Source organism: Nothobranchius furzeri, chromosome 8 (genome assembly GCF_043380555.1).
Source record: "Nothobranchius furzeri strain GRZ-AD chromosome 8, NfurGRZ-RIMD1, whole genome shotgun sequence".
In the NCBI taxonomy this organism is placed as follows: Eukaryota; Metazoa; Chordata; class Actinopteri; order Cyprinodontiformes; family Nothobranchiidae; genus Nothobranchius; species Nothobranchius furzeri.
In genome coordinates this window covers 65,463,126-65,535,214 of record NC_091748.1, presented here as the reverse complement: position 1 = coordinate 65,535,214, position 72,089 = coordinate 65,463,126, and the positions used below count along the sequence as shown (strand labels likewise).

Here is a 72,089-nt window from a genome sequence, read left to right as displayed (position 1 = left end):
AATGCACCAAATTGTTGTTTGCCAAGTGCCATAAGACCACAAATAATAAGAAGAGAGGCGGGAGCGTTCGTAACAAACTCAAAGCGATAGTCAAAACATTAAGCATGAAATGGAGTTATCCTAGTGGCTCCAATAAGAGAAAGAAGCAGCTTACTTCATAAAACTTTTATTTTCACTTCTGAAAGTGACGTCGTATTCAATGTAAACATCAAAAGGAAGCAGAAAGGAAAGACTGGGCTGGGACATTAATTCAGGCCAGAAATTTTGAAACCATCCCAGGCCACCGCCCAATTCACGCTAAACACTAAAAGTGAGCCAGGTTGGGCGCCTACTGATGTAAAAGTGTAAAACAACTAAATTAAAACTTCACATGTGCCCTGATTCTTTCCTCTAAAATATAACTATTTGTGTTCTGCTGCCATCTTTGTGCCCAGTTTGCTCAGTTTGTGCGAGCATCAGGACAGAAAATGCCCTGATGAGCTGCATTACGCATGTCATGACCGGCAATCACTGAGCGAGCCAGTTTAATGGCCCGGCCACCGGGAAATCTCCCGTTTCTCCCGATTACCAGTCCGCCACTGAAGAGATGTGTGTTAACTTAGAGAAAGTGGGCACAATTTTAATCGACGACACAGGCAAGACAAAGTTCTGTCAAGTACTGACCAATAGCTACGAGAGGAGGTGATGTAATCCCAAAGGAGAAGAAAGGAAGCCTGCAGGAGGCGATGAGAAGAAGAAACAAGTGAACGGATGAAGACTGGGAGAAGAAAAGGTGACAGCATGACATCCAAGATTTATGGTCTCTTCGGGGCGTTGGAGAAGTAACAAGAAGAAGGGGAACACGTGACCAGGAAGTCTGAAGTCTGAAGCAGCAAACGAAGAAATGACTGTGAGGGAGGGGGGACAGTAAATAAAAAGGAGCTACTGGGTCTGGAAGAGGGCCTTTTGATGAGAAGAGTTTGTGAGGTACAGAGATGGAAAGAAGGAAGCTTTTGCTTTGAGCTTTTTGTCTGTGATAATCTGACCTAGTGTCATTTTTGGAGAGCTTATTCAGCTCAACTTTGCTATAACTCGGTTTATTGGCAACAAGTTGTTTCACTTTTTAACCCACTTTGTCGGGGTTTCGTTTGGATTATTATTCTTTTTTCATCTTTGTGAAGTAAAACCTAGTTCCTCGGATTCGAGGAACGAAAAAAGGATTTATGAGTTGGGTCTCCTCCTGTCGGTAACCGAGCAAAGGTGAGATACTGGTTGTAAATGCCATCCCTAGGTGTAATTGATATAAGTGTGTCCTCCATCCCAGGCTACAGGTAAACTCAGTTGTCTCCTCAGCATAAAAGGAACAGCTGGAAAGAGTCTTAACCTGAAGTGTACATAAGCTTCATGGACATGGATTGTGAGTAAACCAAGTCTCCCTTGAGCTGCATAAAGTTGGTTTTGCCAGAATCAGAGTCCAGGTTAGCGGTGATTGCTAATCAGCTCCTACAAGAGTGAGGGCATTTTAAAGAGTGGCTGGTGTCACGCCCATGCAAATAGAAATACAAGTCCACCCTGAGACGTAACATCTGTTGAAGAGTTAGGCTAGCTTGGGAAGATGGCTTGTAACAGTTGCCATGGGTTACCGACTGCAGTTCCTGGTTAAACTACCCGTATTTGCCTCTGTTGTGCAGACATGAGTAAATACCGACGCTGCTGTGGTGTTACGAGAGGAAATTCAGACTCTACTGTTGAAAGAAGCTTTTCGAGCAGTCCCTATTGAGGACACAAACAAAAGTTGGTACAGCCGCTACTTTGTTGTCCCAAAAAAGGGGGGCGGACTTTGCCCTATTTTGGATCTGCGTGTGTTAAACAAGTATCTGCGTATGTACAGATTCAAAATGCTAACACTCAAACTGCTCCTGGATACAGTCAGTCCCGGAGATTGGTTTACTACGATCAATCTCACACATGCTTATTTCCATGTGGGAATCCATACCGATCACCAGTGGTTCCTGCGCTTTGCTTTCAAAGGGAAGGCCTACGAGTACACAGTTCTGCCTTTTGGGTTAGCTCTAGCGCCCCGCACCTTTTCGAAATTTTTGGAAGGCGCACTAGCCCCCCTCAGGGAGGAGGGCATCCGGACCCTTACTTACGTAGACGACTGGGCTCTAGTAGCGAATTCCCAAAACAGGCAGAAGCTCACACTGCACGGGTACTTTCCCACATTCAAGCCCTGGGGGTTTCCGTGAACTACAGAAAGAGTTCTCTAGTTCCGAGTCAGAGTTTCTCCTTCCTCAGGCTGGAAATTTGCTCTCGGTCAAGCAGAGCGCGTTTCTCGGACCAGCGTATAGCCGCGCTACGCAGCTGCTTAGTGCGCTTTCAGCTGGGAGCCAGACTGACACTCCGCACAGCTCTACAGCTGCTGGGGATGACAGCTTCCTCCATAGCTGTGGTGCCTCTTGGTCTGTTAAAAATGCGACATTTCTAGTGTTGGGTTCGCTCTCATCATCTCCATCCTTCACGTCATCTCCGCCGGAGGTTGACGGTCACCAGAGCCTGCATGGTAGCTCTCCTCCCATGGAGAGAACCCGGGCTGTTCTGCCAGGGTTCCCCTATCGGGAGGGGGTCAGAATGCATAGTGGTGACCACAGACGCTTTCCTCAGAGGCTGGGGGGCTCTGTGTTGGGGTTTAGCGATGAGGGGGGTTTGGTCCTCGACCCAGTCAAGGTTCCATATCAACTTTCTGGAACTGTTAACCATGTTTCTGGTCCTGAACCACTTCAGTCGTCACCTGAGAGGACATCATGTGCTGGTGCACACAGACAACACAACTGTGGTGTCATATGTGAACAGACAGGGAGGAACACGCTCTCTTCCTCTACTGAATCTGACCCACACATTGCTGCACTGGTGCAATCTGAATCTCCTGTCTCTCAGTGCAGCTTATGTCATCGGGTGCCTCAACCACGGGGCATACTTGCTCTCCAGGGGTGGACCTCTGTCAACAGAATGGAGGCTCCACCCCGAGGTGGTGTCCCAGATCTGGCTGAGGTTCGGCAGGGCAGTAGTGTATCTGTTTGCGTCAAGCGTAAACACACACTGTCCCCTGTTCTTTTCCCTGACAGATCAGACTGCTCCAATAGGATCGGATGCTCTGGCATACCCTTGGCCCAACGTTCTCCTCAACGCATTTCCTCCGGTGGAACTGAGTCCAGCAGTACTGGAGAGAGTGTGCAGGTCGAGCAGGTCTCTGATTCTGCTGGCTCCTCAGTGGCCCACAAAGTCTTGGTACCCGGAGATCATCATTCTGATGATAGGCCCCCCATGGGAGCTCCACATCAGACAGGACCTTCTGTCACAGACACAAGAGGAAGTGCTGCACCCGCGCCCCCATCTGTCGAAGCTGCAAGCCTACCTACTGAAAGGCCCAACCTGTTAGCTAAAGGTCTTCCCCCAGCTGTGGTGAATACTATTCAGAGCTCAAGAGCATGCTCCACTCGATCAGTATGAAGCTTCTGTCTTATAAGACAGCTCTGCTCTTAGCCCTTGTATCGGCTAAAAGGATGGGAGACCTTCATGCTCTTTCAGTTCACCCTTTCTGTCTGAAAATGTCATCAGATGGAGCTAGGGCCACTCTGCATCCAAATGCTGCATATTTGCCTAAGGTCATCCCGCTCAAGTATGGTTCCATGACCATAGAGCTTTCAGGCTTCAATAGTCGTCCTTTTGCCTCTGAGGAGCAGAGGAGACTGCATTGTCTGTGCCCGGGTCGTGCTCTGCAGGCTTATATAGATCACACTCGGAGTATCAGAATAACAGACCAACTGTTTGTGTGTTTTACCAAACCCTCCATGGGTAAAGCTTTGTCAAAGCAAAGACTTTCTCATTGGATTGTGGAGGCCATTCCCCTGTGTTACAGCGTCACTGGCTCCCAGCTGCCCCTAGGGGTCAGGGCACGCTCTACTAGAGATGTGGCTGCTTCTTGGGCGCTGTTTAAAGGTTTTTCAGTTGGTGACATTTGCTCAGCTGCAAGCTGGACTACACCCCACACCTTTGTGAGGTTTTACCGCTTGGATGTTTTGGCCCCTTCGGTGGCCCGTGCAGTTCTCTCTGCTGGATCTGACCTGCCATCTTAGGTTGCAATCTCAGCCCAGGTTTGATAGCTGCTCATGGGGCGTTTCGATAAGTCCCATAGATTCTTCGTTGTACCGAGTGAATCGACTGAAAGGGAACGTTAGGTTATGCATATAACCACTGTTCCCTGAAGGAGAGGAACGAGGTACAACACAGGGCTGCCCCATTTCACAGCCCAGCTCGGTGAAGAGCGGCTATCAAACTGAGGAACGACAGTGACATGGCCGCTTATAAGTGGAGGGCGGGGGGCCTCACAGACAGCTCTCATTCATCCAATCAAAGCATGTCCAGGAAATACCGCTTCCCAGAAAAACAGCCTCCAGTGCTCTCCAGCACTCCCTCCAAGGACTCCAAAAAGGGTGGGTAATCAGACATGCTGTTTGTTGCTTAAGTACAAACAACAGTCAGGACCCGTGCCTCCACACGTAGGTGGAGGGAGGCTACCCTCTCACAGCTCCTCTTTGGGCTGTTCCTGGCCAGGCTCCTTGCGTAAAAGCCGACCACCTGGCTCCAGAGGGTTGCCCCGGTGACTCGTGTCCAGGCGAGGGAACACTGTTTCCATCCAATTTCATCATCATAATGGGTCTTTCTCATATTTTACTCTCAGAAGCTAAATTTAGACACAGCTTTCTCCAGATGTGTGTGTTTTGTTCTGAACATGAGATCAATGTAATGCAACAGCGAGTCTTAGTTTTGGTGCAGATACTTACAGAAGGTACTGATCTCTGATCTTCCTGAGCTGCACCAGGTCAGGCTTCAGGCTGTTCATTTTCATGTCCACCTCCATGTGAGCCAGTGCCTTTGACTTTAGCTCTTCCTCCAACACCTTCTTGCTGTTGTGGATCTCTTCCACCGTCGACTGCAGTTCATCGGAGTTGCTTTGAATCCTGTTGGTAAAGCAGCAACATAAATGAAACATTTGGGGAATGTATAACGATGCTTGTTATAAATATGTTGATCTTTGACACACACTTGTCTGTTTTTGTGCCGCTGTCTAATGTCAGGAACATGTCTATGTATTCCTTGCTGTAGCGCTCTTGAGTTTCACACTCCTCTTCAAAGATTCGAATGATTTCACTAAAAGCCTCAATAGCAGTTCGCTTGCTTTGGAGTTCCTGTAAAGAATACAAATAAAACATTTGCCTTTATATCTAAGTTTTAGTAATCAAAGATGCAGTTTACGACAGGAGTGTTGCTTTTGCCAATGGAAAACCAAAACTGGTAAATAAAAATGTCTGTCTATGTTTGGTAAATGGTAAATGGTAACATCAGTGTGAATGATCACCTGGGAGGTTTGGTTCAGCTCCTCAAACAGGCGATCATACTCTTGGCTCTTTTCCTTATATTGATCTTGAAATATCCTCAGCTGTTCTCCAACTGCATCAATGTCCACTTCCATCCCAGCTTGCTGCCACACAGAGAAGAAATAGAACGCCAACGTGATCAAATTCATCTCAAATTCTCACTAGAGTCGTTGATTGTGATCAGTGAAAGCAAACGCTTTCATCAGAAACCCACCTGCCGGTATCTGGATACTGGGTAGAGTAGCCGTGTGTCCAGTTTAGAGTTGTACTGGGCCAGTGATCTCTTCTGGTAAAACTGGATCAGGTCCACCACAGAGGGGAAGGTCAGTGGCTCTGAAAAGCCGCACTTTCCTCCATAATGGAAGATTTTAATTAGCCTGTTGTAGCCATCTTTACTGTAAAGGTCAGAAAAAAAGACTGTTGTTAAACTGTTTTCCTTCATCAGCTCTAACTGGAGCTGCTGGGCTTTGGCTCCCGTTCCAGGCTATTTTGAATCTGCTCAGTGTTCTTCAGCACTTTCAGACAGGACGGTTTTAACTCTCCCAGCCCAGTAAGTGGGTTGTTGACTTAGAACAGAAAACTGGATGAATATCAATTCAACCATGAAACACACAGCCCTAGGTTACAGTTGTGCACAGAAAGCAGAAGTCAAATTTCAGTTATATTAACTAATCAAGGCAGTTTACTCTAACTTCTGCTTTCTCAGAAAAATGTTTGTTAGATGATTGAAAACACACGAGTTTAGTAAACGGGGAGTTATGTTGCCGACTACTCGAGTCTGATTTAAGTAAAGCTTCATAGCTGAAATGTTCTGGTTCTACTGGAAATGCCTGAAGAGACGGTTTTATGTACTGAACTCAGGAAAAAGCTGTTTGCACATATCACAAACCCTTTTTAACCCTTTGATGCATAATGGTCACTAAAGTGGACAGGTACTCAAAATTGTTATTTATTTATTTTTGCTATTAAGCACAGCTGTTGAAGACTTTATTGCATGTGAGCCCCTCCATTTGAGCTTCAGTAAGCCAAGCCAACATATTTCATGTTCAGAATGCACGCTGTCCACTGAGAAGGACATGTAATAAATTATTTGTAAATTAACAAAATGTTACAAAAATATTTGTTGAAATTTGTTTCATTCACACCTAAAGATGAATGAAAAAAATTGTTTAAAAAATCATGGTTGAAGATTTCATAATTCATGCATCAAAGGGTTTAAGACATTAAAGAACCTTGTGTTTGATGCTTTCCCAAATCCAAACATTTCAAAGGATAAAAAGCGTAGTTACCGAAGTGTCAGAGTGTATTCCCCATTAGTCCTGCTGGAAGCATCTCTGACCAGAAACGTGCCATCAGGCATGTTTCTCATGATCTCATTCACTTCCTCTCTACACAATACAAAAGGACGTAAAATGTTAAAACAAAGCATGCACAGTTATAATTAGATATTTGCAAGTCTAGTGCAGTAAACTTTGAGAATTACTAAAAGAGTTCTACAGTTTGTGAGTTTACTGAAAAAAGACACATTTAACAGGATGATTTTATATACAAACGTTACAGTAATATGAAAGACAATCCCTGAAATTGACCAAAACACAGACATTTGTAAACTCGTATTAATCATACTTAATAAGTAAGACGTATTTTTTCTTGATCATCAAATTTGCTTTCCAAATAAATAATGGAAATAATCTGATTAGTTATTGTTTCTTTGCTGCTGATGGTGATACCTTGAGATGTTGGCCCAGTACCACTCTGCTTCCACCAGCTGATAGTCAGCACTACTGCCAAAGGCTGCCATAGCTTTGGATGCGTTCCCCTCCAGTTGAGTATCTGACCACAAAAAGCACCGCAAATTATGGTTTCATTAATTAAAATGCCATAAAGATGAGAATTATTGTTTAAATGAAAACAAAAGCCTAATTTCCTTGTTTAGTTTCAACCCTTTGCTCATCGGTTTTGCTGAAATGGCTTTATTTGAGAAATAAAATTCACATTTTAAAATTCTCCTTTTATTTTACTAAAACTCACTAAACTTATCGTAACATCCAACATACATTAACTTACTAAAGCAGTGCATTTGTAAAGTTCACATTTTTTTAAACTGTAGATTAGGTCAAAAAGAGCCAAATCATGCTTCTACTTTTGTATCACACAAACAACCCTAATGACCTTAACTAGGAACAAAAGTGTTAACCAAATGTTTTTTTTAGCAAACATAAAGATGATGATGGGGTACCTCTTTCTTTGCTGATGCGTCTTCTCAGGCTGGGATGCACATTATCCTGATCAACATGGGAGGAGATCCCCTTTGAGATCGGTGTCCTGGTGTGAGACTGCACCTCGCTGTCGTTTTGGCTCTTTTCTGTTTCCAGGAACTCTGAAACACCAACCATACAACAACTCAGCGTTAGCCACAGAGTGACTTCACGACGGTCTGCACTTTGAGACTGTCAGCAAACACACACGGCTGGCCTTCTGACAGGACCAGAGAAGATATCGTTGCGTTGCTTAGTCTTGCAGCTCGTGGAAAACTCTGTCCAGACTAGTGTGCTGACAGGTGACACTGTCTAGCTGCCTAAAATACCAGAACTGGCACTCCTCAGTGCTCAGGCACTCTCGACCAGTCTGGGTCCAGTTTAACACTTGACCTCGCCTTGCCTCGCCTAACAAACAACAGCTGTCCACATCGAGGTGTCAGCCTAGAGAAAAAGAGCTGATGAGCTCCTGTTTGCATTTTTTAAATAGTTGCAAAATAATAATAATAATAATTGAAACCCGTAAACTTTCTTTTGATTTCATGTGCAGATTGTTTGAATCTAGCAGAATGTAAACATGCACACGCGTGCTGATGCATGCATGTAGTGAGGAGTGCTGCTAACAGTTGACATAAGTCATCCCGTCAGCACTTGTGAAGACATGCCTGGAGATGTTTTAAATTGCTGCTGCAGACAGAGCCGTATGCAAGAGGAATTACACTTATGCTGTTGTAATATAAGAAAGGGACAAATTTATAACCCCAAGCATTCAAACAGCAAAGCTCTGTCAAAACTTGTCCTGCATTTAAAGCTAAATATGATCAGCATATAATACATTTTAATGTAACTGAACAAATAAAAGCCATTGACCTTCTAGGATACCAGCTTCATTTTGGGACTGTCATACTGACAAGACAAGAAAATTAGTGAGTTGCCCGGGAATCTTTCATTTTCACCTGCAAACTCCATTTCTGGTAGTTTAGTCAAAAATGGAAGTTAAATAGGTGGATGTGGCCTGGTTTACTGATTTTAGCATTTCTTTTTAATCTGTTGCACAGAAAACAAATAGTGCAAACTAGTTCTACCAATCTATTCCATACTATATTGCAAGACTATCCAGTGCTTTTTCATCCATTTTCAATTGTGTTTCTTGGGTCAAATGTCCCACACCTGTAGAAATTATTCACATAACTCACTGATCTTTACTGCACTACTGTATAATTCTGTGTAAATAAACATTCTGTACAATTGCTAAAGCACTTCTGGATGGATGCAAACTGCATTTCGTTGCCTTGTACCTGTGACATGTGCAATGACAATAAAGTTGAATTCTATTCTATTCTATTCTAATTATGTGATTTCAAATAAATTCTGAATAAACAGTAAAACCCTCTCCTGAGCTAGAGAAAGGTTCTGACTAGAGATGTGTAATATTATCAGCCTACCTCTAATATCAGCCGATATTGACAATAAAAGCTAATACTGGAAAATATCTGTATTGGTTTCCAGTCTTTTAATGACACAACTTTTACATACCATATACATATTATACATGAAACTCTGAAGCTCTACCTCCTGAGCTGCTGCTGTCTCTAATGTAAGAATATATTATACACACATCTTAGCGTCATACTTAGGGAGAATGAGATTCAGCTGCTGTCTGAGACAAACCAAGTATGGCACTTTTTCTATTACTAACTTATATTGAAGAAGCTGTCATTTTGCACGTTTAAAATGTAAGCATGATGGAAGATAATAGGATGTTAGTAACCTTAAATGTTTTACTTTTTCTTTTTTTTTATGAGAGGGGGGCACAGCAAATATTGGTATCGGCTTATATCAGTATCGAAATTAAAAGTTGACAATATCAGTAATTCGGATATCAATCAAAAAGACAATATCGAGCATCCCTAGTTTTGGCTAATCTGACAAAACTTTATTAGATTGCGGTCATCTCAGAACTAATAGGCTGAAAAAAGTTATGGCAGTCTCTGAAAAGCTGTTTTATGAAGCGATGTTCTAAAGATGACATGTTGTATTTCTGCCAGACCAATCTCTGATATAAACCAAATCTGGAAAACCACATTTTCTTAATAATCTTCTTGCCTTTGGTTAATGACAGTACCGGTATATACGCTGCCATCTGCTGGTTCCTCACTGGGATTTGCTGATTCATTTTGCAAATCAGTTTTAAAACTTGGTTATCTGTTTGTAGAGAATATCAAAGATCTTTATAATTACATAATAAATTATTTTATAATTGTATTTTTTTATGATGACCCCTAGTCTGTTTTATATTAAAGATGCCCTTACTGTAAATGACTCTCCCCACTCTGGAGTGTGATGTTTTTATCTTCCTTTTGTTATTCTCCAAGGCTTTCTTACTGATGTGCTAACTAGAAGAATATTTCTGTTGTTTTATAAAATCATATAGATATCTATAAAGCTACTTACCTTGGTGTGCTGGTGGAGCAGGAGGATGCTGCTGCTGTGATTTGTTAAGAGATGATGACATCATCTCGGGACTAGACTCAGGATTATCCTCTGTGTTTGCAGCGTTCTCATCCATGACCATTTCCTCGTTACCAAGGTGAAGTGATGCTAGCAGTGATGTTGGTAGATCTCCTGGTTTGAGATCCTCTTCTGTCCAGGGCTGGAATCCTTCAGCTGCCATTTTCACAACGTTGACTGAATAGTCCGACTTGCGTTTATTGTGGGTGAAGCAGATTATTGGGCCGCATTGTTTCACATACTATCAGCTTGCAGTCAACATCATGGCGGAGGACAGAGATGGATAAGGTGTAGCGATCATGGCTGCCCCGTGTTGTCCACGTAAAGCATATTCTTTAGGTTGAACCATCGTTTTAAACTCATCATACAGCTCGGCGATGACATCGCCTATAAATCCTACGTTCTTTCTCCTTTATGTCCACTCTTTTGGACTCAAGTGGTTTTCTGCTTCACTGCCATTCACCTAAAGAGATTCATAGAAAGGAGAGGATCAGTACATTCACAGATGATCCAAATGTGATGCTTGTTGTTGAGCTAGAGGCTGCATGGTGGTTAGCACTGTTGCCTCGCAGCACGAAGGTCGCAGGCTCAAAACTCGGCTGCGGCCTTTCTGCGTGGAGTTGCGTGTTCTCCCCATGCATGCGTGGGTTTTCTCCGGGTACTCCGGTTTCCCCACAGATCACAACATGCCCTATAGGTTAATAATTGTAAGTCGCTTTGGATAAAAGCGTCTGCGAAATGAATAAACATAAACATAGATGGCTTCTATGAAACCGAATAAAAATGTTTCTTTTAACGAAGTAATATTTTGTACAGGTTTAAGCGTGTCGACTAATCTGTCACAGCTAGAACTGATTTTTTCTTTTAAATCACCAAATGCAAATTTGAGTCTCAGGAGGTTAAACATCCTTTGTGCCCATATAATAAAAGTGTCATGCTGTAATATTTTAATTATTTAATGTACAACAAAAACATATTTTAAGTTAAGTTTTGTTCAAATGTCTCATTCACTCTTTTATTTTTGGGTGGTCTAACATGAATCAATGCTTTGTGAGGGATTTTCTGTGGAACAAAGCTCTGGCGCTCCAGTTTCAGGGTATAGAGGTTTTTAGGATTCGGGGAGCAGGATTGCAAAAAGTCATACATCTTATTAATCATGATATGCTAATTGGCTAACAATGCAACTCTTCTGCTGCCTTCCTTCGCTTTTCTTTCTTGGGTAAAAAAAAAAAGTAAAGTTGAAGTTTTATTTCCATGGATAATCTTATCCAGAACATGTTCCCCCATTGTTGTAGTGTTGCTAATGATTAGCTTCTACTAGCCAACTCTGCCCTCTCCTGGCCACAAATCAACATATCCTTCCAAGGTTGCAAGCCAAGGTGGGAGGGTCCATAACCATGTTTCCACTATAGGAGTTCTGGGAAAATTCTGGGATGGGGGAATTGACCAGGAGATAAGATGTCTCGGTCTTCTCAGCTTTTGTATCTCCATACAAATTTAGATGTTTCAGAACCACTTGGCAAAGATGTCAGCATATCACGAGCGTTTCAGCACTGAGTGAAGTCATTGATTATTAACAAAAAGCATTCATGTACATTAATAACATTAAACGTTTTATTCAGTCAAAGTGCACCATTACTGAATCCATTTGGAGGACAGGGAGAGTGGCAGTGTGATGTAAAAGGGGGTATTTAATGACTAGAACAAGCACAATTTTTTACAGTGCTCTGTGAGACAAGCACTGTGAATAATGTTGTTGGGGGATTAATGCTGCATTTCTCGGTGTTGGGAGTTTACTAACAACAGGTTTAAAACAACATAAACACTGTTTATTTTCTTTTCCCTCAATTCACCAGCAACTCTTCCAATTTTACAAATGCAGGTTGTTTTGGGGCTACGTTTGCCGATATACAGGTGCTGGCCAGTAAATTAGAATATCATCAAAAGGTTGAAAATATTTCAGTAATTCCATTCAAAACGTGAAACTTGTACATTATATTCATGCAATGCACACAGACCAATGTATTTCCGATGTTTATTACGTTTAATTTTGATATTTATAGGTGACAACCAATGAAAACATCAAATCTGGTATCTCAGAAAATTAGAATATTCTAAAGGCCAATGAAAAAATGTTTGTTTCTCTAATGTTGGCCAACTGAAAAGAATGAACATGAAAAGAATGTGCATGTATAGCACTCAATACTTAGTCGGGGCTCCTTTTGCCTCAATAACTGCAGTAATGCGGCGTGGCATGGACTCGATCAGTCTGTGGCACTGCTCAGGTGTTATGAGAGCCCAGGTTGCTCTGATAGTCGTCTTCAGCTCCTCTGCATTGTTGGGTCTAGCGTATTGCATCCTCCGCTTCACAATACCCCATAGATTTTCTATGGGGTTAAGGTCAGGCGAGTTTGCTGGCCAATCAAGGACAGGGATACCATGGTCCTTGAACCAGGTGCTGGTGGTTTTGGCACTGTGTGCAGGTGCCAAGTCCTGTTGAAAGGTGAAGTCTGCATCCCCATAAAGTTGGTCAGCAGCAGGAAGCATGAAGTGCTCTAAAACTTCCTGGTAGACGGCTGCATTGACCTGGACCTCAGGAAACAGAGTGGGCCAACACCGGCAGATGACATGGCACCCCACACCATCACTGACGGTGGAAACTTTACACTGGACCTCATGCAACGTGGATTCTGTGCTTCTCCGCTCTTCCTCCAGACTCTGGGTCCTTGATTTCCAAAGGAAATGCAGAACTTGCTTTCATCAGAAAACATAACTTTGGACCACTCAGCATCAGTCCAGTCCTTTTTGTCCTTGGCCCAGGCGAGACGCTTCTTGCGCTGTTTCTTGTTCAAGAGTGGCTTGACACACGGAATGCGACACCTGAATCCCATGTCTTTCATGAGTCTCCTCGTGGTGGTTCTTGAAGCGCTGACTCCAGCTGCAGTCCACTCTTTGTGGATCTCCCCCACATTTTTGAATGGGTTTGTCGTCACAATTCTCTGCAGGGTGCGGTTATCCCTAGAGCTTGTACACTTTTTTCTACCACATTTTTTCCGTCCCTTCGCCTGTCTGTTAATGTGCTTGGACACAGAGCTCTGCGAACAGCCAGCTTCTTTAGCAATCACCTTTTGTGTCTTGCCCTCCTTGTGCAAGGTGTCAATGATTGTCTTTTGGACAGCTGTTAAGTCAGAAGTCTTCCCCATGATTGTGGTGCCTTCAAAACAAGACTGAGGGACCTTTTAAAGGCCTTTGCAGGTGTTTTGAGTAAATCAGCTGATTAGAGTGGCAGCAGGTGTCTTCTATATTCAGCCTTTTCAGAATATTCTAATTTTTTGAGATACCAAATTTGGAGTTTTCATTAGTTGTCACTTATGAATATCAAATTTAAATGTAATGAACATTGGAAATACATTGGTCTGTGTGCATTGCATGAATATAATGTACAAGTTTCACGTTTTGAATGGAATTACTGAAATATTTTCAACCTTTTGATGATATTCTAATTTACTGGCCAGCACCTGTAATTACCTACAGAGTTACAAGCAGTAACTGTGATTTAACCAAAAGTCCCATTCAGACACTCTACCAGGTTATTCTACCTAGCCCTGCAGTGCACCAGGCTAAAGACCAAAGGTGACAGATCATTTGCTGCTGTGGCCTCCAGACTCTGGACCTCTCTCCCCCTGAGCCTGAGATCAGTGGACTCAGTGGTCTCCTTTAAAAAGCAGCTGAAGACTCACCTGTTCAGGCTGGCTTTTGCGTGACCTTCATCACCACTCTCTCCTTATTCTGCTCTGTCTACTAATTCCGCCTTTCTGGGGATCCACCGATTTCCCCCGTCCTTACATTTTTAATAACTATCTTTTTTTCTCATTTAAAACATTTTTTTATCTTTACATATATACATCTATATATCTATTTTTTTTTTGTTCTTGTGGGTTAGGGTTAGTGCCTCGTGAATTTTATCTTGAGAGGCGCTATAAAAATAGATTATTTTCTTTCTGGTTTTTTTCTAATGCAGATGATGGCTGAAGAAGATTTTGACGTTCAGCTTCCACATGCAACTCCAAGTGAGCATCGTCTTTCAAAAAGAAAAGTGCTACTGCTCAGTAAACAAGACCTTTAAAAAATTTTGAGTGATATATAAGCCAAAGGAAAATGGAAAAAGGAAGATTTGTGTCAAATATCACTCTTCACAAATAGATTTTAAAAAAAGCACTGCAGCAAAAATCTTTGTCCAACATTTGTTTAACATGAAGCATTTGGCGCTATCTCCTCTATCCATCTATCTCCATCTATCCATCTATCCATCTATCTATCCATCCATCCATCCATCCATGCATCCATGCATCCATCCATCTATCTAAAACGTATTGACGATAACATTTGCACCATTACTAAAAATGCTGGCCTTTGCAGAAGCAAAAAGTAGCTGTTCTGTTTCTTATTTATATTAATATTTTTATTCTGGTGTATTCTCCTGCAAAATTAAGTCTTAACATGTCTATTCAAATGAATAGCAGTATCAGATAAAACAAATATCTATCATTTTCATCCAGAACAGTGCAGACCTATGATTTTAGCTGTAATTTCTGCCATTCTTTATTCTAAATAATTACGCAACAAAACATCAGCAAGATAGATTTATATTTCTTATGTGGTCTTTATTAGGCCCACTCAATAGAAAAGAACATAAATGTAGGCTTTGATTTGTCTGGGGAATTTTATACAATATTTTTGAAGTACTTTGATCTATCAGGTTACTAAAAATAACTATAAAATCTGTTGTATAAAAAATTATTCTTGAAGCATTACTTGGAATTTTTCACACTTCATTGTGAAATTTTTGATAGAAAATGTGAAAGATTTGTCTTAATAAAATAAATTTCTACCTGTGTTGATAAATGAGTGCAAAATAAAATACTGAGAAACCCTAAATCAAATAAGTGAATAATTTCTTTGACTTTTTCTTCTCAAAAAGAAAAAATAAATTAACAGTAAATAAATCAGAAGCTTTTCTTTTTGCAGTCTTTTGTCACACTTGAAATTAAATGACAAAAATCCACAGGAACAGGGATTAAGAGACTGTTGCCCTTTGGGATTTGTGGGATTTTTTCCACAGATTTTGTTCTATAAGATGCACTCCTATAGATAGGACCTATAGATAAGCTAAATGTTGTGTATTATATCATGAAGTCCTTTACGTGATGCAGAATAATGAGGAGCTGCAGCTAAATCCTCTTCCTGTCCCAGGCGGTGGATTAGTCAGCGGTTTATTCTGCTGTAAGGTCTGTAAGCTCCTACTGAAGGAATCCATCTAGATTTCATTTATTTGATCTACAAGATAAAACAAAATGAACATAACTGTGTAATTATTAACAAAATATTTAAAACTAACAGTTAATCATAGCAGATGTCATTGAAAGTGCAATTAAAAAATGCAAAAAATGTATCATAACTGCCTGATTTTCCTAGACTTAATCTAAAATTACCTATTTTCAGCATCAGATGCTGGTTACTAGTGTCGTTAGAAACTTTAAAAGCCTGTCACTGATTAAAACCAGCCTTTTAAAATTTAGTTGTCTAATTTCGATCCCTTAGGATCAGTTGGTTTGTTTTAACAAAACAAAAGAATAGGCTTGTGGAAATATCCTAAATCCTAAACAGACATTTCACCATGATCAAAACCCAAAGCGTTGAAAATGGCGTCCATTTAGAAATAGTTCCAATGGTGCGCAGCCTTTAAGTCATCACGGACTGATGTTGGTTGATGCGTTGGGTTTGTGTCGAGACGATGAATGGCGCAGTTGGTGATTTTATCTAGCGTCACAGAAGTCAAATTACCAGATAAACTAGTTTTCTCAACATTTCACACATGCGTCCTCATTTGGATAAACGCAGCTGGGTCGCTTTCCAGCAACACTTAATCTACGTGAACTTGTTTACCGATATGTTCATATTTTTTCACACTTCTTATACATAAGGAAAACCATTGATGTGTTGGGATGACAGTCCAGACAAAATAGTGGCAACAATTTAAAAGGTATTTGATTAACTCAGATTCTTAAGGATTTAAATATTAAATTTAAAAGTCTTTAATACTCATCAATACTTTGCTGAAAATATTGACTTTATTTGCTTCCAAACACATCGATTCTGTATCCCTATTTTAATGTACGATTATAGAGTTTTTAGTCTTTGGGACAGTCTTATTAGTCGTGTCGCATCCCAAACCGATAACGGGACAGCTGATGTACGCCATATTTTCCCAACGTCTTCAAGCCTCCCATCCTCCTGTAACTAGGCTTCGACTGACGAACCCATATGTAGGTTGAACGTGCAGAAAACTTTCAAATTGGCAACTTTTGGTACAGTCATCTTCCAACCAACCTGAAAATGAAATGGCATCAGAAACTTGTGTGCACAGGACAGTACGCACCTACCTGGGCCAAGAGAAGAAGGGACCGGGTAGCATGGGAAGCCAGCGTCTCGTCGACATCCATGAAACGACGGAGAGACGTTGCTGGACGCACACGTGGCTCCGATCAAACCAACCACTGGCCTATGTCCTCACGCCATTCTGTGTCCCTCCACCCCCCGCCACCTCCCGCTCCTCCTCCTATCCTGTATAGGCTCTCCTCCTGCATTCTCCATCTTCTTTGCATCCTCTCCTCTTGGGTGTTCTCTGTCCCCCTTGAAGTGGCACCTTTTTCCCACGCTGTCATTCCTCCAGATTTTTCCTCTCCTCTTCACAGATGCAAGTCACGTCCTCTTGAAAAATGAAGCCTTTTCCATGTCATTACCCACTTTTCTACTTCTACACGCAGCATACTGAAAAAACTCCTCTGATCTGTAAGTTGCATTCAAGAAAGAAAAAAGAAAAAACACATATGACTATAAAAAATCTATAAAAGCTATTTATGAGCTGATGCAGGAAAAAGAAAAGCAAAAGCAGCACTCGTCTAGCACCAGAGCAACGCTGCTCTTCACGCCGCAACACTTTTTCACAGTTTGAGCGCACTGTTGGGGGACAGAGGCATGAGAATGAGGCAGTGGGAAAAAAAAACTCCTATATAAATAAATAAAGAGAGGATGCCACTGTTGCTATACAGAGCGAGGGGCTTAGTCGTCTCCTGAAATCCTATTGGTCGCCCTGTTGCCATGTACTCAGCAGTCAGCAGAGATGCTGCTAACAAATCAAGGAAATGTTCTAATATTAGACTGAATGTTTCTAGGCAGCAGGAGCCCGTGACCTCTCAACTCCGACAGCGTTACGTTCCACTTCACAGATCAGCATAATGAAAGAAGTGGTGTGGAAGTAACTGCTAAAAAAAATTGTTACGGCACCGTCAACAAAACGGCATACCCGCACCCCCCCTCCCCGTTCCCAATCCCCTCCACCTCGTCTCACTCCGTGATATCCCAGTTTGTTTGATTGCAGTGACAGGGAAAAAAGGAAAAATACACTGCAGTTTCGAATGATTTAACGTAGCACATTGAATATTTTTCCTTATAAAAATTAAACTGTGAATCAAAATTAAACTGTAACTTGATATAGAAACATGATAAATAAAAGTATGATTTCGATTAATTTGACCTGAACGCCTGGGTATACAGTAGGTTGTGTTTTTTTTCTGTTGCAGGTAGGCAGGTTGAGCCTCTCCATATTTAATTGTGTAGGCACACTGCATGATCTGATGTTACTGAGCAGAACATTAGTCGAAGCATTTCTGTCTGAGCGGGTCGTTGTCTTTTCTTGTCTCATTCTGCTGCAATCCGGAGTAAAATAACTCCAAATCGACTCAATATTCAAAAGGATGTTTCAAGTTTGGCCTCTGGGCTGTTGATGTCTGCAAATTTGTATTTTCTAGACACTTAAAGCTTTACATCCACACAGTCAGAGTTTATTAAGCATGTTCAACACGAGGGGGGTGGGATGACACCAGACTGGTTTGTTTTTGGGATGATGTGAAGTAAAAAGCAAAATTTGGAATATTAAAAAGCTCCATCACTATTTCCCAGTGTAGAATGGAGGTGGATGGAAGAAGCACACGGGATCTCCTTAGTCCAACCACTATGGCCCCTTCTGAAGACTCAGAGGAAGGAGAGTCTACTACTTTGCCAGAAGACACTCCAGCAGGAGAAGATGCCAAAGACTCTAGGAGTTGTGTGGTTATCATGGTTGATAACTCACCTCAGTATTGCTTCTAGGTATTGATCAGTGGTAGTCCATCCATAGGGGGTGCTGCCCTCCCTGACATAAAGGGAGAAAATAATTACAAATTAACTATAAATGTGTCAGAAGCTCCAACAAGAATCTTTTTCTGCAGCCACCACTGATATTGATCTGGGATGGCGCCTGTGGAGCAGACCAGAGACGTGGTCTCGGCATTTAACAGGAAGGGGGACTCAATGAGATTGTTCTCTGGGAATGTTTACTCTTGTTTGTTGAAAAGGAAAGGAGGCACTGACCTATTTTTGAATGTCATATTTATGTTTAACCTTCAAATGTTTTTGAGAGGACTGTGGTTGTTTTCTGCAAAAGTATAAATTGCGAGTTGAACTCAGGTTGAGCTGTCCTTCATCCCAGTCCAGATGTATGTGGACTGGATGTTGAGATTTAGCACAGAGAGTCAAGTGTCTCCTTCAGGAATCTCAGATAAGATGACCTCCAGCTGGCTTTGGGAGGACTTGAGATCAGCAAACGTCAGGTTCAACAATCAATCATTTTCGTTATGATAAATGATGACCTGCACTTGTACAGCGTCTTTCTGACTCAGAGGACTCCAAACCGTTTTAGGCAAGACGAGCCTTGTTCTCCAAAGTTATTAGTAACAATATTAACAATTCTCATGTTCGGTTTGTGGCTGTTGTGACTTATTTGTCATTAAGTCTTTAGTTTCTATAGAAATACAGTCCTGTTGTTAGCACTGAAATAGTATTTGTGCAAGTGTTTTATTTTGAAGGGAACTTTCTGAAAAAGCATTCTTCTTCCATGCCTGTGTTGTTGTAGAGAACTAACCCTGGAACTAACATATGAAAATGACGTTATGAAGCTGTGATGTTGCTCACATTAAAAAAATTAGCATTAAATGTTCCAGTTAAAGACGCTGGCGTCCGTCATCATTTCAGAAGCCTAGATTCCACATTAGAAGCCAACTAATATTCCGACACAGTTAGCCCCCAATTTCTTATCCCAAACTAATGAGTTTGCATCCTTTTTCTATGCATAAACATCAGACTGGCCATTCATTTATACAGGTCAACCAACACAACCAGACCACTACTATAGGCACACAGGAACAATCTGACGTGAATGCCAGTTTTGGTATGATTAGTGTTAAAACACTTAAGACCTTAAATCCTTCCACCTGCTGTCTGGACAATCTACCAACTAACTTCCTTAAAATGTTTTTAGTTGCTTAAAAGCTGATGTACTGAATAATGTTAATTGTTACTAATGTCAAGTTTTTTTTCCTAAATAACTGAAAACTGCTGCTGTTAAGCCTCTTCTAAAGAAAGACAAATTAGATCCCTTAGTGATGAATAATTACAGACCGATCTCTAATATCCCTTTCATCGAGAAAATTATTGAAAAAGCAGTTATGGTCCAGCTGAACAACTTTATGGAGACAAAACACCTCCTAGATGGTTTTCAGTCAGACTTAAGACAACACCACAGCACTGAGACTGCACTGATTAAGGAATTAAATTATATTTGTGTCAATACGGATTCAGACCAAACATTTGTGCTGGGGATGCTCGATCTCAGTTTAGCTTTTGATACTGTGGACTAGGGGTTGTACGAACTAGTCGACTAGTCGGCTTCACTGCTCTGTAGTGACTTTTTATGCCTGTCATCGACTAGTCCCTGTCACGTGATAATGAGCGACAAGATGCAGTCCTCGGAAAAGACAGCAGGTGATGAGCTCCTGCGCGTCGGGAGGCGGAGGCGACGCGCTGTGCCAGAGCGTCGGTACTGACACCGGCGGTAAAACGGACATTTAACCAAACTGTGACCTTTACCCTCTTGCAATTTAACCTTCCCCTCACCCATCCTAACCTTAACCAGCTTGCGCATGCAAAGCTCTGATCGTTGACGCGCTCCAGACATCTGCGTCCTGAGCACGGCCACAGTAACGTTATTAACAGGTGTCGCCACCTCAAAAACAAATTTAACACGCAATCGTTCATGTCGCCACATTTCCTTTTATGTTTTCTGTCTTTTATTTGTGCCTGATGCTTTTCGCTGCTGTGGAGCGGGGCTTATCACCTGTTTTGTCCTCGGTGATGCACCTAACTGATGCGGCCGGCGAGCAGCGCGCACTCCGCTGTTTTTGCGGTCGGTAGATCTTTTAGAACTGCAGTTCAAAGGTAACTCATACGGTGAATATATATGAAGCCAGGTAGCAGTTTCTCTTTAGGATTGAGAGGAGATGCAGGAAGATAATGAACAAACAGGACAGAAAAATAGTCAAATAAAAACAAGTTAGTTTTTGTACCTGGTGGTTGCAACAAACAGACACCATTGAAGGTAATCAAAAGTGAGGAACAGAAAATGAAATAATTATTTTAATATGTAGAGCAGCAGGAACTCTGAGAGGCTGCAGGCGCACTGCGCGCGGGGGGGGGGGGGGGGGGGGGCAGTATAAATGCAGAAACTACCGCTGTTAAAAGAGATGTGTTTAACTTTGAAAATGTGGGAGCAATTTTAATTGTCAAAAACTCCAGCAAACCAACCGACCGGTTTTAGTAAGGATTCTACGCAATGTTTGATAAATGAGACCGCTGGTCATTAAGCCAATCAGTAAAAAGTTTCCTATATTAAAAACCCAGCAAATTGCATCGAGTCACTGACTAGTGTCAGAGTTTATACAGCAATCCTCATACTAAGCAAGCATGCAACGACAGTGGAGAGGAAAACGCTCTTCAAACAGGAAGAAACCTCCAGAGGATCCTGGCTCAGTATAAGCAGCCATCCGCCACGACTCACTGGGGATCGAGAAGACAACGCAGACACACGCACTCACACACACAATATATATACCGAGTAGTGTTTTTATGGCTACATTGTAATTTCTTAGTAAATATGTTGCACAATCTCTCATTAATAAACACAGCCAGACCTATACCTTTGCGCTTACCGCTCAGCTCCATGCTCCTGTCGGCCCGCATGAGTTTAAATCCTTCCAGAGAAACCTCAACGTCAGCTATGAGCTCATTCATCCACGTTTCCCTAAAAAACAGGCTACAGTGTGTAGTCCCACTGCAGCCTGGTCAGTACTGTGAGTTTGTCAATCTTACTGGGCAGAGAGCGGACATTTTCCATAATAAAAATGGTTTACATCTCAGTTTCCTCTCCTGGAGCTTACGTCCCACTCTGCAGCCCCTACATTTTCTCCTCAATTCTGGGAGCAGAAGTGGCTTTTCTGTGGAGAAGAGAGACGGGAACCGCAGCGCCAACAGCTGATCCCTGGCGTAAACAATAGGTGCCGGAGGAATTTCCCACTGCGTTCCCAACAAGTTCAGAAAACAATAACCTGACGCTGCTATTGGTTTAAGGATGCTGATGGAGAAGTACAGAGGTCATAGGGAGCTACATTGTGTCTTTGTAGATTTGGAGAAACAGCATGCTCTAAGCCCTTTCTTGTTTGCTTTGGTGATGGACAAGCTGACAGATGATGTTAGACAAGAGCATCCATGTACTATGATGTTTGCAGATTACATAGTGATCTGCAGTGAGAGCAAGGTGCAGGTAGAGGAAAAGCTGAAGAGGTGGTGATATGTACTAGAAAAAGTAATGAAGAGTAGTCACAGCAAAACAGAATCCATGTGTGTAAATGAGAAGGACACAAGTGGAACAGTGATGTTACAGAGAGTAGAAGTAAATAGGGTATAGAGGATTTTAAGGACCATGGGTCTACAGTCCAAAGCTGCAGAGAGAATGGAGATGAGGTGAAGAAGCATGTGAAGCAGGTTGGAATGGGTGGAGAAAAGTGTCTGGTTTGATGTATGATAAATGGGTTTCAGATGTAGATGACACAGGGTTCCCCCAATGCTTTATAAGCCTGGCAGCCCGCCAGGCTTTGCTTGGCCACCCGCCAGGCTAAGCGTCATGCCCCGCCCCCCTTCCTGACCCTACCGTGTCCGCTGACACGAACGGCACAACAAAACTAGAGCCCTCCATCAGCTGATAACTGGTGAGAAACAGCAGCGGAACGTGTACAACCCCCTCACCCCCACCCACGCTCTCACGGAGGAGCGCTGCGGGGCAGAGTGCGTGACCACCCCCCCACCCCCACGGAGGAGTGCTGCGGGACGAAGCTGGACACCCCCCCCGTTAAATTCAGAATAGATTTTAAGATCCTCCTTCTCACATATAAAGCTCTTAAAACTCAAGCTCCATTATACATCAGTGATCTGATTGTTCCATATGTTCCTAAACGAGCACTTCGCTCTCACACTGCAGGTTTACTGGTGGTTCCCAGAATATCTAAAAATAGGATGGGAGGCAGATCTTTTAGCCATCAGGCTCCTCTCCTGCAGAATCAGCTCCCTGCTTCAGTTCGTGAGGCAGACACCTTGTCTACTTTTAAGACTAGGCTTAAAACGTTTTTATTTGATAGGGCCTATAGTTAAAATCTGTCCGGATCTGGACAAGTGGGGGAGTAGAGGGAGGTGGAGTGTACAGTCGGTAAAGACGGCTCTCCCTTGCCCTGCCTCCAACATGCCTCCATCTAAAAGGCTAGGTTATCCAGAGTTACCTCTGTAGTTATGCTGCTATAGGCTTAGACTGCTGGAGGACATACTGACCACTTTCGACACTCGACTACTTTCTTCTACAATTTGCTCTTTAACTGTATTATTTCCTGCTGTTTCAGCTGTTGACTGTATTTTTTCTTTAAGTGTTTTTCTCCCCAGAAGAAGCTACAATGATGTTCCGCTGAGCTGTGGTGGCCTCATGGACGGGATCATCGGCTTGAATATTGTTGCTAACCACCAAAACATTCTCCCTCTCCTGATAATAACATTTTACTTTCCTTGACATTGAATGTGCTACTACTAGTTTACCTATTTAATTATAGATTCACTACGATAAATACAACAAAGTTTATCTCTCACCAAATAGAATATTTACTAAGAAATCACAATGTAACCATAGAAACATTACTTTGTATATATGTTTTGTGTATGTGTGTGTGTGTGTGTGTGTGTGTGTGTGTGTGTGTGTGTGTGTGTGTGTGTGTGTGTGTAGGCTGGTGTTGGTGTGTACGTGTGTCTGCTCTGTCCTCGATCCCCAGTGAGTCGTGGCCATCGACATACATATATATATATATATACATATATATATATATATACATATATATATATATATATATATATATATATATATATATATATATATACATATATATATATATATATATATATATATATATGGACAATGGGTTTCCATAGACTCCAATAACACGTTTTGGAGGAAAAATGGGAGGTGGCCACCACTGCCATTTTGACCGTGTCACAGGTTCCGTCACGCCCAGACAATTCCACAAAAGGGAAGAGAGGTGGAGCTGAGGGTGGGGCTGTAAGGATGGGATCAAATGACGACACCCGGTCGAACTAGCTGCAAGCTAACCTGAAGCTAACCCAAAGCTAACACGGAGGTGGGAGCTGAGCTAATGGAGGTAGCTACCTAGCTACAACCGGAGCTAACTCTGTGGAACACCAGCGACCTGAAGCTAACACGGAGTTTGTGTGGAGGTTTGTGGTGCTTTTTCATGAAAACTATCTTTCTGTGAATAAAAAAGTATTAAATCGGTAAGTTTATAAGTTATTTCCTTAATGAAAATATATTTTGCTTTGAGCAAGTTTTCAATATTTTTAACGTACCGTATTTTCCAGACTATAAGTCACTCCAGAGTATGAGTCGCACCAGCCATTAAATGTATAATGAAGAAGTAAAAAACATATATAAGTCGCACTGGACTATAAGTCGCATTTTGGGGGGAAATGTTATTATTTTTCTTACAAAATCTGAGACCAAGTGTTTCACATTGCAAGACAAGTACTGGTAACAAAAACAGAATAAACAATGCGGCGCAGCAGCGCGTCACGGTCTCCAGCAGAGGACGGCGTTGTTTGAAACCCTCCCAGCGGGACAGGGGAGCTCCTGGGTCAGAGCTGGCCCGCAGCAGCGCACCACAGGCTGCAGCAGGTGATGGCAGGGCAGAGGAACTGAAACTTGGGCCGGATCCAGTGCGCAACGGCGCGCAACAGGCTCCAGCAGGTGATGGCTGTGTGTTTTTTATTCTCAGCGGGGCAGGGGAGCTCATTCCTGGTCTGGAGCCGGCCCGCAGCAGCAGAGCGGTATAGCCTACATAATTTGATATAAAAGTCGTTCCGGAGTAAAAGTCGCAGGATCGGCCAGACTATAAAAAAAAGTGCGACTTATAGTCCGGAAAATACGGTAGTTATTAGTATTTGAGATAAATTAGCAGGCTAAATACATTTCATATATTTCTAAAACTTAATACTCGTTTGTATCTTGTAAAGCCAAGTAGCCTTTACTCTGGACTCAGTACAGTTTACCAGAAGTAAAGAGACATTATACAAAGTCAAAGTCAAAGTCGTTTTATCGTCAATTCTACCACATGTGCAAGACATACAGAGAAATGAAATTGAGTTTCAGTACACACAATTCAACCCGAGTTGCGCTACCTTAATAGATGAAAAGGGAATTACATGAGGATAAGTTGGGGGAGGGAAAAAAGGCATACCAGAGTTACTCTCGACAGGGCGTAGCTGTACTATGCAAAAAAACACCTCAAACATCAACATTCACAACATGAGACTCCAATAGGAAGGCGGGGGGGGGGGGGCTGGGATCCTGTTTCTCCAGGGTGAGCAGCCATGTGTAGCGCTCAGCCAGCTGTATCCGCAGGAGGGAAGGAGAAGCGCAGAGTACATTGAGTTCCCGCATATTGATGGCCTCGCTATGCAGAAGTCCACAAAATGGGGTGGGTGGGTGGGGGGGGGGTTCCACAGCATCTGTCTGCATTTCTTCCTTCGTGGGGGTTGTTGTTGGCAGTTCAAGGCTGCCTTGGCGTCAGATTAGGATAACAAGACTGTGTTTGGGTCAGGCAGAGATAATTTTCCCCTCTGCCTTCAGTCTGTAACTGGTCATTCCAGTCCTTCAGTGAAGCCAATTCGGGTTATTAAACATCTTCACACCGCCCGGTGATCCTCTCCGAGATGACATCCATTTTGCGCACTAACACCGGTAACGCATCTAAGACATTGTCCAGCTTACGATTCACCTCAAGTAACGTCCCAGTCTGTGAGGTCTCCACCCAGATGGTGCTGTCCATGGGTGCGGGTCGCCCTCCAATCGCTCCCGTCTTCCCAATTTTCCAGAAAAAACAGATATCCTCCCACTCCAATCAGAAGAAATCCAGTGATCATCAGGCTAAATATCCACATATCTTCGATGTCCTCAATGGACAGCTGAGAGAGACATACGACCTTCCACTCCTTCCAGGAATCGAGCATATATCCCGCTGCGTGTGTCCCATGAGGGCAAGTGGGAGCCCCCTCCTCCGTTCTGACTCTAGAAAAAATCTTATCAATCGCGTTAAATGACCAATTAATTAAATCCATTTCTGAAAAATAGGGATTTCCAGAAGAAATGCAGAGAAGCGCTCTGTAGGCAGACGGGACAAAAGAGCCTTGGGAAAAAAAAGATAAGGGAGCAAAGCAGAAGCGTCTGTGCTCTGTGAGTGCCAGGACGTGTATGCCCTAATAAGCCACAAGTTTTCTGCTGTACCAAACTATGTTGTTAGAAACACACAAAATATTGCTGTTTATTCATAAATCTATAATGTTTAGTACATTTTTTGACATACGTAGGACTCCATGTTTTCCGCACGCAATGCACTTTGGGGGGGCGACGACGTATATTGGTTGCTCTTGGAAGTATAGCTATTGACGCTAGTGTTTGTTTACGCGCTCACCATATTAATAATTAAGTTAAATGCCGCATTGTGCTACTTTTGGATGTAATTTCCAGTCAAAGGGCAACAAGGGGAGTGATGTGCGTTTACACAGCTCTCCTACTGGCAAGAAGAGGAGAAAGCAGTGGGAAGATGCCTGTGGACGGACACAACTTCCCAAAGATCTGCGGCTGTGTTCCCAACATTATTCTCCTGATGCGTTTGAGGCTCATAGTCGACCACAACTACTTAAAGAGTTCCCCAGAGTGGCTGGGTATAAGAGAAGGCAGAAACTAAACGATTTACCAACCATTTTCCCACACAAGAAACCTAAACGCCCTCGGAGAGACAAGAGAAGCTGGACGCTCTCATGAGCAGGCAACACGCTCCTGCAGCTGCCGCTTCTGTCATGTTGGGCGAACTATCAGACAACACACCACTTGTCACGGATGAAGCTGAACATTCACCTCTCCCGTCAGTAAAACAAGCAGTAAGTGTAGCAATACAGTGTTCTCCAAATAAATAATATCTGCAAAAATGACTAACGTTGTTTCACTAAATATCCCAATCATCTATAAAGCACACAACAGCTCTGGATGCTAAAATTCTCCTAAATCATTCATAATTGAATAAGTCTGATCAAACAATAGTTTACTGTTAACTTCTGCTGGCAAAAATGTGAGCTTTTGACAACAAACACTCTCCCTCTCTGTTACTATGGAGACAAATTTGCCGCACACGCACCACCGGTTTTGTCCTCCACTCGCTTCATACCGTCCTTCTTGCTCTTCATTTTGATGTTCGTTTTGTGAAACATCGTCAGTGATGTCCTCATTAATGTTTCCCAAAGCCAGCCGGTGCAACCGAGGTACAACCATATGACGTCACTACCCAGAGTGCAGTGTGCAACGCTAACAACAATGGCGACCTACAAGTAAAACAATTTTTAACAAATTTTATAAAAATGAAGACATCAAGAAGGTTTTTTTTACACTATTTTAATATAACTGATACTAACATTTATCGTTTAAGAACTACCTGCATATTAGGCATGTAGCATCCTGCTTGTAGGGTTTTCCAAAGAAAAAGAATGTCAAATTGCTGACATTGCTAATGCTAAGCGCTAGCAAAACAATGACTCACGCACAGCTGTCCCTCTCTGCTTAGCAGGATTGCGTCACTTCCTTTGTCAGTTTGTGGTGGGATTGAGCAGGAGAAGATACCGTTTACGTTGTATTGGTTCATGTTTAGAAATAAGTCCTTGCTGATTCAAGTACCCTCATTTTTGCCAGAATTGGCGAGTATTTTCGATGCTGGCATCGGCATATCCCTAGTTTGGACATGTCCAGAGGAGAGGCATTTAAAACATAGATAGAAGGATAATAAGGTTGAAGCCACCAGGCAGATGGCTGAGAGAAAGACCAGAAAGGGAGAGTCATGAATGGAAAGAGGACATTAACTTAGATGTCAGACTAAATGGAGACATATGGTTAGCTGTGGAGACACCTGAAGGGACAATATGAAAGAGAAAATTAGTTTTTTTGTTTTTATCACACTTGCATTGATAAAGATCTGGAAATGTGTTTATTATACACAAAGTTTAGTTAAACTCAAACGTATTCTAGGTCGTTAATGTGTACATGTAAAAACTTGGTGTGTCAACCTGGTAGCCCTTCATATGACTCAATAATCATGAAGTAGCTCTCAGATTAACAAAGGTTGTTGACCCCTGACAAATCACACCCCTCAGAGTTGTCATGACTGTAAACTTGACCTTAATAGATCTCACATATTTTGTGTACCATGCTGTAAACATGTTTATTCCTGCTTTGAAGTTGGCATTTTTGAACATAGTCAATGGGAATCTGCTCTGTTTCGGATCCGGTCCCTAGTGGATGAGGGGGGAACTGCAACTTTTACCACCTCTGTGTTGGTTTCAAATTTGGAGGCCAAAAATGGGCCTTTGCTTATGTCCTAAATCACACATATGTTGAACTTTCTGGGGGTATCCTGCCACGACTGCAGCAATCTATCTGGTCCTTTAAATGACTCCCGCAGTGTTGAATCCGTTTTTGGCAGACCATCGTTTGATGGTACAACACCAGCTGTGCCTCATAGTGAGGGTTAAAGCTACTTGAAATATGAGCAATGCCACTACTTTTAAACATATATTCATAATATTAACACATCTTTTTTATCAATGCACTTCCTAAACAAGTGAAAGCAAAACTTAAGGACAACTTGGATGAATTTTCCTTTTTTCTTTCTATTTTAATGTTTTGCTGAAAAGTATCAGATCAGGACTCGGTAGATACTCAAAATCAAATGACTTGGACTCGGGAGCAAACTGAAAACACTCCTCTAAGCACCAAGTTTACGATTTGCCAACTTTGAAGCCCAGAAACTAAGATTTCAACCACTCAGTAGTTCGTCCGTGGCGAACATGAAAAGCTCGCCAACCAATTTCGAAACAGAGCTGATTGAACTCCACTTTGGTGACATACTCAAATCAGAGTATGGCTCTATGGCTGCTGTAGTTTTTATCTCCCCTCCCCAACACATTGACCCAACTCCAGCCTTAGCTGCTCAGACTCTCACCAGCACATACCTATGTAAGCAACTGTTGTCTGTGATAAAGACGAACCAAACAACACAGGAGTCTCACTGATGAACTCCTTCCCCAACTCAGAGCCCAACCCCAAAGATGCAGGTATCTGGCTGGAACAGATGAGCATCAGAGTAAATCAGTGTGGAGCAAACTGAGCTTGAATTATTTTGTTTTCATGCACTTTTTCTGCTCCAAAGCATGAAAGTTATTAGATGAGATATTCTCATTAAAGAGAATTAATTTTTGATTTTTCTTGTTGGCCTGTAAAAAAAGATGAAACCTTCTCTATATGGGGGTAAGAAAGGCTACAGATAGACGAATAGATTAGAAATAGAATAGAAAATCCATTTACTGTCCCTCAGTGGGGAAATTTTGGTGTCACAGCAGCAATAACATTCAATTCAGGAGCAAAAAAGGAGAGTAAAAAAAATAAGAATAAAGAGTAAACATCAATGAAACATAAAACAGCAACACTTAAATGATTCAAATTCTAAAATGCTGAATATATACACATGTTAAGGAATAAAAAGAGTGAAATAAATCGAGACATAAGTAACAACTGATGTGTTTTATTTAAAATGTATTTGGTCGTGTGTAATTTGGTCATATCAGGTTCGGTGTTTATGCAAAAATAAATTTGTTTCCAAATGAAAATATTCAACAACACATATCTGAAAGGAAAATGTGTACATTTGCGGTCACTTTTCCAAAAAATATTGAGTTTGGCCCACGACTTTGTCCCAATTTATCATTTTGGTCCATTGAGTTTGACACTTCTGGTCCATTAGCCTACGGTAAATTCAACAATAATCTGTAATTTTTTCTATAAAATTAATGTTACAGGTCTCTAAAAGACATAAACACTTAATCCTTACCTGTCCTCCAAAAGAAACTGTGCCACCTCCCCGTCAGTTTTAAGCCTTTACGTGTCGATAGCCCTTGTAGATCACAAAGCTCCCGCCATCTTTTAAAAGCATCTCCAACGTAAATTCTACTCCACTGCGTAAACTTGTCACAGCACGTTTTTCAGAAAGACTTTTTAAATTACTAAATTATCTTTGAGAAGTAAAAGGCAGTCATCTTGAACCCTCTCAGGCTCAAAATAAATTTTGATAAAAGGACAAACAGCTAAGTCCTTCAGGGGTACTTCTCAGTTAAAAATGCTCATGAAATACGTGTGTGGAGCAACCAGGTAGGTAGGGTTTAACCAACACTGCAGATCTGCAACGCCTGCCTCCAGAGGGATCACTTTGGCAGTTCACTCCACTGTGAACCTCCAGCTGGCTCATTGTCGTTGATTGGCAGCGCCCTCTTGTGGCTATGTGGAGTAGAGGCATAAATGACGTGTCAAAAAAATATTATGTATATATATATATGTATGCATAGATGTGTAAGTATATCTATATGTATATATATGCATATATGTGTAAGTATATCTATCTATATATATATATATATATATATATATGTAAGTATATCTATATCTAGGCTTGCATAAGTGATTTGTTTTGTTGACTGGGGACTCCCCAGTGGGGAGAGATTGAGGGGAAATATAAATTCTGAAAGTGTATCTACTTTATCCAAAGCAAATTTATTGGGGGAAAAAAAAAACAACATCCATCAATGTTTTACATTTTTATTTCAGATAAGAATATACATTTATGAACAGCATCCTTATGAGCATACAGCGCTGATCACACATTTTGACTCTTGTTATATAATTATATATATATATATATTTTTTTTTTTCATTTGCAGCTTAGTAGAGGTTTAGAATTGTGCTCAATTTTCCAAGGTGTGACGAAACCAGACACCAAAGACAGAGCACGGATGTAAGACACAGTGATCATGTTCTGGACATGTGTGAATTATTATGAAAGCTGTGTGCATTTTTTACACTGATGATTCACTACAGGAGTGTGCCATTATTAAGGCAGCTTTATTCATATAGCACATTTCATACACAGAGGTAGCTCAATGTGCTTAAACAGTAAACGGTAAAATGTTAGTTATGTGCAAATAATAAATGTAAGGGTTTATTCCCATTACATACACAAGAACTGGAAACCTAAGTTGTTAAAAAAATAAACATGACAATTCAGTACATAATATAATCATCAATGGGTTTTATGGAAAAAAAATGTTCTCATATTAACAAAACTTTTAAATGCAGGACATATTGCAGTAAATATAAATATGTGTTTAGGGGAAGATTCCAGTGGAGCATTTCACAGCTCAGATCCAGTTGTACTTGCTGATCCGCCTCAGTGCGCAGCAGGGATTGTGTCAGTCTGCAGGCCAGGACTTGTGGGGGCTTGTGGGGCTTCTGGGCTGAGTCTTTGGACTCCCCTGAAAAGCAAAATAAACCGAACATGGTCAAGGTGCAAAGATATGAAGTCTTTGTGGGTTGGGCTAAATTTATGTGAAACCACTTATAGTTGCAATATTTGGTCCTTTTTAAGTTCAAATAAGCTATTCTTTGTTGATAGTCATGTTTTCTAATAATTAAATTACATCCCAGTTAATAATGTAGACTGGTTTTAAATGCAATAGAATGGTGTCTAAGAGTGTCAGTTAAAACATTTGCAAAGGGACTTGATGTAATGTTGAATAAGCAATAAAAATTATACTTCTATAAAACAATATATAACAATATATAAAGCAAACAGTATACTTTACATATGCTTGAGAATGAATGTGGGTTCTTTATTTGCCATCTCTACGTGAAACCTACAGTCCAGGCATATTGGATGTATAGTGCAGAGTTCTCTAAGTCAACAATTAATGAATAAAAGAATAAACTATATTTTAAAAGGATATAAGTAAAAATTCAAGAAGTCCTAACTGAGGTGTAGTGTAAACACAAATTACATTTCTGGGCAAATGTAAAGCTCATTGTCGAGTGAGCTATTACAGAGTTAGGAGTACAGCACATTTCCAAAAGTTCAAATTTACATGCAGCCAGTAACCCTTTTAAAACCCAAATATTCACAATAACCCAGTTCCGCAGGTCCATGTAAACACCGCCAAAAACCCGGATATGCTCATAACCTGGTTTTTAAAAACCTGGTTACTACACCTGGGATAACCCTTTTCTAACCCGAATGTTTGGTCGTGTAAACGCATATCGGGGTATCCCCATCAAAGCGTGTGTTCTGCACATGCTCTGTTCGCAAGGAATCTTGGTCTTTTGAGTAGCGAGACGTCTTGTATGCACCAGAACACCGGAAGTAAACAAGTTGGGAGCAACATGGCGAGTCGCGGCACAGCACCACACTTTTGGAGTGACGAGGAAACTAAAGCACAAACAAACGCGGTCGCTATCTCTTCCGAACTGGGAAACATGTTGTTGTTTTCATGGATACCGGAACAAGAAGAATCGGAAATGACGCATATTGCGTCTGGACGTAGTCCATACGTCCTGACGCTACCCCAACGTCCGCATTTACATCGGGTTATGCAAGTTAGTGGTAACTCTTTCTATTTATGCTTGTAAACGGGTTATTCTGATCAACTCAGAAACCCGAATACCGACCTTAACCCGATCATAACCCGGATATTGGCTGCATGTAAACATAGTCACTGTGTCTAAACCTGATTTGAGAGACTGGTTTTTATATTACTTTCTGATTTTATGTAGTGTTTCTCTTTTATAAGATTGAATAGTTGATTTTTTTTGCTAGCAGACTCAAAACAGAGATGACTTTTTTGCATGGTTGTAAAAGCAGGAATCTCTTTAAGAGTCTTGTTGACACCTGAAGGGGGCAGCAGAGCATGATCAGTCAGCACTGCCCACACCCTTACAGTCTCCCACCTGAAGGGGGCAGCAGAGCATGATCAGTCAGCACTGCCCACACCCTTACTCCTATCTGACTTTAAAAACAAGAGAAGCTACAGCTAGGCTTTGAGCCTGATCTGCAGCAGCCTAAGCACGTTTGACAAGCACCATATTCAAAGCTTGTGACTTGACCTTTAAACTGAACAGATAAAAAGTAAAGAATTGACCTTTTTTTGGACTAAACCATCTTTGCTCTACAAAAGTCTGCAACCATCCTTTCTATTGATGATATGAGAGGTCCTTTGGGTCTCAATAACCGGCTGCAGAGGAGAATGTGGATGAGAGAACGCACTCACCAGAGCAGCCTGGGTCTTAGCGTAGTTCATATGTGCATAGAGAAGCACAGCTGTGTCATTGTGGGCTGCTTCCAGTGCAATGGACAGAGCATTACTGCCATCCTGCAAACATGAGAGAAAAGCAATACAACAAGAGAAACTGTGAGGTCAGAGAGCTGAGCTGAAACAGACTCTCCCAGTTTCACATCAGCTGTGCGATTCACATAATTTGTTGATTATGGTCGGTTACGTTACTATCCTGCATCTGTGATTAGCCGGCAAATAAAAAACAAAACAGGACATTCTTCTAACCCCCATCCCAAAAATGAATCTGCCTTTGCCACTTTAAGTTTCTCGTCTCTCATTTGTCAAGTGGAACGTATCAAATCTAAAACACATGATGCTGGAAATTCTTCCACATTGGATGAGCTGCTGGTAGTTTCATCAGCCCTTTAAATGGTAAAGTGTTTGATAGATGGAGATGCATCATGCAAGCTACTTTTAACTTCCTGTAACTCAGCCTAATAGTGGCAGTTTATCTTTTGTTTCTGTTTCTCCTCCGGAATGAGGAGGTGGGGGCTTTTCCAAACCTCCTCCCTCCCTCCTGTCCAGCTGTGCTGCATGAAACACAACCCAAACGTTGCCTCTACCAAATGGCCTGCTCATTCTGGCACAGATGTGAACTCAAATATCTGTCTGCCTGGGTTCTTCTCAAGCATCCAGACAGAGCAGCTTGCTGTAAAATCACTTTAAAGTTCACTGAGCCGATTTAGACAAAGTCGTGTCGGAGGAAGTAGCGAAAAGAGTTTACTTGTTTAGAAAAGTGTCGTAACAAATGTTAAAATTACATTTCTTTACATTTAGACCTTCTAGAGTCAACTTTTAATCCCTGGTAAAAGTTTCTGCTTGTTACAGCCGATTCCTTCACAGCTTGTTTGATTAAGTATGCAAAGATGCAGCACAAGAGCCCGCGAGGCGTTTGTGAACACAGAGGGGGTTGTTGCTCTTTAATTCTTCCCCTGGGACATGTGAGCAGCACAACAACTGTGTTTCCTGTGCCTAGCACTGATCAGACTCAAAGACAGACGACACTAATCTGATTGCAGCTTTTATCTTTTTGGGGGGGGTTTTTTTTTGGAATGAGAAAGTATTTCAAAAATTCCCAGAGAAGTGTGACATGGAGAGGAAGCTGTGTGGACAAGTTTCCCAAGAGGAGTCGTTTCCTGAGCAGGCTGAGCTGAATCGCAGATGAGAACGTTTTCACGTTTCCCACCAGACAACTGGATTTTGGAATTTGGCTCAGAGTTAGAAGCCTTAATGTTCCTGTAATTTGGCGAATTGGCTTAAAGTCTTTAAAAGCCTTACATTATCCACAATGAAGATGTCGCAGCCTGGCTGTTCGAGGAGGAGTTTGACGATCTCGGCTCGGCCGTGCTCACTGGCACACATCAGAGCCGTGGACCCCTCATCGTCCTGCACGTTTACATCAGCGCCACACTCCAGCAAGGCCCGCACCATCTCCTGCCGCCCGTGGCTGACCGCTAGCATCAGTGCTGTCTGGCCGGCCTGCAAAATTAAAGACAAAAATGTTTCATTCATTGGTCAGACAGCTAATTCTGACTCTTACCCGCCTCTTCTTGAGAAGAAATATTGTGCAAGCACAGTTTGAGGTAATAAATACTGTCAAATACACACATGCATCAATGATCTTTCAATCATGCTGATTTTGTTTGAACATAGCAAAATAAAGGGAGCTTTATTCATGTTTTGCATTTTACTATCGCTGAATAACATCTATGTCATATTTGTGTGCATTTTTACCCAGGATGCATCAGTAATCAATAGGTTGTTGACTCATTTATCACTTCCTGTTCAACAGACACTCTGTAGTTGGCAGTAAACTGAATTCTTCATGCCTTATTCAATCTTGTGACATCAGACCAAAATCACACAGCTGTGGTTAGATTAAGGATTTGTTCCATTTTTATAAAGCCTGTACAGTTTTTGATTAATTTTAGTGACATGACAGCGTCTGTACACTTAGCTCATTAAAACAGTTTAACAGGGACTTTGATTGGTTATTTTTTTAAAGATTTGAGTCCCAAAGCTGCACTAAACATAAACAAAAACAATGGCAAGGCTAATTCCAGAGCCTAAATTGCTTTGCGTGCCACATGGTTTACTCCTAACAGCAACAACAACAAGCACCAGTAATTGGGTTTATAGAGAGCGATGCTATAAATTCAGTCCCATGACTTGGCACGGCGAGAGCCAGTCAGGCGCCACAGACGCTACACAACCCGATTAAATCAACTCCGGAGATAAACTATACGCTCACTAAATCTACATTTTTGTTTGGTGAGGTCTAAAACACCTCACACACATCTCAAATGAGCTTTCTAAACAATACTATTCACATGATAAATGGTGCAGATCAGTGATTCCGTTTTCAGCAAGAGGGAAAGCTGTTCTGTGTTCAGATCTGAAAAGATGAACAAAGGGAAGATGTGAGGTCAATTGAACTCTAAAAAATTCCCATTGTGTTAAATCTTTTTAGAGAGTAAATATGTCATGTTTTATATTTTTATTAATCTTCCTTAATTAAGAAAAAACACGCAGAGGAACTCGTGTTTGGGTCGGACGGTCTGGAGCTGGCAAGAGAAACCAAACCAAAAAAAATTATATAACTTTTTTCTCATCTAAGGAATCATTTGTTTTCACCGCTAATAAAGTTCTTAGAATACAAACAAACTAAATAACTGTTAGATGGGTAAGAGGCTGAGATGAACCGACAACACTAACGTACCTGGCTGGCCTTGGCGTTGACGTTCCCCTGACCGAACAGCTTCTTCACCACAGCCATGTCTTCCTCTTCCTTTACAGTAGAGAGAGCCGCCAGCATGATGGCTGTGTAGCCCGCCTTGTTCTGCTTATCCACGCAGCACACACCTGTCAGAGTCAGGCAACACCGCCGGTGATGTCAGCGTGAAAATTAGAGCAGGAAACAAAATTCTGATGTCCAATCCGACCACTTTGGAGAAACCAGATAACTGACCGACCTGTGTCCAGCAGCAGCCTGACCACGCCAAAGTTGGAGTGGGAGACGCTGTAGTGAAGAGCTGTGTTGCCATTGCCGTCCGTCATGTTGACGACGTGCTCCAGCAGCACCGAGGAGACCTCAGAGAACGCCATCAGGTAGTCGGATACCCGCGATGGCTGTGCCATCTTGCCACTGGAGATCCGGAACCACTCCAGCTGGACGGTGTGTGTGCTGGACAGCTGAGGGTGAGAGTATGAAGAAAGACACCAGACAAGAGAAGATCGAAAGTGAGACATGTTCTAACAACCCAACCCTGCCAATAAGATGAAAGTTTCCTGAATGTCAGACACAGTTGGCAGTTTTGCTTGCTTTTAGCACCCCCTAGTGTTCGTTTAGTAGAACCAAAAGCGAAACTTATCTCCTCACTGTGCGTTCCTCTTTTTAACATCTTAATCTAACAACTGAAACATCTCCTCAGCCTTCATTGGCGTCTACAGGAGTGGTTCACCACTAAATTAAACAAACCATCTGTGTTCGTGATCCAAAACAACCAACAAACCAGACCAGCACTCTGAAGTTGCAAATGTGGTATACTGGCCACAGAGGGCGTTGGGGGTCTGAGTGACATTTCATTAACACTGTAAAGGGTCATTTTAGCACATACTGGCTCAGGAAAATAACATGATATGGATATGAATAATGCTGTTGTTGACTTTCCTTTGCTGTGTTGAAATGATGAATGAACGTGCGTCGCTGGAATTAAAACTCAGAAAAAGGCTTGCACGCACCACTTCCTTACTCTTCAGTGCTTTGATGTCATCGTTCAGGTGGTTCTTCAGAATGAGGCAGGCCTCTCGCATTTTGGAGCTAAATTCAAACCTGTGATAAATGAACAGAACTCAGTTTGGGTTTGGTTTGGATATACTAGCATACATGTTAGTTAAAGCTACTTTTCTTTCACAGCGTCGGACGAATAATTCGCAGCTCTCAGCGTTTCCTCATCAGTGTCGCTCTCATCCAGGTTGACGTTTCTCTCCTCTTCCGAAGTCTCTTCCTCCAAAGCTGCCTCGTCCTCTTCTGTGCTGTCCAAGCACTCGCCTTCTCCACTTGCTGCAGAAGAACTTCCATCTTCGTCCTCCTCCTCTTCCTCACTAGAGGTTGATTCATACCTAAAGGGCATACATTTGTGTAAAGACACTTTCCTAGCTGACCTTTGACTTATTTTGACAGGATTTTAGTGTTCCTACCAACCTGTGGGCGGTCAGCTCTTATTTTAGTTTAGCTCAAGATAAAAATAAAAAAACGGGTTTCATGTTGCCGTCACGTACCCTCCGTTTAGGATTCCAACAAACTGCAGGCTCTTCTTCCGATTCTCGCTTGAGCTACTCCCATCCTTCCTCTTCATGATGGATTTCAGCATACCTGTCAGCACGAGGAAGACGAACAGCTTAAACAATAGTACAACTTTATGAACACATCCTTCTCGCACAAGCAACGACCGACTTAAATCTGTCACTTTAACAAAAAATAATTAGATAAATGTTTTTGTAGATAAGCCAAACCTCAGGAAACTATTTTTTCTGTCTTGATTTCTGAATAATTTCATAAACATGTTTTGGAGTAAACAAAGTCATTTGTAAGAAATATACTCGAAGCACACGACTGAGTTTTTTTTTTTCCAAACACAATTACTGGACGGCCAAATGAACTGTTTGTGATGCTTTATATCCAGAATGAAGTCTTACAGCACCACAGCAGTTTATCCTCAGAGCTTTTGTCTTTGCAGTCACTACGAGGAAGAACAATTCCCCTTCTCACTTCCACACGAGGTGCAGCTTTTAAACAAGGTTACAGATAAAAACTATTGCTCAGTAAAATGAAGAAAACAAGTGTCTAATCCAGAGATTTCTCTTTTATAAGATAAAAAGTTTGAATATGATGCAAAAGTTGATTTCTGTCAGTAATTCAACTTAAAAGGTGAAACTAATGTTTGAGATAGACTCGTTAGATGTAAAGCCAGATGTTTCAGCCTTTATTTGTTATAATTGTGATGATTATGCCTTACAGCTTATCAGAAGGTGAAAAGGTTTAATATTCTACACTCCGAGTGTCACCCTCTAATCTGCTACTGAATCCAGAACACCTGTAAAGGGTTCCTGAGCCTTTAGATGGTCTCTCAGCTGAATTACAGAAATAAATGGACTTTTACACTAAACTCTAGTTTTTACTGTTTTACTTGTAGATGGTAAGGACTAGGCAAACTTTATAATTATATATAGAAATGCATAATAAGAATTATGTTTATTTCTGTTTTCTCCTGAGTACTGTCAATCAAAACATTATGTTTCTAACTTTGACTTTAGAGGACACTTGTTCTAACACACTTGCCTGTCTTTGTGTTATTAGCTGTAATTTCTTCTTCTTCCACTTTTTTCTCATCTGCTCCGACCACCTCTTCTTCTGGGGAGACCTCGTACTCAGCAATGGTCAGCTGTCTTTTCTTCAGCACAGTAATTTTCTCCTCCTCCTCCTCGTCTGACTTCTCATCACTCATCTTCTCCCACTGGCATCCAACGCTGACCCGTTCCACAGGTTCTGATGCTTCCTCTGCAGCAGAAGCATCAGTCTGGGTGTTCTTCTCAGCCTGAGTTACTACCCAGACTTCACCAACGCATACGTCTGTCATCTCTGGCTGACACATAACTGCAGCGTGCTTTACTACAGAGGTGCACGTCTCTACCTGAGCATTTTTTGTGTCTGGTCTGGTGAGTGTTCCTTTCTCAAATGTGACTTTAGAGGTTTTTTCATCCATCTGGGTCCTAAGTATTCCCATGTCTTTATCAGCTAATTTCAGTCTATCTTCTAGAGCTGTAATGAACTCCTGCTGGAACTTAATGGTGTCTTGTAATGTGTCCATCTCCCGTTGTGCCTCGGTGCTCAGCCTGAGTTGTGACTCCATGACCCAAACCTCAGCCTCTTGTGTCTCTGCTCTGACTTGTACGCCCTCCTCGTGGAACACGAGGGTCTCGGTTTCGGTCCATTTCTCACACGTGTTCACTTCCGTGCACGCAGATGCATCCTTCACACCGAGGCTGTGGTAGAACACAACAGAGGTCATGGCCGTGTCGTCTCCTACAGCTACTGACTTCTTTAGAACGGCCGTTTTTTCTGGAGAATTTCCTAAATCTTTAGATGGCAGTTGGAGAGATTTTTGATCCTTTCCCTCAAACTTCTCCGTCAGTCTTTTCAGCTCACTAGATTTCACTAGGTCTTTTTGTCTGCTGGGTGAAGTCACTGGACTGTGGTGGGTTTGGAGAGTCTCTGTGGTTTGAGTAGAGGACTCTGTTGACTGGTTTTTCTGCAAAGAAACTTCCATGGATTCTTTCTTCTCCTCCAGGGCCAACAGAAGCATGTCTTTCTCTGCACGAAGCTTGGCCACCTCCTTTTCAAGAGCAGGAACACCTTTTACCCTTTCCTCCATCTCCTTTAGCTGCTTCAAGGCTGTAGCCATCTGCTCTCTGACTGTCTGCAGCTGGTTGGGTGGAATCGGGGTTGCTGTGGTGCCAGCAGCTGGAGTGCTGCGCCCAGAGGTCTGAGGACTGGGTTTAGTCCAGCTACTCTGCAGAATGGAGATGGAGGATGGGAGCTGCTTGGGAGGGTCTGCGAGCTGGAGGCGCCCACCGTTCTGGTGCTTGTGGGTTTGCTCCTGCTGCAGCCGCCTGCTGGTTTCCAGAAGAGTCCGCTCAACTCTTGGATTCCGTTGCGGCGGAGGTGGTGGCACTTTGGCCCCAGCTGACAGGGGAGGGCTGCCGAGGAGCGTAACAGGAGACAGACAAAGACCTTCACAGGGTGCAGAGCCGAGGCGGTTTCGTGGAGGAGGCGGTGGAGGAGCTCTTCCATCTTCACTGACCGGGGACGAAAGGGATTCGGTGGATGTCCATCCACTCGTACGTCCCCCAACACCCGGACTCCTCTGGGAAAGCCTGAGTCCTCGCCCAGAACGCCGGGCGCCGACAGGTGCCCGGCGAAGGTTGTGCCCACTTTCAATCTCTTCTACATATTTAAGGAAGTCCAGGTCCAGCTGGAATCCATAAGGAGTCTGAACGGAGTAGGAACCTGACTGGTCAGCCTCCTCCTGACTGGAATAAACAAATGCAGAGCCTAAATCTGAAAAGAAAAAAAGACGTGCCAGTAAACAAAGTGATCCGGCGTCTCCGTTCTCCGAGGTCCACCTTAAACATCTGATTTCAGATTAGATTTAACTGCAAACTGATGGTAATCATCTAGATTTTGTTATAAACTGATGGTTAAACACCAGTGTTGTCACATCTAACGTTCTGAAGGAGACAAAACGTTTATATTTATAGTGAGATTTCTTACCAGGCATTTTTGGATTAACTTGCACCGACTGGGTCATTTTTCAGAACCGAACCCTTTCAGCGCCCACAGCTTCAAATGGGGTCCGGGCTGAAAAAGAGAAGAGAGCATTCAGTGATGCATCTGCCATGGTTGTTTGGGGGCCAGGAGTAAAGAACTTCAAGATGCGCCACCATAGCAGCCAAAATTGAAGAGTGAAATCCCGTTTGAAAGGTGGATATAGATGCTTCTTTATTAAAATTGTAAACCAAGTGAAGAGAAGCCTGAAGAACTTTTTTATGGCTCATTACCGCATGGGGCAAGCTTGACTGGGTTCAAAAGAAAATAAATCTCCTCTTTCTCAGACAGGTTTCATTACATGCATCCCATGTTTACTTTTCCTTCTTAGAGGGGGCTTCAATCCATTCACACCTCAAACCACACGATAACCGCGCCATTAACAACATCACTGAACCGCTTCTTCCAAATGTACTCATTCTTTAAACTCCTGCTACTCCACAGCTTCTATCCAGTGTTGTTTGGTTAAAGTTTTTAGGAAATTACAAACAATTTAGGATTATTATTATTATTTTATATTTTCTGAGCTGGTGCAGTCGGACTAAAGGCTCATGGAAGAAAATGCCTTACATTTAATAACCCGAGGAAAAATGGATGAGAGTGGCAGATTTTGCCTTAAAAGCAAGACGTTTACCTCCTTCAGTCACTTAGTGAGCGATTTCAGTAGCAGGAGCTAAGGCAGACCCCCCCTTTGGTGTTTCACACTGCCCTGTCAAATAAAGACACAACAGCGATGCAAAACACAGCTGACTGAAAACCGACACACAAAAAATAACTGAGTAAATAAAAAAGCCTGACACACATGGAAATAGGAAAATCCAAGAAACATAAACACACAAGCTTTCATTCAAGTCGTCCACTTTACACTTTTATTTACTTTGCGTGGTTATTCTCACTCACACCACGTAGAAAACACCTCCTCCACACACACTTCAGATACATGCAGTCAGTTATTTAGTTTTAAACATACACACACGTGTTTCCCAGCAGCCTCGAGCACATTCCTAACACATGCTGTTGAAACACGCCACTCGTCCTCGTAGCTCACCGACTACCAATAACCTGTAAACATACACATCACTAGATCAGACTGCAGCTTTTGCACTTTTACCGTCAAAGAAAACAATAATTCTTAGACGATGAAACTGGGACAATTGAATTTTTTCATTCAAACATGCAAATAAATACGTATCTTTACATATTCTTTGGTTTTAGAGTTTTTTTTTTCTTTGTTTCATCAGTTGGGGCGTTTTCTCCTCAGCATTCAGACAGCGTTCACCCTAAAGTTCACCCACAGCAAACATCATGCTTCAGCAGCATCCCGATCAGACACCAGCCTTACGAAAACCTTTAACCAACCGGAGCTACATTTTGTGTTTGGTTTTCTTGAGAATCAAAAGCAAAGTTTAAGTTATAAGACAAGTGGTGTGATCCTCTGTTCATTTAAAACACAGTTAAACATAGTGCTGAATGTTCTCACTTCTCTTCTGGAGTAAATAACTAAAAATGTGTAATTTGTCCAGACAAAGGCATGAGGCACATGTCACGGGGGCAGATTAGAAGTAACACCATCATTACTGCGCTGAAATTAGCTTTCTGAATGATTGATTGCTGGTTGAACACCTCAAACATGACTACTGGTGCAGCGATTTCAGTCAAATCAGATTCATCAAACAGAACTTTTCTAACACCTTCAAATGTTTCTTTTTACAAACGAATCTTAAAGGTGGGGTAGGAGGTATTTTTTCTGGTGTGTTTTTGGCCATACTGTTTGAAATGTTCTTCACAATGTGCTGAGGGGTAGCGCGGAAAGACAGTTTAGCATCTAAGAAGTGTGACTAAGATCTTGTAAGAATTCAGATGACCGATAAATCACCTAAACCATAATCATGAAATGCTTGGATTGATCCATATCCGAGGACGTTTTAGAGCACGGTTGCTTGGTGTGTAGTAGTTATCAACATGCATCTTCTCCAAGGTCCTCTTTTATCTTTCTAACTTCTAACTTTTATGCAGGCTAAACCGCCTCCTGTTTGTCTTGCATTTCTCGCCTCTTTCTGCTTAAACTCTCTTCACGACTTCCTTCACTCCTCACCCAAAACGTCTCTCAAAACACTCTCACACACGCATCTGCCTCAGCTCCTCTTCAGTGTTGTTGTTTTTCTCTGATTTGATGACATCAAATTACAGACTGCTCAGAGAAGCAGCATTCCTTTCCTTTACACCCCCCCAATCCTGACCAGCTGAGAGCCACACTGTTGACACACACACACACACACACACACACACACGCACGCACGCGCACACACACACACACACACACACACACACAAAAGCTGCCACAAAGTCTGTAGCTAGCAGGATGAACTCTAAAGGAAAAGTTGATCTATTAGTAGAAGAGTGCAAGTTTATTTATTTCTGTACACATTTGGCCCAAATTTATGCAGGATTCAGCAGAACATAAAAGAGAGCAACAAGGTTTATTCTGGGAAAAAAGGCCAACCCATGAGCAGGTTTAGGATCCAGGTGACAATTAAATTATGTTCCATTTAGATGGAAATGGTGGAAAGGTGTGTTGGATACTCGGACTGCAATTTATACAGTTATTTTAAAAATAAACTGTAAAGGTTCAGTTCAATGAGAAACAGCTTACTTGTTTTTTTTTGTTTTTTAATGTGATGGGTCACTTTGAGTTGCATATGTATGCTGAACGAGAAAATCTGTCCCCCATTGTGAACATTATCCGAAGAAGGAAAATGTACGGGAAAACTATTGGGTCGGAAAAAGCCACTCTTCTATATCCAAGGAAAAGTTAGCAGTCACGGCCTCATCCACCACGGAAGGTTGTTGAGTTGGCAGCAAGGAGAGAACAGAGATTTATGGGCTAGTGTAAGCTAACCATTAGCAAAAGCAACTCCACCAAAACGCAGGACATGTTGGTGCATGTGTTATTTGTGGAGATAACACATCATTGTTGCAAACCCAAGAAGAAAGAGCGAACAGAGGCAGCAGAAGAGTCACAATGCTGTTAGCCAATCAGAGGCGAGACATATACCTATCATTAATATTAATGAGTAAGCCATTTTCCACCCCCACACTTCTCCAACACACATCTACCCCTGAAACTGGAGCGCCAGAGCTTTTTTCCATGGGAAACAACTTAAAAGGCATTCAATCGTACCAGAGAGCACAGCAGATATGTTGGAAAGAAACTAGTGAATGGCAGCTTTAAAGGCATACTTTTCATACTTTGAAAACATTTTCTTGAGCCAGTGTGTGCTAAAACGACCCTTTACAGAGTTAATGAAAAGTTACTCAGACCCCCATCACCCTTTCTGGCCAGAATACCACACTTGCAACTTCAGAGTGCCAGTCCAGTCCCTGTTGGGCATAATAAAGTGGAGCTGACATTGGAGCAGCAGTAGCTCAACAGGTTGAGCGGGTTGTCCAGAAATCGGAAGGTTGCAGGTTCGATCCCGGCTCCGGACAGAGAATTCTGCTGTTGTGTCCTTGGGCAAGACACTTAACCCACCTTGCCTGCTGGTGGTGGTCGGAGGGACCGTTGGCGCCTGTGCTCGGCAGCCTCGCCTCGCCAGGTCAGGGCAGCTGTGGCTACATCGAAGCTCATCACCATCAGTGTGTGAATGTGTGTGTGAATGGATGAATACTACAATGTAGTGTAAAGTGCTTTGGAGTCCTTACTCTGAGAGGCGCTATACAAGTGCGGGTCATTTATCATTTATCATACGTGGTGCTGGAGTCTACTTCCAGCACCTTTCCTGCAAGTTTTAAATCGTGAACACAGTTGATTTGTTTGATTTAGTGATGAACCGCTCCTGTAGGCGCTAATGAAGGCAGATAAGACATTTCAGCTTTTAGATTAATGTGTTGAAAAGACGAACCTTTAAAAAAGAAGGTAATTAAGCACAGGAAGTTGGCTCCCTTGTTTAATTCTGATTTACGAACTTAAAACAAAACTCTTGAAAATTGGAGAGAGCATGGCGCTCCGCACACCAGGACACCAGTCAGTGACTTGATGCAATTTGCTGGGTTCCTTATTTAGGAAACTTTTTACTGATTGGCTTCATGAACTGACCTGTATTGGCATGTTTACCATGTGAAGTGCCTTGAGACGACTCTTGTCGTGATTTGGCTCTATATAAGTAAACTTGAATTGAACTGAACCCACAGCAAGGATAAGTTTCACTTTTGGTTCCAGTGACGGACACTAGGGGGTGCTAAAAGTAAGCAAAACGGTTTAGTATCCCTTTAAAGTTTTGGGTGGGATTTATTTTGTTTGTATATTCTTCAAGAGAACACCATTATTTTCCACTCATTTATTTTGACTCTTTAAAGAGGGAGGCAGTAGGCAGAAAGCTCAAGCAACCAGTGACTCCACCCCCTAGCCAATCAGTGACTAACTGTTGCTGACGTCGCATTTTCTGAACAGCTCATAGGAACCACATCAAAGCAGGTACTGAAATGTTGGGGGGAAATATCCACCCGTGCTGTTGGGAAAGATGGTCCGACCGAACCAAACCAATCTGAGTTATACTGAGTAGTGCTGTTGGAAGAGAGGAACAAACAGATTAATCTGATCTCCATAAAACCAACTTAAAGGCCTTCTGTGGATAAATGTGCTCCTTCTCCTCTACCAGCAGCAAAACAAGGCAAGTACAGAGCCAACAGGTATTCAAGCATTTTCCCTGCAGGCGGAGTCGGAACATTTGACACAAAGTGTAGAAGTTTCCTGTCATCTCAGTACGACCTCACAAACGTTTCATTAACGAAGAGGAGAACATTGGTTTGTCCTGCGTTCAGCTGGATTCATGGAAGAGGAAATGTTGTGTTGGTACAAGGATGGGGGCCATGTTTTGAAACAGTGACCTCATCCTCAATGCCACCCTCTCCGCCGAGTAGGGAGGCCAAAGAGAGAAAACGGAGGAAGGGAATGTTGACATCCTCTCTGATAAAAACGATCAGACCAACTGCTTTACATGAGAAAAAACCCATTCAGAAATCAGCACATTCATTAAAAGAAAAGGCGCTAGCCATCTAAAGGCCTTCAAGCCTGTGTGCATTCCATCCTGTCAGTTCATTTTTACTATGACACACAGTTGCTAGTCTAACAATTTTTAACTTTCCCAATAATCCCTTTGACAAGACTCACTGCTGCTTGTACCAGAACTCAGAATCTCTTGGTTGTTCTAGGTACAAGGCCCAAAACCGGACCCCGGACCGAACAGTTCACTTCGCTGACTCTTTGGGTGAACAGCTGAAAATTGTTTTGCATTTGAATGTGAATTGTGTTGTACAGCATTTATGGCTCTTGTCTGTGAAAGGCACTTTCATTCACTGTATTGCAGCCGTAATGAAACTGGTTTTCTGTCCACATAAATATAGATTACACGTGACGTGACTTATTACTAAATACCATATAAACCCAGTGTGTCCCAGGGTGGCTGTGGTTACATTGTAGCTCATCCCCACCAGCGTGTGAATATGTGTGTGCGTGGGTGAGTGACTGATTGTGTTGTAAAGCGCCTTGGGGGGTTGTAGAACCCTAGAAGGTGCTATACAACACAGGCATAACATTTAACAGAAAAATACTCCAAAATCCTTAAACACTTTTTGGACAATAAAATCGTTTGGAGAAAGTTTTTTTTTTTTTTGCCTTCTCTGTTTATTTTTAATAAACCGTTGACAGTTGTCCATACAACAAATAGAGCTCTAAAAGTCAGCCCTACATATCTGTGCAAATATATCAAAATGTAAAGAAATGGGATCCAAGAGGAATTGTTAGCTGTTGTGCTACAAATGTTAGACAAAATAAACTTTCACAACAAGACAAATTCTGAGAGGGTGCTCGCTGCAGAACTACAAAGGCGGAGCTGCACCATAAGGTGGAGATGCACCAGAGTCAACCCCGCCCATTCACCCAAACTCAGCCTAGCCCACTGACTTCCGTTTTTGTTTTCAACTTTATCGCAAACTGACCTGACCCACATGAATTACGGCTGTTACTAGTTTACAGTCGTTAATGCTATGTTCTGTGCTCCAGTTAAACAAGATAAATATAACTTGCTACATGACAAAGTCTGAATATATCCCGAAATAAAAAGGTTTCTCGTAGCGAATATCTGCCCACAGCCGCTCTAACAAAAGTCCTGTACAACAGCATGTATCCTCTCCCTGTGGGTTCTGGTAGTCCAGTGGCAAGATCGTCTGACTTACGTTTTGCTTTCCCCTCAGCTGATGCTGGTTCGATTCTCGGTGGGGTCGGCAACAATCTATTCAGCCAGCTGAAACATTTAATTTGTTCATATTTTAGTTGTAATGTTCATTTTCAGCAAAATATTTATGTCTCTACAAGTTCTTTGAATTTGGTCGTTCCTAAACAGCATTTTAGTTGAAACTCTGCTCACAGATGGACTCACACTGGCTAAATAAACGAATGAATAAATAAAAAAAACACATTAGTCATTATATGTTAAACGGCATACCAATAAATTGTTGTAAACATAGTACTGGCAAGTGTAGCTAGAAATGAGGAAAATAGATTATAGAATATTTCCACTGCTGGGAGGCGAACCTGCGCAAAACTGCATGTCAACCTGACACCATCACCACTACACCACCATTTCTGATAAAACTTAGGGGGCGTTTTATTTTATTATGTTATTTGGTGTGTCTTTGTAGATGGGATGTATGGTTTTTCTGGCGTTGTCTCAGTAGAAGTCATTTCAGAAATAATTTGTCAGAAAATTCACAGAATATCCAGATTTGAGAACCAAGACCAGACCCGCTTTGGGGGAGGAGACCAAATTGAAGCTGAGATGGGAAGAAAATGCATGAATGAGGCCAAAAATGGCTTTGGCGTGTTTCTTATGAGGAAATGACAATATAACATGATTAAAAGTTCCAAAAGTTAGATTTTTAATTATATGGAACCTTTACAAAAACTGTTCAATTCACTTCTCAACTCCCTCCCCAATCTTGCATTTTTTAGCTATAACACCCTCTTTGGTTCCAGAATGCTATAAAGTCTTGACAACTGGAAGGAATTGGACTGACTCCGATAGAATGGGCGGGGCTGATTCTGGAATGGGCGGGGCTGACTCTGGTGCAGCTCCACCTTCTGGTGCAGCTCCGCCTTTGTGGTTCTGCAGCGAGCACCACTTGCAAATTCTTAGACTAAACATCAAAAAATAAGCATGAATAGAAATTGATGTATGCAGATTGCTAGGGTGTCTCCCTAGATCAACAACATATTTATAATATTCACTTGTTATATTACTGATCTCACCACTAGCAGAAGAAAAAAGGCCCTAAAACCCTAATTCCCTCCTTACAACGATGTCTGCTTAAAAATAAATCTAAATATCAAATTGATTTCAGACCTCTTCTGTACATTCATTCTGTCTTTTTTAACTTGAATTTCTTTGTTCTTTATAAACACAGCAAAAGAAACCTGCAGCTCTAAATCTGACAACCATATTTAAAGCTGTTATAGCGAATATGCAAACAAGCTAGGTTTTGAATGCAAAAACGGCCACGGAACACTCACCTGTTCTACTGGAAAACACCCAAGCATGTAATGAATGGAGGACCCAGAGAAATGTAGCGAGACAGACAACTGGGTGGTTCGCTTTCAGTCTGAAATGTGTTAGTGTTGGAGGTTTTATGATAAATGTGAGAGAACCGATTATTATAAATTTTTTATCTCCATATATATTTATAGCTGGCATATGTTAGAAAATAGTTAAGAGTGATGAAAACATATTTTAGGCTAATTTGTTTTCCAAATTTAACATTGCAGCTTTAATTATAAATATTACAAAGACTGATTTATGGAGTTAACAATAAATCAACCTGATCTTTATCTGCCAGAGCAGCTCATGAATCACCTTAATGTGAGAATCCCACTGTGGTCAGAGTTATACATTAAATATGAACAAAAGCTTTTATCTAAACAGTAGGGCTGTAGCGAAGCCTCGACGAAGTCGATGACTCGATTCTAAAAATTTGTCGACGTCAGATCCGGAAGTCGACGCACCGCGCCCACTTGTTGCATCCCCAGGAGTTTGTAAATAGAGGAGGAATCTGCCTGTTTTTCCTCTAGTTCGCCCTCTTCTCCGCCTTCACTAACATCTCCGCCAAATACCGAAGACCCGGAACAACGTCCGTCCACTACTAGATTATTTTCCTGTTTTGCCCCTTCGTCTCCCGGCAACGGGCAACAACTTCCGGGGTCAGATGCACTGCTTCGTGTCTATCGCAGATGTAGAAAATCACCGGGAGCGCTTCTCCCTTCATAAAGGAGCTTCTTTCAGACATGAGGAGAGCTGTTTTGGTGGTAGCAGTCTCTCCTCCGTGCTGGTCTGTTTGCTGCTGGGTGTTTTTGGTTTATTTAAACTTGGTAACTTTAACTTAATGTTGGTAAAGCTACTGTTAGCATCTTCGCTAACAGCTTCTTGCGTTGGGATAAGCTGTTACGTTTTGGTTTAGAGTTCATCTTTTTTGTGGTGCAGATCTCCCTTTTATTACATTTAGAGTGTTGTGGGTTTTTGGTTTAGTGTAAAATATCACCTGAGTTTGGTTTAACCCGTAAGACCACTCGCCTCACGCACATAAGTGACCAAAACAAAGCAGCATGGAGACACTCCATCTTCTACCACCTCTCAGGCAGCAGCCTGCACTCCCAAGTTCTACACGTCACCAGAACATAACCAACCGCAACACAATAAAAGCAGTGTTATACAAAATGGAAGGCCTGTAGTGTTTATTCTCTTACAGTAAGAATTTATCAATTTTTTTGAGGAATTTATTTGAGATTTTCTGGTTTTTGTTAATTGTGCAATAGAAAAATAATCATTAGATTAATTTTCTAAATAGTCATTAGAATAGTCGACTATTCGATAAAATAATCGTCAGAATAATCGTTTTAAAAATAATCGTTTACCCCCAGCCCTACTAAACAGAAAAGAAAAGAGTTTGAAAACAAGAGTGTGAACAGCTAAATTTAAAAATGGATACCGTTTAATCATGTTGCAAATATCAAAAGCTGGAAAATAGGAATAAAAATGGACAAATGTCAAATTCAAACATAAATCTGAGGTGACATTTAGGGGAAATGATGCCTCAGTAAAAATCTTAAAACCAGCCTTTAATACTGAAGCTCCTTTACAGGTGAGGAAATTTAGTTCATGTTTTCAACCTCATGAGGACTTTGTGCTTAAACTAAAACACAGAGAGGAGGGTCTCTCTGTTGCTGGCATAAATCTGCAGTTTCCTGATGGGAAGCCTGTTACTCCCCCAATACCCCTTCCCAACCACGTCACACACATATACCCACTAACACACATATCTCATGTACACTGTGCAAGACCTCCCATTGCCTCCCTGTCTGAATTGGGGGTGTCCTGCCAGGAAATCCATCAGGCCGTCCTGAAAGCTGCTTCCTGGAGGCAGCAGGAAAACAGCAGACAAGCAAAGTCTAGGAGCTGAAAACACACACACACACACACTGCTGACAAGTACTGAACAGTAACAGATGACTCGTCACACTGCGCTTAGATAACATGCTATAATTTTATGGCGACTTGTGTATATATGACGTTTGCAACAGAGTTCACAAACAGTGTCATTTGATTTCAATTATACTTCTAAAAATGTCCCTTCCTGCCTCCCGTATCTTCATCATAAATAAATATTTTCTTTGCCAACATCTTGTTGATCTCTCCATCTACTGAAAACTTCAACTTTCATTACAATCAGGTTGACTTCAAACATCACATGCATCCTGACGTCCCTCCCTCTTCCTTCCAGATTCTTCAGCAAACACAATCGGCCACATTCAGCCTCCACAATGAAGCATTATGCCTCTTAAGTGTCTTTGCTGTTTTCAAAAAAGTTTTGTGAGGCCTCGTTGTTTCCTCCAAATTAGCCCCGACCCACATAGACGGAGTCCAGGTTCAAAATGCCACTAAGTGAAATCAATAAAGTCAAAGGGGAAGTACGCCACTTGGAGAATTGTTGGGTGAAGATGAAGCTTTAGTGGTAGAGCAGTTCCAACGGTGGAGCTGAATCAAAGTCAAAACGGGGCCCCTTTCAATGACAAGACACCTTGTTTTGGAAAAACCCCACTAGCTCTCTGCTTCTGTGCCAGTTTTTCAAGTTTTGATGTTGATTTATGTCAAAGAGGAATAAAATATTAATCCAAATGCATGTTTGAACGTCAGTGTTAAAGGTTTAGGTCTGCCAAGAACATGAGGATACTGACGGGCTTTCAGGGATCCCGTTCGGACCTGGCACCAACATTTTGATAGGGATGATCAGCAGCATGCTCAAGTCAAATTCAAAGGGAGTTTGGGACATAGATCTCCACATTCTTTGGGTCGGGCACTGATTACATTTTCATTTTGACACAACAAAGACTCCATTTAAGCCTACTGGTCAGTGCAGCAACTACACACAAAAACGTCCAGGAAAATGGAGCACAGTGGCTTTTTCATGGCAGCATCGCATTTAGGGAGAGACAACATTTAGGAATTCATTTCACATGTGAACAAAGTCTCCACTGGTGATCAGATCATCAAGGACAAATGATTATGTTGGTTCTGCACGAGGCCGAAGAGATTTTCCCCAATACTCCTCGTCTTCAATGAACCCTGTTACCTTTACTGCAGCCATGTGTACTCTACAGCTCCATGTGAAATATGCAACATGTTTCCTAGTTTGAATCTCTAAACTGATCACAGGCCGGTTTTTAGATAGACTCAAAATGATATTTTTTTCCTCCCTGTTTACCACTTTGTTGGAGGTTATAGGTCTATTCCCAAAACGGTCAATAAAAATCGATTATAATTCAATAATTCATAAAACCATCACTAGGAGGCTCAGTTTGTGTCCCAGCAGCAGCAGCAGCGACCTACCAGACAGAGCGTCCTGTCCTGAGACATTCACAAATGAAATTTTCCTCAATTAGCAAGTTTCCAGTTTCTCTTGAATCGTGTTAAATCCGGGTCCAAACAAACCTTGTTTTTCCACTTTCAAAATCTTGTTTCCCTTCCCTCAATATGACAGAATGTAAATGTGTTGAAGTTTGGCTTAAACATGATCGGCCAGAACATTTTCGTTCCTAGCCTTGTTTCTTTTTCCTCCAGTCACTGCAGCTCTTTGTGTCTTTTCAAGCCAAACAAATGTGGTAAAACAAACAAGCTTAAGGCATCTCACACAGTGTTTCAGGGCTGACCTAGATATCTGCTTCACAGATTTGTGTTTAAGAGAGGACTGCGACCCATTTGTCTCTTTAACAACAGTAGCCACTGGAGTCTCCAGATGTTTGATTCTCATTACTACAGAACAAGAACAGATGTTAGCCCGTTTCATGCCCACAAACAACTAAAATACTGTATGTGTCTACTATCATGTCATTTCCTTTGCTGGTAGAAATTACACTAGTTCTGCATCTGTTTGAAGGAGGGGGGTCGAGGTAATGAGAAGGCAGTGGATGCGTCCAAGTCTTTGAAATGTCTCCTGGAGAGCACACCTTAATCATCACAGAGATGCTCTGTAAAAATACACGTTTGTGAGTTCTAATTCAGTTGTCCATAAAGCAGTGATTCAGTTAGCTTGTCAGGCATGGTACAGTTATTACTCTTGCAGTCCCAGTGGGATGTAATTTGTTGTCTGCCAGGCATTACCAAGTTTAATGGGACATATCCGAGCCCTGTGGTCAACTGAGATCAGCTTCCATTTCATTCCATCCAAACTGCAACAAAAATTTCCTTTGAAAAGTCTCTTTTTGTCTCTCTGTTGCATTTTCTTCTAATTTCTTTTCATCTGCACCTAATTCAGCAGTTTGGGTTTTGTTTTACATTTAGTGGTAAGACAAATTTAAAATGGTATAAAAAGAACACCTTTTAGACTTTTAAAATATGTTTGCATATCCTTTGTTTGTCCGTAAATTATTTCGTAACATTGAAAATTTTTCACTTACCCATTCAACTTTAATAAGCCGCTTGACCTCGACAGTCAGAAGAAATTTTATCAACATTGATGACTTAAAATAATAGCATTTTGCGTTTAAGAAGCCAGACTTTTTCTTAATTCTTTTAAAGGTGTGGGAAACTCCTTTAATCAATTTTCAGTGGTCTCTGGTGGGAATGAATGCTTTGCAAGTCGTACTTGGGGCAAAAAAATCCCCGAAACGCTTGGATCAGCAGGGACAAGTCTGCTGAAGCAGAGTAGCACAGCACAGCAGGATTCTGAGTCTTACTTCCTAATATTTGGACATCTTTCCTCAGATTGGATAACGGCAACACGACTACCATTGACTTGCAACATGAATGTTTTATCTCCACAAGTCACACAAGCCTGGGTGAGTTTTTCTGTGCGGCGGTGTTGCTAATGCTAACGGTTAGCTTGTACTAGTCAGGACGTTGTCGGCCGATTCCTGAATGTTAAACCAACAACAGCCTTCCCTGTTGTGAGTCAAGATGGGTGAGTTAATGAGTGTAAAGTGACAGTGTGACATATATCTGTCGGGATTTTTCAATCCTAAATTTTCACCGCCTATTTTCTATCAGAAGCTAAAGCAGGAGATAGGCGTAGGAGACAATTTTCATGTTCAGCTTGCATGAAAAACTCAGAATATCAGTTATAATCAGAAATAATCATTTAAAAAATGTTTTTTCAGAGTTCCACGCCTTTAAGTATCTGTATCACTCTACGATTCCTGATTTTTTAAGTTCATGTTATTTTCTACAGTGGCTCTGAAGCTGAAAGCCCATTCAATGGCTGCAGATGATGTTAAATGTTCCACAACAGACTTTACGAACAACATATGTTAAATCCATGGCACACATCAATCAGAATCAGAAAATAACTTATCGATCCATAGACTCCCATTCATTTTTACTAGCAGTAGGGGGCCCATGGTCCAGAAGAAGATGGGTGTGACTGAGGCCTAGTCCACACGTAGCCAGGGTTTTTTAAAAATGAATATCCGCCCCTCCAAATACTTGCATCCACAACACCGCGTTTTAAAAACAAACTCTGTCCACACGTACCCGGAAAAATACGTTGTTAAGGACATGCCAGACCTGTAGGCGGCAGTACTTCCCCCGTTCTTAACCTCGTCTTTCGTCTGTGGTCTTCCGCAAGGAGCAGTAATTCCGCTTGCTAAAACAAACAAGCAGAAAGCACTTGGACAATTGATGGATCGGGTAGTGACAGAGCGCAGCTCTGAGGGCTTCCATAATGCCGGCTAGTGTAAACACAGGTCGCACACGTGATGTCAGCATTTTTTTGTCGCGGAAAGTGACGTTGCGGACCTTAAAACTCCGGTTTTGTCTGTCCACACGCAGACACCCAAAACGGAGAAAACGCAGATCTTCACTTTGGCCAGAGTTTTTAAAAAGATCAGTTTTCGTGTGAAAAAACTCCGTTTTCGTGTGGATGACAGGCCAAAACGTAGAAAAATATCTACGTTTTGGCAGATCCCCGGCTACGTGTGGACAGGGCCTTAGTCTCCCAAGAAGGTGCTCTTTGAAGAGCTAGGGGTGTTTCTCAATGTCAAGGCACCTGGCCTTGCGAGGCGATGTCTTGCGAGGCCAGTGCAAAGCACTTTGTGATTCTATGTCTGTGATAAGGGCTATATAAATAAAATGTACTTACTTACCAATATCTACTGGATGCTATACACGTAACTAATTGTTTAAATAACAATTATACATGTAACTGTTGACATGTACAAATATATCTAAATTGATTTTAGGGAATTTTCTGTTACATATGTTTTAACAAATTTAAGATGTCCGACTGCGACCATTTTTGGCCGTGGACACCACGTTACCATTGTGGTAATGTTTGCTGGGAAACTGCTCCTGATGTGGTTAATAACAACCATGGAGCAGCAGCAGGACCTATGGCTGAGATAGAAAATGAAACAGTTTAAGACATTTATAGGGAAGCTGTCGATCAAGAGGGAGGACTTGTTTAGCTTTGGGTCAGAAGAGGAGGATGCTGAATATTTTCCTGAACTTATACTATCAAAGAAAATATTCAGTTAGTTGGCTTTGTACAGACTTCTGTCCCATTCTCCTGTGGCTTGAAGTAACTAACTGGTGTTCTTCATCTATGACCACACATCCATAACATTGGTCTGCTGGTGCTAGATCTCCAGTCTTTTCCTGTGTACCTTCTTGTTTTTTCTCTTGATTTTTTATACTCCTAAAAAAGTCCCTGTCTCGCTCCCCTGAAGTCTCTTTTTTCTTGTTAAGCAGTTCTTTCAGACACTAGGGACTACGGGACTGCTAATGGGGGAGCACCTAACCGTTGTGGTAATGATAATGCTGATGTTGAAGTTTAAATAGTCACACACTCAGTCATGGCATTGGTGCTCCAAAAAGTGCATCCCATTCCGTAGCCTCAAAACACCCCCGCTGAGTTTCTTCAGCTCCCTGTGACCAACCCCTCACAGTTATTCTGGTCACATGTTGCCTCTTGATAAGGGGTTTGTGCAGAGAGCAAAGAAAGACAAGATTATCATCACTTAGCCTTGAGTAGTTCTTGCAGTGGAGCTGTGTGCATCCCTAATATTAGCATCAAACAAATCCAGTGTTTTACTTTCTTTGCTGGAGCAGGTGACGCATGGTTAAACTCAGAGGCAGGACACTGTTCAATTTTTCAACTCTTGGCAACAACTGAACTGATAACATCACATATAAAATCAGTAGCAGCTAATGGCAGAATGCATACGGTCATCAAGCCAATACAGGTGAACTCCCTTGGCAAATATTGCTGACAAAAACTGACATACACATGGTTAATCGCTGAATAACAGTGGTGTGCTTAACCTGATAAGTCGTTTAAGCGGGTATGTTAAAACAGGAAAACATGTCAAACATGCAGGACAGTGGGCAACAAGGACCATAGATTAAAAACACTGCTCTAATTGTCCAGGTTCCTGAAATCTTTAAGAAAATACAAAATTTTCAATGGCAAAAGACATTTGGAAAGCCAGGACAACAATAAAATGACAAAAATTTCTCTTTAAAGCAAAGTTTTTTTTTTTTTTTTTTGTAAATATGGGGTTGATATGGACCAGGGAAAATCAATCTTGGTCCTGCTGGTCTTCTATCCATAATGCTTTAGTTGTTTCCCTGCTCCAATGCACCTGATTTTAATCTGTATTAACAGGCTTCTGCAGAGCTTAATGACCTGCTGAACAGGTAGGTCGGTCGTTGATGGCAGATAGCAGACCTCCATAACCAGGATTAGTTATCCTGATATAAACCTCTGCCCGATATGAAAAACTTACAACTTACGAGGGTTCAACAAGATCTGTAATACAAACCAGATATCCATCTCAAAAAGCTTTGAGCTCAGTCTCCAAATGACATAAACAGCACTAAAATATGACAAAACAAGTGAGGACTTAAAAAGTAACAGGTCAATAAATTACAGACAGGATGAGGCTTTAAAGTTGCTCATAAAGGCTGTATTATTCTTAGAGGGGGCAGCGTGAACTGAGCACCCTTGTTAGGATTTTTAATGGGACTTTGTGACTTCATACGGTAGAAGTGCATTTCCGCAGGCAACTTAGTACTAAACGCGACATTTGTCTCATTACCAACAACTAAACAGAGGTGACCTCTGTGTTTTGATGCTTTTGAAATTCCAGGTTTCTGTCTGGAATCTCTAACTAAAAGTCACTGTTTCCATCTAATAGTAAAGGTTATTTATTAAAGCACAAAGTCAGACATCTTATTTTTCACAAATACAAAATGATTTTACATTAAAGGATTGCAAGCTCTAAAATAAAGGCCGGTGTCAGGTTGAGTGGTTGGTTGGTTTGGGTTTTCCCCACTTTGATGTTTCCCATCCTGAACTGACTCTTAAGATGATCTGAGAATTTTTATCCTGTTTGGTTATTCAGTGGTTCTCAAACATTAAAGAGCAAAAGAAAGTGTGTGAACTGGCCTCAGTGGACAAAGGAATAAGACTTTGTTCTGTTGAGAAACAGCTGTGGCCCAGAGATCATAACTTATATAACTTTCTATTCTACATTAGATTATTATACAGGTTCTGCTGACTATTGAAATATCAAACTGATAAATTAAACAAACAATTACAGAACTAGAACCCAGTTAATTACATTTGATTACATATAAAAACTAAAAAATGTTAACATCATTCTACCATGAGAACTCTGAGTGACTGCTGATGAAACAATCAACAGAAAAAGACACAAGAAGCAGGAAAATATTTGTTTTGGTATTTAAAACTTTCAAAAACAAGAACTTTATCTCTTGTTTGCAAACCATTATATATATATATATATATATATATATATATATATATATATATATATATATATATATATATATACAATTATATATATACACACATTTAATATATTATATATATATATATATATATATATATATATATATAATGTTTTATTTTGACGTTCACTTCAGCCCCATGTCCCGACTGCATGGTGTCACTGTAGTGCACTGAGTAACTCGCAGACATGCTAAAATTAAAACTACTTGTAATAAAGCTAAAAATACAGCAGCATGCAGCTTATCAAGCAGCAGGACTGAGATGGGGCACAGACTGAGGTTTAACTTAGTTCTAATTGTATAAACTGTCATCCACCAACTCTGGGGTGTAAATATGTTAGTAATGCAGAAAGCACAAAGATGACAGGCTTTTATTTATTTATTTAAAGTCCAAATATTAAAGAGTATGTCAGATTGTAAAACTGACCTGTAGACACCTCTGACTAAACTTTCAGAGGAGTTATTTAAGGCGGCAGCAGTAAGTCAAACCCTCGAGTCCTGTTGCAGGAAAACCATTTCTTCCCCTGAGGGGGCTTCAGAAATTTGTTATCAGTTAAGATGAAGTTGAGATCTTTCTCATCAGCCGTGCTGCCTCTTTAATCAGCTCAAGATAAATTAGACCAACAACATAAACCTGAACAGATTCTGCTACGAGTGGAAAAAGTAGGTTTTCCTGTTTGGACTTTCTAGGCTCTCTCATTTGCAAATAAATATCCTGGGGGGACTTAATTTTCTGCAAAAATTCCAAATTCAAAGTTTAGATCAGCACAAAACAAAAACATTAGCATCAGGAAAGGAATCCTTTCATCTATGACGGCATGTGAAAAATGTAACTGACAAATGCCAAGTTTTAGAAACCGTTTCTGACGGCTAACACTGGATGTAAACTTTAACCAGACGTCTTTCTCTGCTTTTACATATTATAACATCTCATTAGTGTGTCTCTTCTAGATTGGTATCACAGCATTGGCACAGGCCAAACTTTAGCAAGTCACTCATTGTTATCTGTAATTCTACACACAATTAGTGATGTATTTTGAAAGCCACTTCCTTTGTTTACCTCAGAATAAGGATAAAGATTTGTTTACCTGATAACTTCCCACATTTGATTGCTCCATGTTTATTAAACACGTAAAAATGTGCCACCACAAGCCCAACTAAAACAGCAATGTTTTAATCATCAAGCTGGTATTTAAGTCCAACGCAACAACTCAGACAATTTGGACTTTTTTTATGTAGATCAGCTTTTTAGTTGGTCACCATCAACATCATATTCATCATCCTCATCACCATCACCTTAACTCAGCAACAGATAAAGATAATAAATTTATACAAAATTAATATTTGCAGAGTCATAACCTCCTTGGTAATGGCCAAATTCTGGTCGAAACTAAATTCTTGTTTCTATGTTATAAAATTAATACATGATATTTTTATTTCTTGTAGGGTTTGATCAAATTTAAGGTTTACTCGTTGCAAATTTATGGAATTATCTGGATGTGAGAGGAGATGATACACTTTTCAATAACAGCCAGAAAACTGGGAAGAGGGATTAACAATAGGTGGTGTGGAGGGGGGATTTCCATCCCATCAAACAGCCTCACCCACAACAATGTTTAAGGAAACTATTTCTGCTCTACACATTTTCATAAGCTTCTTACCAGAAGAAAAAGTAAAACGCATAAAAGTAGAAATGAAAAGAAAAATGTTAAATGCAACCCATTATTATTATGGTCAGAAAATGCTATTTAAATCTACTTCTGGTGTTTTGATGCAAGAAAAACAGCTATTCAACAACAGGACTGTAAAATTATGAAAAAATAGAAAAAACATTGAATTCATATAAATAAAAAAGCTAAATAATAATATGTCAAACATACAGAAATTTCACAAACCTAACCGAGAAGGTCAATTATAAATGTAAACAGTGTCCATCAGTGAAGATAATGTGGTAAGAATTATCTTCACTATAAGCAGCTAGCTTAGTGCACTGAGGTTTAATTTAAAAAAAAAAACATTTAACTGTCCAGAATAATCCATCTGATACAAGCGTGTGGAGCAGAAATTGTCCCCCTGGATGTCGCTCTTACCTCCTGCCTCGTCGCCGTTCAGTCACACTGAGATTTGTCATAACTTTCGGAGAAGGTAAGGAAAGTTTGGGAGGAGAAGAGAAAAAAAAATATTCTCAGGCTTCGGCGGCAAAGTCAAGTGACGCAGAGTGAAAAGCAAGCTTCCTGTTTGGAGCTTCAAAATAAAACAAAAAATGTTTCTTGATGTCCATCTTTCAAAGTCAGCTCATACTTGCAACCACACAAGTACAAGTATCCATACATCCATTTTCTGTTGATTATTCAAAATCAGGTAGTAGGGGCAGCAGCATAAGCAGAGATGCCCAGACTTCCCTCTCCCCATTGGGCCATTTACTCTGGGGGGATCCCAAGGCATTCCCTGACCAGCTGAAAGACATAGTCCCTCCAGCACGTCCTGGGTCATCCCTTGGGTCTCTTTTTGGTTGGAAATGCCTAGAAAACCTCACCAGGGAGGCATCCAGGAGGCGCCCTGACTGACCAAATGCCTGAACCACATCAACTGGCTCCTCTTGACGTGGGGGAGCAGCTGGTCTACTCCAAGCCTCTTCCAGATGACTGAGCTTCTCACCCTATCTCTAAGGGAGAGCCCAGACACCCTGCAGAGAAAATTCATTTCCGACACTTTTATTTGTGATCTCATTATCATGTTCCGATGAAACTAACAGGACCACATCATCTGCAAAAAGCAGAGACCCTTTTCTTGTGCAAAAATAAGATGTTTTATTTATATTTTAGCATTAAATGCAGTTTAAGTTTAATCAATTACTGAAGAAATGTTTAATAGAACAACCCATTTAAATACACTGATAGCTTATCAATGATCTATATTCATAAAGAATCTTAATAACAGAATTTTAACTGAAAATAATTGAATATTATTGATTTTATTATTTAACACTTTGAGTAGTGAGATGTTTAATTTGAATTAGCCCTAATTGTAAAGGGTTTGCTATTGGATCATAATAAAGTTCCACACCAGCAGTGGTAAAATAACATTTTAAAAGCAAAATACACGCTGCAAAATAAAAAAAGAAGTTTAATATCATAAAAAAACTGTAGGTAAGGTTGAAAGAGTTCTTCAAAGAAGAAAAATCCTATCATTCTAAATTATTAGAATTTTTTTTATCTGTGTGGCTGCTTCATTGCTAAACAATTTAAATTTTTATGTTTTGGGGTAATAACGCAGATGTTAGTAACTAAAAAATATAGTCAATTTGTTTTCTGTACCCCATTGTTACTGATACGGGTCATGGTCTAATTTAAAATTATTAAAAGAATGCAGATGTTATTAAATATGTTTTATCTTACTTTTTATATTTCAAAGGCAGTTTCCCTCCTCATTTAGGACATCAGTCTTTTCTGTGAATTATCTTTACACGCACACACCAACGCATGCACGCATGCACACACACACACAACGTGCAATTTTTTACAGGTTGCTGTGGAAAACAATCCTAAAGTAAAAAAAATCTTAAAATTTTACTGACTAAATACATGCTTTTAATTTGAAGGGTGTGGTTGGGCAATTTCCTGTCTGACTGTGTACACAGTTGAAGCTCTTTGGCGTTTCAATGCTGAAGAGTCTAGTGACAGACACATAAGTCACCAATCAAAAAGCAGTTCATTGCCATGTAGGCGTGTCAATAGGGGACGGGGCTTGATTTCCGTTTTGGTCAAATGGCGACAAAGCCACGAGAATTATTTGTACATTAAAACCCAAACTACAACAGCTGCTCTGCAAACAGCAGATGGCGCCATTTTCTTAATATTTAGAGCGGCAGCATGAAGACAATTTAAACTAGGAAGATTTCATTTAACTGCTACCTAACATTTATTAACAATTTATTTTTATGGAGTCTACAGTAACACATTGTATATACAGCAGAAACAAGCTGAGAAGGTTGCAATTTTTAGATAAAAATTGTCTGCAATGATCAGAACGTACATGATAAAAATGGGTATACTGAGTTTGCACTTTCACAGCAAATTACAAATTGGCCAAATTAGCAATGTTTTGTGTCTTGCACTAGTATAGGTCATTCTCTTAAAGTGATTTATTATGAACCATATCCAATAAAATTTCAACAAGTGACAGGTTTCATTTAAATTCTGCTGGTATTCAGTCTTGTTTTGAGTTGCTTGGTGGTTTGGATGAAAGCTCATGAAAAGAAACTAATTTTACACTGTCAGGTACCTCAGATGCATGTGGACAATCCATCTTCAGGCACAAGTATTTAAAAAGAATCCTTACATCAATGGGCAGCCAATGAGGCGCAGCCAGGACAGGAGTTATGTGGTCATACTTGCGCCTGCCCTCTAAAAAGCTGGCAGCAGCATTCTGCACCATTTGCAACCTGGCTATTGAGCCCTTGCTCACACCGAATAAAACAGAGTTACAGTAGTCCAATCGCACCGTGATAAAAGCATGAACTACTGTCGCAGGATCATGTCGTGACAAGAAAGGTTTGATCTTTGCCAGCCGACGAAGGTGGAAAAAGGAGGAGGTGATCACTCCATTGATGTGGGTGTCAAAACTAAGGGTACTATCCAGTTTAACACCAAGATTAGTCACTGATGCAGTCAGCTGGCATCAATGACCTACAGTCAGTTAGGGAGCAGTCTCAATGTCTGCTTGGAGCAAATAATATAGCCCGTTTTGTGATCATTTAGGCTCAGAAAATTTTCACTCATCCAGGTCTTGATCTCCCTCAAAAAGTTCGTAAGAATAGAAATAGAGAGACCACTTGACGTGTTCAGAGGCAGGTACAGCAATCCTGAACAGGACAAAGCCAGTTTAGAGAAATAATGGACTGGCATGTTTTGTCAGTATTTGACTCACTGCAGATCCATCTCTTTCAGAACTTTAACCTTTTTCTCATTGATTTCTGAATCTGGCATTGTTCCATTAAAAACGTGATCCTGACAAGAGACCACAGACAGACCTGTAAACAGAGAAATAGATCATTTTTTCCATCCAGTAAAAAGTGTTCATGAGGTTTGTTTCGAAGCTGGGGAGTGTCTGAAGGCTTGCTGATTTGTGCTTTATATAAATGCGATGCAGTTTGTGGTGGTGACGTCATCACTCATAAAATCAGCCTGTAAAAACACACAATGTATGGTTAAAAAGTTGGCAGAAAGGGGATTGCAAAAACACACTTGTGTTTATTTTCATGCGTTTTTTTTTTCTCAGACTCTTTAAAGGCTTGTTAACCATGTTTAGTCCAGTAATGATTGGGAGATAAAGTGGAACTGAACTTTGACTTATTAGAATTCCCTTCCAGGAAAAACAATAGTTTATTAAATGTTAGCATCTGTGTTTTATCACTTTGGAAGGAGTACTCTTCCTCTTTGGATTGGACTGCATCACACAAGCAGAAACATCGCTGTAGGCCACGAATACTTTAGTCTGCAGAGCTGTTGGGCAGGAAGGCTCTGCTCTCCGGTGATCAGAGGGAACAATGCCTTTAGGTCGTCATGAACCAGCAGGAACAACAGGACACTGTGTGAATGAAACAAGAAACTGAGCACTGTGCACCAGCACAATCCCCAAACAGGAAAAGTGTCACACCGTGCGTAAAGCAAGGCAAGGCAGCTTTATTTATATAGCACAATTCATACACAGAGGCAACTCAGTGTGCTTTCCATTAGCAAGAACAGTAAAATCAACGTAACTAAAAAATTTTAAGTGAACGAAGTTGAAGTTGAAGGGTGAGCAAATACAGTGCAGAAAGTGCAGCATAAAAAACATTCACAGGCTGATGAAAACATGAAGGTTTTCAAGTTTGATTTAAAAGTTAGAGTTGGGGCACATTTCAGGTCATGGGGAAGCTGACTCCATCTGTGAGCAGCATAGTAGCTAAAAGCAGATTCACCCCGTTTGGTTCGGACCTGGGGTTCTACCAGCTGACTGTTTCCAAAGGATCTCCAAGCCCTGTTGGGACATCCGACATATACCGTAATATGGCTTTAGAAGTATGGGAAAGTACAGGATTTGCTTATAGACCACTGTAACGCACCTATGTAACCGTATATCCGTTTAGTTTGGTGTTTTCATGGTGAAAGATGAGGTAGTCTTTTGCTTTCTTGGTTCATCCTCAACTTCAAAATCACAGAAGATCAGCATCACCAACAATCTGACGGTGGTTTGATGGATGGATCAGGATCAATCACTAAGAACGGGACATTCACAATGATTGGATCAGGATTTTACAGGATTGTACATTTTAGAGGCGATTAAAATTATTCCTTTCTTTGATAAAACATTTAATTTATTGGTTGCCATCAGTATGTGAAGAACATTTCAAGCCAGATGGCAACAACTGCTCCAGGGAAGTTGTGTGTGAAAGAGGAACACACTATGAAGCACTTGATGTTCCTTTGCTAGAACTGTGTGCACTGTTAAGTCAAGTTAGTCAGCCTTAAAGAGTTGAGCTTGAAAAACTTTTTGTGCTGAACTCACTCAGTTCAGACAACATGTTCAGCATCAGATGTGTAGTACAGATGCAGAAAACTGTCTCCATTTAAAAGCACCGGAGGCATTTTATGGCATTTTTCTCCTTTGGGTCAGCTCGACCTCCAGCCCTGAAGGTCACATCGCTGAATTAGATCAGACCCAAGAGACACAAACACACCCTCATCCTGAAAATCCCTGCCAGAACAACAAAATCCCTTCAGCAGCTGATTTTTTCTACAACAATTAAAAAGGTTTAAACAGTGAAGGCTGCACATTGGAAAAAAGCCAAAAATATCCATAAAGTTTCTTACAGTGGTGTGAAAAACTTTTTGCCCCCTTCCTGATTTCTTATTCTTTTGCATGTTTGTCACACAAAATGTTTCTGATCATCAAACACATTTAACCATTAGTCAAAGATAACACAAGTAAACACAAAATGCAGTTTTGAAATGATTGTTTTTATTATTTAGGGAGAGAACAAAATCCAAACCTACATTGCCCTGTGTGAAAAAGTAATTGCCCCCTGAACCTAATAACTGGTTGGGCCTCCCTCAGCAGCAATAACTGCAATCAAGCGTTTGCGATAACTTGCTACGAGTCTTTTACAGCGCTCTGGAAGAATTTTGGCCCACTCATCTTTACAGAATTGTTGTAATTCAGCTTTATTTGAGGGTTTTCTAGCATGAACCGACTTTTTAAGGTCATGCCATAGCATATCAATAGGATTCAGGTCAGGACTTTGACTAGGCCACTCCAAAGTCTTCATTTTGTTGTTCTTCAGCCATTCAGAGGTGGATTTGCTGGTGTGTTTTGGGTCATTGTCCTGCTGCAGCACCCAAGATCGCTTCAGCTTTTGTTGACGAACAGATGGCCTGATATTCTCCTTCAGGATGTTTTGGTAGACAGTAGAATTCATGGTTTCATTTATCACAGCAAGCCTTCCAGTTCCTGAAGCAGCAAAACAATCCCAGACCATCACACTACCACCACCATATTTTACTGCTGGTATGATGTTCTTTGTCTGAAATGCTGTGTTACTTCTACGCCAGATGTAACGGGACATTTGCCTTCCAAAAAGTTCAACTTTTCTCATCAGTCCACAAGGTATTTTCCCAAAAGTCTTGGCAATCATTGAGATGTTTCTTAGCAAAATTGAGACGAGCTCTAATGTTCTTTTTGCTTAACAGTGGTTTGCGTCTTGGAAATCTGCCATGCAGGCCATTTTTGCCCAGTCTCTTTCTTATGGTGGAGTCGTGAACACTGACCTTAACTGAGGCAAGTGAGGCCTGCAGTTCTTTAGAAGTTGTCTAGGGGTCTTTTGTGACCTCGGATGAGTTGTCTCTGCGCTCTTGGGGTAATTTTGGTCGGCCGCCCACTCCTGGGAAGGTTCACCACTGTTCCATGTTGTTGCTATTTGTGGATAATGGCTCTCTGTGCTTCGCTGGAGTCCCAAAGCTTTAGAAATGGCTTTATAACCTTTGCCAGACTGATAGATCTCAATTACTTTTGTTCTCATTTGTTCTTGGATTTCTTTGGATCTTGGCATGATGTCTTAGCCTGGCAAGCCAGACTAAATAAATGTATTATTTAGTTTGGCAACGCTCCAATGGCGGCTCTCGGTTGTGGGGCGGGTTCTACCGTTGTCTTTCAAATGATCTCAGCATGCTACTGGACAATGAATGTGACATACTCACCGCAACAGCCATCGGTAAATGAGGCGGTCCGCAGTTGAAGAAGGAGAAAACACATAATTTTTTCTAAAAAAAAAAAGCACTTAAATATATCTATCTGCTCCTGATTCTAAAGAAGCCCAAGTTCTAATAGTCCAAAATTGACGTAAAAGCTGTTTCAAACGAGCTGTCGCTATCTTGTTTCACTATGTTGCATCATCCCACCCACCAGGCATATTGAGTGCCCTGATTGGCCAACAAAGCGGATAAAGCTCTGTGATTTGTTCACTAAAGCCGGGCGTACACTGTGCGACTTTTTCACTTTTTTGAGCCGATTTTCCAGTCGTGCGAGAAGCCACGACATCGGGGCGAGTTTTGCGCCGAGCGGTCGTGTAGTGTACAGGGGGTTACGAGAAGCGATTAACACCACGTGACCAGCCGCCGATCAGCAGTCGTGAGGTCGCAGGGACTTCTGGTGTGTTTAATATTTCGCTCGTCCCTCGTGAGGGTATCGCACTGCTGAAGCGGCGCTGCGAGCAGCTACGATCCAAAAAGTATCAGAACCGCTCACGGCGCATGCGCGCGCAATCCTGCATCAACGCCGGCCGGTCGCTCGCTATTTCCCTAATAACACGCGCTGTTCGTTTTTGTTTCTACACGTTTTTTTTACTCACAAAGATTGTCAAGAAAGCGTGTTTGTCGTGTTCATGTCAAATTAAACTGATCACAAAACACAGATTCACTTTCTTTATTTCGTTTTCCTCATCCAACCCCCATAAATCCCTGTGTGTCTTCCTGCAGCACTCCCGAAGAACAACAGGCAAGACAAAAAAGTCTGACGTGTTGAGTAAAAACTGCTATTTTTAGCACATTTTTAGGGCCGACGTGTTGCTACCAGACGTACAGTGTGAGCAGTCAGGTCGCATGCGAGAACTGGGTCGTGCAGTGTGAGCACATGACTCGTGAGATCTGCTCTGCGAGGAAGTCGTACAGTTTGAGCTGAAGCTGAACGCTGCGAGTGAAAAAGTCGCACAGTGTACGCCCGGCTTAAGCAGATAGAGCACTATGATTGGTCCACCATCATGGACCAATCACAGCTCTTTATGTGTTTGAAACCCCTCTAGAGAGCTGTGATTGGCCAGCCAGAATGCTGTTAGGGGCTGCAGAGGTTCCAGTGGAGCGTTCCTAGACCAAACTTTGCAAAGCAACAATTTGGTCTAGTTCACTAAGCTAATGATGTCTAGCTTTTGAGGTGCTTTTGGTCTACTTCTCTGTGTCAGGCAGCTCATATTTAAGTGATTTCTTGATTGAAACAGGAGGGGCAGTAATCAGGCTTAGGGGTGGCTACAGAAATTGAACTCAGGTATGAAACACCATAGTTGGGTTATTTTTTAACAAGGGGGGCAATTACGTTTTCACTCAAGGCAATGTAGGTTTGGATTTTGTTCTCTCCCTAAATAATAAAAACCATCATTTCAAAACTGCATTTTGTGTTTACTTGTGTTATCTTTAACTAATGGTTAAAGGTGTTTGATGATCAGAAACATTTTGTGTGACAAACATGCAAATGAACAAGAAATCAGGAAGGGGGCAAATAGTTTTTCACACCACTGTATTTACCAGAGTATTCATTTAGAATCCAATTTGTCTGCATGGAGTGAGTTAGATGTTCTTATGTTTCACGTTCCAGCCCACTTCAGAGGGAAGGTAGACACCATCAGAAGGAATATTTTATCTGCCCTAAGCAATAAAGTTTTAGATAAATCTGAATATGTGTCTACACCAGAGGAAACACTGGACAGTTTTGTCCTGGTAGAAGCTGAGACTCTTGATAAAGTTTTCTCCTCAGTGAGGCCCACCACATGTGTTCTGGACCCAATTCCAACTTCGTTTTTTAAACAATTTTATGGATCTTTTAGTGATGAGATTTTAACCCTGATGAATTGTTCCCTTCAGCTTTCCTGCTGGTGGTGAGGCCCCTGTTGAAGAAGAGCAATTTAGATTTTAATGAATTAAACAATTATCGACCGGTAACTAACTTATTATTTCTTAGCAAAATTTTAGAAAAGTTGATTTTTAATCAACTAAATTATTTTATAAATACTCATAATGTCCTAGAGAAAGTTCAGTCTGGTTTTAGGGTGAACCACAGCACAGAGATGGCCCATTTGAAGATTTTAAATGATTTTAGGCTGCGTTATGATAAACAGAAGGTGACGGTGTTGGCTCTACTGGATCTAAGTGCTGCCTTCGATACAGTAGACCACACTATTCTTTTAACTAGTTTAAAACAGATCGGCCTCTCTGGTGCTGTCCACAGATGGTTCACATCCTACCTCACAGACAGGACTTTTATGGCGAGTTTAGATACCTGTTCCTCGAGGGTCCATGGGATTACATGTGGTGTGCCCCAGGGTTCAATTTTAAGCCCAGTGCTTTTTAATCTTTATATGCTCCCTCTTGGCAGTGTCATTAGGAGACATGGATTCAGATTTCACAGTTAAGCTGATGATACACAGTTGTACATCTCCGTGTCTCCTGATGACTCTCGGCTAATGGATGCACTTTTAAACTACATTTTAGACATCAAATCCTGGATGGCAGAGAACTTTCGCCAGCTCAACCAGGACAAAACTGAAGTTTTAGTTATCGGTCCTAAGGCCCAGAGAGAGAAACTTTTACTGAAACAACAATCTCTGTATTTTAATCCTTCTGAACACGTGAAGAACCTGGGTGTGATTGAGCTGACTTTTATCCCACACATTAAAAACATCACAAAAATAGGTTTTTAATCATCTAAAGAACATCGCCAGAGTCCGCCCTATTCTCTCTCAGGCCAATACGGCGATGCTGATGCATGCTTTTATCACCAGTAGGATAGACTACTGTAATGCCCTGCTTTCTGGTCTTCCCAATAAGAGCATCTCAGGCTTCCAACTTCTACAAAATTCAGCAGCACGTCCTGATGAAGACCAGGAGGCGGGAGCACATTACACCGGTTTTAGAATCATTGCACTGGCTCCCTGTATGTTTCAGGATCGATTTTAATGTCCTTCTAATGGTTTTTAAGTGTTTTAATGGTCTTGGGCCTTCTTATCTCTCAGAACTGCTTTTACCATATGAACCCTCATGGCCTCTGCGCTCCTCTGGCAGGCGTCTCCTGGTCATCCCTAAAGTCAGGACACACACTCACGGTGAAATGTCCTTCCAGTATTACAGCCCTCTGCCCCGTGGGCGGTGGTTGACTGTTGCTTCCAGGGCGCTCTATAGGTAGTGTTTAAGTGGAGGTGGGGGGTCTATGCTCCCCCTCTTCTGAGCACCCTGACTAAGTGTGGAAGACCTGATGCTGCCGGGGCAGACGGCTCCTCCGATGGTGTTTGCTTGCCTTACCTTACTTGGCTCATTTGGACTCAGTTGAATATAAGTTATTACTGATGTGTGTGTGTGTGTTAATGTTTTTAAACTGTAATGGGAATTTGGGGTCATTTTGTAAAGCACTTTGGGTAGCACTTTGCATGAAATGCGCTTTATAAATAAAATCTGATTGAATCTGATGTTAAAAATAACCGTAATTCTTCTAAAACACGATTTTTAAGGATTTAGAAGAAGGCATGACCACTCTGGGCGTAAACGGGCACATCCTCTCCGTGAACGAGATGGTGTTCATTCAAGTGTAAAAACAAGGAGTGCCCACATCCAGACAAAGCCAGGAAATTATCCAGGCTTCTCTGTGCTTTTGGTCTGCACGTAGCACATGGAACACCAGACAGACAGGAATCTGACAGAAAACTACCTGCTTGTGGAAGGTGGAGGTTTGGGAGGCTGTGAGGGGGATATTACTGTATGAGATTACTGTGGCCAGTAGGAGGCAGCAAGACAGAAATATCATCCTGTCTGATTCATTACAACAGCACAAAACAATGTCAGCAACTCCGAAGAAACAGTTTAAAGTTAATAATAGAATGAGTAAATATTATTTACAGCAGGACCTGCAGATTTAAAGCAGGCTGGTTTTAACTGGTGTTTTCACGATTCAACACTTCTTTCTACCTGAGACCAAACTACAGAACATTGCAAAGAATTTGTTTAACAAAGTTGTGTGTGACAAATCATAAAACCAACAAAAGTAGTCCGTTTTCTTCATTTGTTCTTTAGGAAGGAGCCGGGATCAGTTTCCTGGAAGATTTCTACGCTGCAGTATAAAGCGCTCTGGAGTCCTCTGACTCTGAAAGGCGCTATACACGCGCGGGTCATTTATCATGACATGTTGTTCAGGTCTTTTAAATTACCTTTTTAACAAGATCCAGTTTTTCACTCCATAGTTTGTAAGCCCATCTTCAGAAACCGACATGAACATTTTGACCACTCTGCAAGTTTGATTGAAACGAAATTAAACAAAACTGATACAAGTGTTTAATGGGACACTAGGCTGTTTTTGATGGCTTTTAGCATCCCTAGTGTTTCATAAATTTCATTTTTTGTTTCACTAATCTCCTTGCTGTGCAGTGGCGCCCCCAAGGGGGTGGCTAAGCCCCCCCAGAAATGAACGTAAAACAGGACTTACATTTTAGGCCTTTTTTCTTTGGGCCATAAGGCCTTCCAGTTGGGGGCCTTTAAAGTTTCATGTCCCAAATATCAATAATTGTTTACATTCCCCAAACACAACTACAATCAAAACAGTTTAGATTGTAAACAAAGCAATTTATAAAATTTAATACATTAAGATACAATAACACTAAGAAGAGCAGCCCTGTGTGAAAGTGCTGACAGGATGGAGGTTCATTTTAGGAAATTTAGTCTATTGTTTTATCTATTCCAGGGGTCCTCAACTAAATTTGTTCAAGGTTTTTTTTTCCCAGCAGACACCAGTGAAGGCCAGATGCTCTTCTAAAATAAAGCTCAAATATCATTCTATCTTCATTTATTACAATTTCAAATGGCCTTGTTTCCCATCTAAACTGTTTCATTGTAGTTTTAGTTGTGTTTGGAGAATGTAAACAGTTATAGATATTTGGGATATGAAATTGTAGAGGCCCCCAATTGGGGGGCATTAGGGTTAAACACTAACGAACTAAGGAAGCAGGCAAGAGTTTTTCTGGAGGACCGGGAGATGCAGGAAGATCAGAGACAGACAGGACAGGAAGATAGGAAACTAAAAACAAAGAAAACAAAACAAAGTTCTTAAAAAAAATGTAAGTAGATTTATCCCACTACATGTTTGTACCTGTAGATATTATTGCATGTTTCCATTATTTCTGCCACTGCTTCACGTTGCAGTGACTTTGTACAAACATGTGTATACCCTGAGCAACCAGAGGGAAAACAAACCTGGAAGCCTAACCAGTCCTTATCAGAGCAATAAGCTGCAAAGTAATTTACCTGAGTGGAGCAAGTGTTGCTGACAGGATGGAGGTAGGAGGGCGCCTGTCTACCAGCTCAGGGTCCACCTCAAAGGGCAAAGAGACTGGCAGCAAAACATGTTTTGTTCATCTCAATGAGTCCAAATACGGTCAAACAGGAAGGCATCATAAACTCATCTGTCCTGCTGCTGCTGGTCTCAACTGGCCAGAAAACTGGGTTCAGCATTATTATCTGGTCGATCAGACCGAGAGGTTTTGCTGCAGTTGATGATTAATTATTAATGTTTAATCATTAAATTGACATGCAGTATCAGAAACTAGTGGAGCAAGCCAAGCAATGTTTTTGTTTTGCACTGAAAACATTAGTTTTGACATCAATAAAAACAATCTGTTTCAGCAGTTATTTCCATTCATTTACGGTAAAAACATTAATTTTGCATCATCATCAGCTTCAAATACTAAATTTTTGACCAAAATCCTGCAAAAATAGTCCTGTTCCCCTCCATCAGAGCCATGCAGAAATTTTAGAGTGATTAAAAAAGGAAACAACAAACAAAGATTTTTGAAATGTCCTGTTGGTGTAATGACCTTAAGGATTAAAAAAATACGAGACTGAAGAATGACCAGGAAATGAAGAATTTAGTAGCTGAGATAAAATACTGCTGCAGAAAAGTAGATGATTAAAGTTTAAATGGCAAAAATGAAGGAAAGTTTCACTCCAAGAACTTAAGTTAAAACTGTGATTCACCTAAAACATTAAAAAATACCTTCTGTTTCCTTCATTAGAAAACACAGAAAGTGCCCTGAATGTTTGTTGTTTTCCACCACTTCATTGTGCGTAAACGGGGCTGCAGCATTGCTGCACAGAAGGTATGACCGAGCCTATAAGCGCGCGCACACACACACACACACCCACACACCTGCCCTGTAAACGTTCCGCAAACAATCCATCACTCTGATTCTGTCTGCATCAAGGTGCCTCCATGTTGTTTATGTTAACAAATTTTAATATTATTTGTTCTTTTCTTATTCTGTCATGAGTGGCCAGTACAACAACAAAAAACCATCAATGTTTGTTTAGGTATTTTTCTGACCAAGTATGAATAAAGTTAAGAAATACTAAACTCTGAATGCTAACATACATAAATCCAGATGATATAATTTGAATCTTTAGTTTAAATGATTTAGTATATTTCAGCATCGGCTACGTTGCTTTTATTTGTATTATTTTCTTTGACACAAACAATCAGCAAGATCAGGTTATCTTAAAGAGCAAGTCACCCCCTACCAAAGTCTCCCATTTCCTGTTTGAAAAATGCACCAAGGAGGTGTTGCCTGGTAGACTGAGAGGGCAGAACCGTTAACAAATACATACACACACACAGGCTCACAGCAGCATTAACATCATAGCGAATGTCATAGGGTACCCCTTAGCCAATAGCGATGGCAGATTTCTATTCAATGCAGTGCTGAGTTTTTACCTGAAGAGGGCGCAACACTGACAGTTTTAGGCAGAATATTTCAATTTTAACTAAGATGCACTAAAGTGCCAAATTATTGACTACGTGTCTACAGCACGATTAGAATCTTGTTTTTTACTATTAGTTTATCAGCAAAAAGAAGTTGATTTGGGGGTGACTTGCTCTTTAACTCATTAACTGCCATCCGTTTTCTGATCAGAAAAGCTCTTCACTGCCATTGTTTTCAGTTTTTTTAAGAGTCACAAAACATTGAGCTCAATGATGTCAACGCCAAAACTAACAAAACAAAGAGCAGACTCACCACTTACATCAG

The 72,089-nt window shown here is 41.3% G+C and overlaps 2 protein-coding genes across 6 annotated transcripts in view; both read right to left on the bottom strand.

Annotated features, from left to right (window-relative positions):
• The window catches only part of LOC107392821 (phosphatidylinositol 3-kinase regulatory subunit gamma), a 13,542-nt gene extending 3,053 nt beyond the window's left edge, over positions 1-10,489 (bottom strand). Inside the window, exons 1-8 of the mRNA XM_015970846.3 lie at positions 10,130-10,489; positions 7,657-7,797; positions 7,148-7,250; positions 6,707-6,805; positions 5,632-5,812; positions 5,399-5,521; positions 5,086-5,228; positions 4,824-5,000 (exon numbers count right to left, since the gene is read on the bottom strand). Of these exons, the coding sequence (XP_015826332.3) occupies positions 4,824-5,000; positions 5,086-5,228; positions 5,399-5,521; positions 5,632-5,812; positions 6,707-6,805; positions 7,148-7,250; positions 7,657-7,797; positions 10,130-10,349 (1,187 nt within the window). The 5' untranslated portion in view covers positions 10,350-10,489. The remainder of the gene's footprint in view (positions 1-4,823; positions 5,001-5,085; positions 5,229-5,398; positions 5,522-5,631; positions 5,813-6,706; positions 6,806-7,147; positions 7,251-7,656; positions 7,798-10,129) is intronic.
• A 20,358-nt stretch (positions 10,490-30,847) lies between these two features.
• On the bottom strand, positions 30,848-58,920 carry kank3 (KN motif and ankyrin repeat domains 3). 5 transcript variants are annotated; one of them, XM_015970845.3, is made up of 12 exons: positions 58,813-58,845; positions 41,005-41,079; positions 40,317-40,403; positions 38,325-40,103; positions 37,265-37,358; positions 36,887-37,105; positions 36,725-36,815; positions 35,956-36,175; positions 35,703-35,845; positions 34,262-34,462; positions 32,918-33,019; positions 30,848-31,132 (listed from the first exon to the last, which is right to left on the bottom strand). In XM_015970845.3, exons 3-12 carry the CDS (start codon positions 40,351-40,353, stop codon positions 31,070-31,072), a joined length of 2,949 nt encoding a protein of 982 aa, XP_015826331.3. In that variant the 5' UTR covers positions 40,354-40,403; positions 41,005-41,079; positions 58,813-58,845; the 3' UTR covers positions 30,848-31,069. The 5 variants fall into 5 exon arrangements, with proteins under 5 accessions (XP_015826331.3, XP_054608187.2, XP_070410317.1 ...); XM_054752212.2 differs by lacking the exon at positions 58,813-58,845 and adding an exon at positions 41,341-41,449; XM_070554216.1 differs by lacking the exon at positions 58,813-58,845 and adding an exon at positions 41,347-41,425.
• Positions 58,921-72,089: the final 13,169 nt, after the last annotated feature.

Bases quoted from the DNA above. Each gene is read 5' to 3' on its own strand.
- kank3 (XM_015970842.3), bottom strand. From the start codon at position 40,353: ATGACCCAGTCGGTGCAAGTTAATCCAAAAATGCCTG. The intron at 37,106-37,264 runs GTACGTGACGGC...TATGCCCTTTAG, and splicing joins GTTGGAATCCTAAACGGAGG to GTATGAATCAACCTCTAGTG. The intron at 34,463-35,702 runs GTACGTTAGTGT...TTAATTTTGCAG, and splicing joins TCAACGCCAAGGCCAGCCAG to GCCGGCCAGACAGCACTGAT.